The following is a 72,089-nucleotide window of genomic DNA, read 5'->3' as shown; positions in this document are numbered from 1 at the left end:
GGTTTTCATGTTTAACTGATTTCGAATGAACGACAATGGCCCTTAATGTGGTTACAAGAATTTGCCATTAATTTTCACTTAAAATGGATCCAGCTGGTATATATGCCTACCCTGTATTCCAGTTCTTAATGATTTATCTTCCAAAAATAGGGGCTGCTTCCCACTGGCCGACTGGTACAACAGCTTAGTGGGGGTATCTGTCTCCTATTACATGTGAACAAAAATTAAGTTCAGAAAATCACTCCTATTTTGGAGCTTTTCGCACAAAGCGTTTGAGGCAGGCGGCTGGGAAACTGGGTGAAGGCCACAGGAGTGAAGCCGGCTCGGCACACCACCCTTTCCTGCTGGCAAAGATGCCGGCTCAAGCTCCCAGGAGGAGACAAGGCTGGGTTGCCAGAGCACATAGGAGTGGTTCAAGGTCTCAGAACATTTTAAATAATTTCCTGGTGTCTTTCTACCTTGGCTTTTGTGTGCATCAGTATAATGTCCTAGGTTCTTTGTGAGGTTTCAAGTCTTCCCTCCCTTGGTCTGAAACACTGATGTGGATGGTGGAGCAGAGATGGACCGGGACAAAAAGAGAAGAGTTGAGCCAAAGGAATAGGATTCTCTACTTTGGGGATGTCATTTAACCTTGGTAGCACTCAGTTTCTGCTGAATCAAGGTAACCAGATAATGGAATATTTTTGTAGGGGATAAATGTTAAATTGGTCGGAAAGTTGGGAAAACAACCTTACGTGGGAGATAAGGTCCACCTATGAATAAAGCATGGTGGAGGGTAGGAAGTAGGTTTCATATCCATATTAACGCCAAGAGAAAGAGTGAGTTCCTGGAGTGCATCGTGAAGGATAAAGCAGCTCCTTCTGAGCTCAGTGAAAAAGAATTCCCTGATTGATTAGCAATGTCTGTCCTGGTTGCCCGGAACGGAAAGGCGGCATCTATGCCAGGTATTCACCATTCCTGGATTGCATGAGCTTCATAGGCCCTTTGATTCTATTTTTGTGATAAGGAATAATTGCTAATGTCTCACTCTGGCGGTTGAGACCTAGAGAGCTAGACCAGGAGGCCTAAGGCAGTGCTTCTCAAACTCGAATGTGCACACTTGAATCTTGTTAGAAAGGAATCTGTAGGTCTGGGGTAGAGCGTGCATTTCTAACCATCTCCCGGGTGATGCCGATGCCGTTGGTCTGTGGGCTGCACTTTGAATAGCGGATCCGAGGCGGCACTATGGACCTGGGGCAGCGCCCCTTCACTGCAGGCTTAACAACTTCTACGTGCAGCCGACATACACCTTCTGTGTATATGCTCCTTTCCAAGGATTTTTCACCGATCATTTAATTTATTCCTCCAGACAGCCTTTTCATGTTGGATAGATTATTTCCCACCCACCACCCACTTTATTTTTTTGATTTTTAAGATTTTTTTTGCAGGTGCAGTGGATTTTACGGCTTAGCCCAAGGTCTATATATGGCAGAGCTGGGACTCACCCCTGCACCTGCCTGGCCCTTTGAGCACCTAACACAGAAGTGTAATCGTAGGGCTAATGGTGTGAGTGCCCTCTACTCAAATGGGGCAGCTCTTGGAGCTATGCCATGGGATTGGCCTGATGCCAAATGTGCCCTCAGATCACGTCAGAGGGCCGAGTTCTGCCTCGGTGACCGCTGGCTCCACCATTTTAGACGGTCATTAAGGCTGTCAGGAAACATCCCGTGATCCTGGGTTCGTGGGAAAGAGCCCTCTTTGACCTTACGAGGGTTTTGGAGCCAGACAGACCCAGGTCGGAATCTAGCCATATTACTTGACCTTGAGCAAGTTGCTAAACCTCCCTGAGTGAAGGGGGCCCCCTCACTTGTTCAAAGAGATAATAAACATTTTTGCTTTTCAAAATTGTTGGGAAGACGGAAATTAATAATGCAGTAAAATGGATGATACAGTGCACAGTACAGACGGAACACTCAATTTCCCCCTTTTGCCCTTCTGAAAACTGTAATGGTTTAGTTTTTGCTATTCACCGCACAAATATAAGCATTTTAGATTCTCCTTCAATGCAACAGCATCATCTGTAAAACTTCCAAAGTAGAAGTTTAATGTGGCACCTTAGCCATATATGATAAAACAGGAAACTGTATTAAATATGAAATCCCATTCTATCCTATAAAGCAAAAAAAGTAACTATTTAAACAAACATCAAAACTTATACGCTAAAGTAAAGCATGTCAGCACCCCAAGATATTCAGTCAACAAAGACAAATTTGAAAATGAGAAGCAATCTTTGAATGTCTCCATTGTGACATTAGCGAAGCCATCGATAAGTTTCACAACTTCTGCTGCCTTGTTTCTGCAGTGAGTGCTGTTATTTCTGTTAGAAGTTGTTGTCGCAGGAGTGTTCCTTAAATAGTTTTTAATTGGTTTTAATTTGGAGAAAGAATGTTCTGCTTAAGATACAGGGACAGGAATTGTCAAAAATAAAAGGAACAGATAACATTCTATTGAAAAACAGTGTAGACACCCTGTACTGTTCTATATACTCCCTTGGCAAATACATGGATACTTTCAATTTTGTCAATTTCGCGGGTTAATGATTTTCACAAGGCAGTGGTTTAATTGGTAATGCTTCTAATGGGTCACTGGGACATTTATTTTTCACCTCCTGTGTGTTCTTCACCGTGGACTTTTTACCCGCATGAATTAATAAGGATGGCGGAAAAAAATGCAAACAAGTCAGGCATTGCACTTCACCCTGAAATTTTAGGTCTATTTAGTTAATTCAGGTTATCAATTAACCTGTGAAAAAGGATAAGCCTTATAAAATCTTTCTTTAAAAACATTGCTGATGATCAAAGTACCATCATCCCGACACTCAGCAAGTAAACAGGTGGAAGCAAATGATGCAAAAATCTTTTTGTTATCACGGTATCTTGGCAAGATATCAGCCAAAGCAGTCTATCTTTTCTTTTTTTAAGTTTGAGAAATATAGTCAGAATTTTTTCACCTGTCTTTTTAGGTATTATCATAGTTCTGTATGTATGAATTCATGATTCCATTAAAGAATTCTGTATCCCTTCAGCTAAGGGAGCGATGGTCATTCTGCCAGTGGGGTCTTTGCAAATGCCAGACCAGGTGCCCACATTCTCTTGGCTATAAAGGTAGCAGAGGTCACTATGCTTTCCTAGGAGCTGCTGAGTATGGCCAAAGAATAGCCCCAGTCTCATTACATGTAACATTTCAGGCATGCCATACTCTGTTCATACAGCATCTGGCATAAAATATGTATTAGAAACATTTTTTTTTTCCAAACTAAAGTAGATCTGAATTATGCAGGGGAAAATTGACAAGTACAGTGATCTCAGTGATATATCTACACTTGGGTACTACGTAATGTGTCCTTGCATTTGCTTAGCCAATAAGATACGAAGAGGCAGGATTTGAATGTTCCTGTCTAACAGACAGAAGTATATATTTATGACTCCATAGGTAATTGGATACAGGATAGATAAGCTTGAATATTAATGGAATATTTCTCACTTGATTGTCATGGAAGCCAGAGAGGAAATCTATTCAAGTGCAGCTTTGTTTATTCACCAGTGGTGTCATGTGTACTTAAAAGCCAGTTGTGTGGTCACCCACCTAGCTCACGAGACTCTTAGAAGCCTACTATAGCTGGTTCCATAGAAACTTTCAGTGCACAAGGGACATTGAAACAGGGCATCATCCTAGTTTGACATGGGTCCCTTGGTTTCCCACTCTCACAGTTCTGACTCCTATGATGAAAGCCTCCACCGCCCGGCCCCAGCTTCAGCTCCAGCTCCCCCGACCCGGAGTCCCCTCTCCAGCCCCTTGGCCTCACCATCCTGACCAGGACTTTGGCTCTTCTGCCCCTGCTCCTCTGCCTGGTCTTCTCCTGTTTTCTGAGTTTCTTTTCTTCTCTGCCTGCATCCGTCCTACTCATCCTTTAAGACCCAGCATAGACCCTGTATTGAATCAGGATCCTGGCAAGAAGTTGATGATGATGCATCAGAAAGGATGACTGAAGAGCACTGAGGAAGGGGCCGTTTAAGGGGGTGGCTTGGGCACAGGCGAAGCAACAAGTGATGCTGCAGTGCTCAGCGCCTGCTGACAGCGGGGAGCTGCTACCATCCCTGGCTGGAAGGCGCGAGAGGAGGGAGCGTTTACCAGAACCACGAGAGAACCACGGCTGCAAGCAGGAGCCCCACCTTCACTAGAGGACCTTGGTCATTGCCAACCCTCCACCTGGCAGAGAGGAAGCCAGAGGAACACAGAGACCTGCTCTTTCCTCCTGCCGTCTACCCCCTGCTGCTGCTCGACATGGCCAAACCCAACTTGCAGGTGGAAGACACGATGTCCTTCTTGCCAGCTGCCCTTACAGGTCAGAACAGCAGGGAGGAGGCTGGAGCCTGGACAGGGAGGGCCCTCACCTTCTCCCGGGAGTTCCTCTGGGGAATCCAGCCCAGAATGCGGCTCTTTTCTCCTAGCCCCCGGAGCACATTCGCCCTGGAGGAACCATAGGCTTCTTGGTATTTTCAGTGTATCCTGTCTCCCCGCTGACTGCGTAAGCTCCCTGAAGTGGGCACCTTCACTTATCCTCTGTGTACTTCTCATATGGAAACAACCAGCCATCTTGGGATTTCTTGGTCTTGTCAGTTTTGAACATTCTGCCCCTTTGTTGCCCCTCCAGGGCATCTGGACCTGGGCCTGGGATGTTGATGGCTATTCAGGTAAGGGTGAAGATTCTGAGGGTCCTGGGCCTGGTTTGGGGAGCTAGATGCAGCAGGAAGCCAGCCAGAGCACAACAGTTGGCAGAGAGAAGCTAAAGGTCAACTCAAGAGGAGGAGTTGGCGTGATGGGCACAGGGAGTGTCACCAAAACCCAGGGACCAGAGACAGGGATTGAAATGGGATGTGAGTTGGTAACACAGCACTGGGGAGAACCTGAGCAAGTGAGTCACCATCAGGGAGACAGCGGGAGGGGTGGGGAGGGGGTTTAGGAAGCAAGTTTAGAGAGGGTGGAGAGCTGCAGTCTACACCTTGCTATCCAATATGGCAGCCACTGGCCATGTGTGGCTATTTCCATTTCAATTAACTAAACTTTACTAAAATTAAAAAATTCAGTTCCTTGGTCACACTAGCCACATTTCAAGTGCTCTACTGTGTTGGCCAGTGCAAGTTAGGACATTTCCATCATCACAGAATGTCCTAGAGTACAGCCTGGTCCAAAACATCCTAGAGATTTTAGGGTCCCAACAATGCCAAAAAAACCCACAGACCTGTTTGTTTGTTTTGATCTGTTGGTGTCTGTCTTACTGTCAAACAGACCTAGTTCCCAATCTTCACTTTGCTAGTGAGTCATCACGTGATGAGTCCCCAAACCTCAGTTTTCTCATCTAGATAGCAAAGATGATAACAGAGGACTAACTAGATTGAGGACTGAAAGTTGTCTGGAATGATCAGAGGTGCACAGGGGCTGCTTAATAAATTTCACTTTCCAACCTCCCTTGTGACAACAACGATCTTAATGGGCATTTATTAAAGCTGGTCCTGCTGGCACTGTGCTGAACGGTTTACGATGACTGTGTCGTGTAATCCTCACAATAACTCTGTAGGCAGATAGCATCATTGTTCCCATTTTGCAGATGAGGAAATGGAGCCTCAGAGAGATTAAAGCACGCAGCGGTGAAGCCGAGTTTCTGTGTTCTTGGTTAAAACAGTCCCCCGTTGTTCTCTGCCGTTTCCTGTGTCTTAGCTAACCAGCCAGGCCGCTAAGGACATCATCTTGGGCTTCCTTTGAACCCTGCATCAAGCCCGGCATGGGCACGGACTGACACTTGGTCGCCAATTGGTACATCAATTTCGATAAACTGTAATAAAAACACTGAAAATTTCTTCAGCCCTGATTATTGACGTCAACATTCGCTCCACAACGGGGGGTCTTGAAAACAAATCCAGGAGCGTTCAATCTTTGTCTTTAATTAAGAGCAGAGCTGGCAGACAACTAAAATCCAGGAGATTTTAGGAGCACCATGACCTTGGGTGCAGAGGGAGGAGATGGGTTCTTGTTTGGGGAAACTTAACAAAAACCAGAAAGAAAGTAGTGGGACCATGACTGGCTTTGAATGTAAGTAGCCGGAAAGTGGAATCTGACGTGTCCTGGGGAAATCATTTATATTCTTGGAATTTCAGGTTCTTCACCTGAAAGAGACTAAGTCCTCCCTCTCCTGTGGGTGGTCTTGAGGATTGAATGGGTCTTTAGGACACAGTGCACAGGGATGCCCTCAGTAAACACACTTCATCCCCACCCCAGGCAGCTTCCAGGTCACCCAGATCTCTCTGTTTAGTGAAAGGAAAGAAACTCTTATTGTTTGCACCACACATTTTCAAGGAAAATAAAGTTGTGTCCTGGGAATTATACAAATGATGTTAATTTCCACCTTGATTGGAAAGTCTCTCCTTTCTTCCTTAATTTACTGAGATAACCTAGAACTGTGGAGGGACAGACCCCCAAACCCCATCACACCTCCCAGCCTCCCCCAGAGCTGGATCCTGGCTCCCTACCTCCCTGGTGACCAGAAGGTCTGCTTACCAGCTCCTGGCTGACGGTACCAGTGGGGCACTGAGATGGGTTAAAGGAAAGAGAACAACACGTGACAACCCATGAAGTACTGGAGCAGGGCAGAGGCTCCCGAGGCAGTGAATCCAAGTCCCTCTGCAGCCTCGTTAGTGACGTCAGCCTGAAGGGAAGCCTGGGGTTCACTGGTCTCTCCCTACCTCCTCCTCCAGTCTCTCAACAGGTTATTTCCTCTGGTGAATCCCAGCATGAGCTGTTTTTCCCCTGCATTATTTGTTGCGGTCTGTGGGGATTTCTGAGCACCCTGGGTGGGAGTCACTGCAGTGTCTGAAAAGGCCATGTGACTAAGTGTTAGGCTCAGCGACATTATCTCCAAGCAGTTCAGGGTGCCGCAGTTTGGTGTGGTAAAGTTCTGATTTTAGAGTCAGACTTCCCTGGGCTCCAGTCTTGGCTCTCTTAGGAGCTGGGCGTCACTGGGCAGGTACTTCAGCCCTTTGATAGTTTGGAGTAACAGCTTTATATTGGGGTTTTCACAGAAGTTATGCATTCTAATTCTCACAACACATCCTCTTTATCCATTCATCTGTTGATGAGGTGTGCTTTTGGTTTTTTTTTTTAAAAAAAAAACATCTACTGGCAAAGAGTAGAGAGAAAGTTCTGGGATCTCCCCTATCCCTGAGTTAAGGAAAAGCTGGATGTAGTGGTCCTTCTGATTTTCACTCCTTTAGCATCTCCCCGGCACTTAGAGGTTCTCAGCTGACTGGTCAGCACACACACAGGGTGTTATTTCAGCCTCAAGCTGTGTTGGTGGGAAGGAGCTAGAAATCAAGCCCTACTCCCAAACCAAATGAAATGCACACCCCATCCCACACGGTTTGTTTCTAGGGGAACCGCCCTTCAGACTTCTTACTGCCACAGCCCCCTTTTCTAACAACCTCTACTTACGCTGGCCAAAGATCCAGATCTGCTTCCAGAAGCTCCTGCTTTGCCTAGGGCCTCATTCTTGCCCCTCTCCCTCTCTCTCTACATCTTTGAAAGGAATAATTGCTTATTTTTATAGTTACAGACCCTCGCCGAGTATGGTGAGGAAGGTAGCTGAGGAGTGGGCCCAGAGAGGGGAAGAGACTTGCCCAAGGTCACACAGCTTGTCGGGGCCAGACTTTCTCTGATTCTCAGGACAGGGTGTTTTCCTCTGAAGCTCCACCCCTCCCCCCCCCCCCCCCACCCCGCAACGAGCTGCCTGGTGAAAGCAGGCTGCCTTTTGGCTTAAAACATCACCACCTAGAACTACCTTGACTTTTCAGACCTCACTGAGAACAAAAAAAGCAAAAGAGCAGCAACAGCAACAAAGCAACAAAACCAGAAATTAATAAAACCTTCCGCGATTCCCCAGCCCTGACCTGAGAAGCCTTTTTACCGCACAAATCAGAGGGAGGCGTTTCCCCATGGCCTGCTCTGCCCAGGATCATTCTGCAGGGGAAAGCAGCACATCTGGGGATATCACCCCACCCTGCCTTTTGTAGGTGCTTTATGTTTGTCCATTTAGGTTACATTGTCTTCAAGAGCACCAGTCCTGCCACTTTTTTTTTTTTTCCACCTTATTTTTATTTTATTTTATTTTTCGCTGCCACTTGTTTTTCTTGGGCTGTTTTCATTAAGGCTCTGCCTCTCCCAGGCACAGCCAGGGACTTAATTGCAGCTGCGGGAGGTTATCTCCCCAAACTGAATTTCATCTCTTCTCAGGCCCCTGGAGCCCTCCCTGCCGGCTATCTGTACATTAGCGGCTGACCCGTCCTTTTGCTGGGAGGTGAGGCTGCCGGCGTCTGCGGTGTCACCCGCGCTGATGGACGGCAATGCTTTGTGAGAGGAGGCGTCCGCCGTCTGGCTCCCTTGTACTTTCTAGAGTTGTAACACTGGCTCTAGTGATTCAGGGCAGAGATTGCATTATTCACCTTTGCATCCCCAGCACCCAGCGCAGGCCCGGCTCAGGGCACAGGAAAGTTCTGTTGAGTTACAATGTATCTCCATGTACTTCTTTTCTTTTCTTTTTTTTTTTTTTTAATTTTATTTATTTATTTATTTTTATTTTTGGCTGTGTTGGGTCTTCGTTTCTGTGCGAGGGCTTTCCCTAGTTGTGGCAAGCGGGGGCCACTCTTCATCGCGGTGCGCAGGCCTCTCACTATCGCGGCCTCTCTTGTTGCAGAGCACAGGCTCCAGACGTGCAGGCTCAGTAGTTGTGGCTCACGGGCCTAGTTGCCCCGCGGCATGTGGGATCTTCCCAGACCAGGGCTCGAACCCGTGTCCCCTGCACTGGCAGGCGGATTCTCAACCACTGCGCCACCAGGAAAGTCCCCTTCCACCAACTTTTGACTGTTCAGAATCTTGTCAACCTTCAAGGATCGATTCCACCCCCTGGTAGATGGTACACTCCCCTTAGGAAAAAGGTTGGACTAATTTATGTTTGTATCCTAAGGCAGAGGGCCTCAGCACGTGTCTGCTGCCTGAATGAATGAACAAAACTTTACGTTTCCCCATTCTGATTCCTTTTTAAAGTCCTTCTCAGAAACCCCTCCAGCCCATCGGGCTCTCTCCCTCCCATTGGACTGACCTCCTGGCTGTACCTCTGGATGCTCTGATCTCTGTTTGGCTCCAGCCTCCCAGGCTTGCTTGGCTATGTTGGAGAAATCCTCTCTGTCTTCTAATCCTCTTTGTCTTATTTCCCCCAACTAAACTGGTCCTAGAAGAAGGGCTGTAAGGCAAGCTGGCCAAGGTCATTCCAGAGGGTCCAGCTGAGGCAGAGAAAGACAGATGGAATCATTGGTCCAGGTAGGAAAGGAGTCAGGTACTGGAAACAGGCCGGGACACTGGGGATGTGAGATCAGGCATGTGAGGTCAGGATTTTAGAGCTCAGGTCAATGGGTTTTTCCATCTAGAAGGTACAGCATTCCCAAGGATTAGCATTGGCAGAGAAACGCTGTGCCGGTGACAGTAGTGTTGGCATCTGGAGCTCAGATCCCAAGGCAAAGACTCGTGGCTCTCAGCTGAGATTGGTTGCTCTGTGCGAGGCCTGGGGGCTCTTGACCAATAGGAACTGGCAGTGGCCAGAGGCCTGCAGGTGAATCCTGCCACTAAAGTAGTCAGGGGCATTGTAAGCTCCTTGACGGCTGGTATCATATCACCACCTCATCCTAGTGTTTGTCTAAGTCTCATTGAAGTCAGATCTGGCCCTAGAAATCTTCATCTTTAACAAGCTCCCAAGGTCCCGATTAAGCACTAAAATGTCACGACCACTGCCTTCCGCTTCTGAGCTGGACACACAGTGGGTACAACATAAATACTTCATATGATTGAAATCAGCTAATATGTCATGTGTGGTCTCTGCCTCTTGAGTTCCAGCTAAGATTGGCTTAGACCTCCAAAGTTCCTCCCCGTGGAGATCCAGGGACCCCAAGATTCCTGAGACCCTCTGGGGGATCACATGCTATCAGCTCCCGCTGCCCCAGGCTCTTGCTTTCACACCTACTCTATCTCATGGCTCATGGACCCAGATGGGAAGTTCAGCCTCGTCTCATTTTCCATAGAACAATTCTATGGTACAAAGCATTTGTGGGTCAGGCAGATTAATTTGAAGATACAGGGTGGGGCGGGGGTGGGAATGAAGGAAGGTTTTACACCACAGCAAGGCAAACAACTTCATGTTGAACATTAGGTGTTTCCGATCTTAAAATGCCCTCTCGCCACCCCACCACTCATGCTTCTCCCTTGCCTTTTACTCCAGGCAGCTACAGCTTTTGCACCATCTTCTGCTCTCCAATTCCTCCCATCTCTGGCTCTCTCACTCCCTTCTCCTTTTCCCCATTTTAAGCAATCCCTGATCCTTGCCTCATTTCCTGCAGAGCAGGCTGACCTCTGCCCCCATGGCCTTGGATCTGGCACACACCCATGCCTTCAGACCTCACCATCTGCTCTTCAAGGTATCTCCCCAAATAGTAGACCTTCTGTGCCTTAGAGGAATTCTGGTACCAGCTGTAGGTGATAAAGCTTCACCTCATTGCCTGTATGTGGAGCGCAGAAGCTAGAAGGGATCCTGAAGATCATGAGCCAAACTCAAGTTAGACAGGCAATGGCCCAAGGTCTCTGGCAGGTGAGAGGCAGAGTAGAAGCTAGAACCTAGGCCCCTGGCATTCATGCTCCTGCTGATTAATTGATTCCCTGAGAAACTCAGGATTCCAATGCACTTTTACAAGCATTGCAGTTAGGAGCAGGCTTCGGGGTCAGGCCACGTGGTCCAAGCAGACTGCCCGATGACTCCTACTGGTGCTTCATCATCACCTCACCCCGACTCAGAAGGTCATTCTCACGGTCATAGCCCTTCTGCCTCTTCACCGGTCTTGGGCTGACAGACAGAGCCAGGATTCTCACTCATTAATATGCTGCTTGGTCTTGGCCCGGAGATGTCTTCTCTTCAGGTCTCAGTTTACTCACCCTTAAAAATAGCTCTGTGGGGCTTCCCTGGTGGTGCAGTGGTTGAGAATCTGCCTGCCAATGCAGGGGACACGGGTTCGAGCCCTGGTCTGGGAAGATCCCACATGCCGCGGAGCAGCTGGGCCCGTGCGCCACAACTACTGAGCCTGCGCGTCTGGAGCCTGTGCTCCGCAACGAGAGAGCCCGCGATAGTGAGAGGCCCGTGCACCGCGATGAAGAGTGGCCCCCGCTCGCCGCAACTAGAGAAAGCCCTCGCATAGAAACGAAGACCCAACACAGCCATAAATAAATAAATAAATAAATAGATAAAATTAAGTGAAACTCTAAAAAAAAAAAAAAAAAAATAGCTCTGTGTTTGGCACTGTCCTAGAAATTTGTAGCAATGTCTCAGGTGCCTTCCAGGGGTGGCATACTTGACTCCAAGTATGTGTGTGGCTTTAGGGGTGGGGAGGGGAGGATTCGGGGCTTTTCACCCCCAATCCAACTGGAGGAAGCTCCACTTATATCTGTTCTAATGACTGGGCTTTCAGTAAGCCTTCTAATCAAAGAAAGATTTCCATTACTTCAAAAGGACTTGACAACCTCTGGTATAGCTGCCATCGGGGGTGCAAGGCTCTGGTGAAATATATAAGCCCTCCTGGCTGCAGTGAGGGGAGCTGTCCTGCAGGGCTCGCATGGCTATGCTGTCTGTGTGGCCACTGTTAGCAAACGGGACATCCATCACGAGGCAGCTGGGTCCCCACCGTGGAGGCTGTTTTGGGGACTTTCTGAGTATTGGCAAGTGTGAATCAGGCCCCAGGTTTTCCATTTCCTCTGCCCAATACACTCTTTCCTAAGAAGCTATAAGTGTGTGCTTCAGCGAAATGCAGATGCTAAAAGTCCCACGGTCCAAAGGGGATGTGGGCGAGAATGGAGGGCTGGGTGGGCACCCGACATTTCCACTGTGGGTGGTACACACTGTGGGTGAAAAGCCTTTCCTGCCTGCAGCCCTTCCCAGGAGCAAGTCCCTGGTCAGCCCATGTACTCCGTGGCCCTTGCATCTTGCAGGTCTCTTCTTGTCCCAGGTGTCTAAGGTTTGGAGAGCAGCCAAGGCATGACACTGGCAGCACCTGTGTGGGTAAGGCCTCTCCTGGTCAGCAAGGTCGACCTGGTTCCTGTTCACACGCAGACATGGCCTGGCCCGCCATTGACTCCCTCTGGCCTCATAATCATGGTCAAGAGGCACCACAAGTTCTATGTACAACACTTCAGAGTTTGCCCAGTGCTTTCCTATCCGTGATCTCATTTGATCTCATGCAACACTAGGAGGGAGGCAGGTAGGGACCACTCCAGGTATTTGGAATCTAAATCCAGTGCTTTTCACTCTCCACTCCAAGACCTCCCAACCTCAGTCTGTCCTCATCCTCATTTCAGATTTCTCCATCGCTGAAAAGGGGACCATTACTGATGAAGTTTCCTTGGCATTTCTTATCCTGACTGAGTTATTAACACAACAGCTTAATGATTTGTTCCTACAGTCATTCATTTATTCACTCACTCTCTGAATCATTCATTTGTTTACATACTCACTCCATTTATTCAGCTGCTCATCCCATCATTTAGCCATTCATTCATTCATTCATTCAAGTCCTTGAGTGTTTACATTGTGGCCACTTTAGGGAATAAGAAGAATGCTAAGTTGTGATTCTTGACTTTGAGAAGCTTATACTTTGAGAAACTATGGGAAAGAATGTAATATATGATTTCCCAGTCACGTAGGTTATATTTTCATTTGTTCTTACCACTAAGGGCTGATCGATGCTACTGACTTCTATAAGTCATTTAGCTTTCTGAAGTCTCAGATGTGTTTTGGTTGGGGAGATGCTGGGTTAGGTGAGTTTTAGGTTCCTGCAGTGCTGGAATACTGTGCTTCTGCAGGAATTTAGAGAAAGGAAGTTTCTGATAGCTGGGGTGGTCAGGGAAGGCTTCTCGGAAGAGGTAGGATTTGAACTCAGCTTGGGAGTTTGGGGAGGATTTGCAAAGATGAAGATGAAGGGAGCAGACACAGACGTAGAGAATGGACTTGAGGACATGGGGAGGGGGAAGGGTAAGCTGGGACGAAGTGGGAGAGTGGCATGGACATATATACACTACCAAATGTAAAATAGCTAGTGGGAAGCAGCTGCATAGCACAGGGAGATCAGCTCAGTGCTTTGTGTCCATCTAGAGGGGTGGGATAGGAAGGGTGGGAGGGAGACGCAAGAGGGAGGAGATATGGGGATATATGTATATGTATAACTGATTCACTTTGTTATACAGCAGAAACTAACACAACATTGTAAAGCAATTATACTCCAATAAAGATGTTAAAAAAAAAAAAAAAAGATGAGGGGAGCATAGGCCGAGGTTGGCGGCAGAAGAAGTGAAGGTTTGTGCATGTTCATGGGGCTCTGGAGAGGTGTCCAGGCCAGGTAAGTGGAAGTGTGCGGGGAGGACGGGGGGTGGGGGGAAGAGGCGAGCATGTGGGCAGGCATGGGTGGGCATGGGGAGGGGGAGGTTTATGGGCAGGAGACTGTGTCAGAACCTGCCTCCAGCCCTTCTGTGCTTGACTATTTGGCTTTGTGTTGGTTGAACCTGAAGTTTGAGAAGGTAACAGCTCGGTAATTTTCCCTCCAGCTTTGACGAGAAACATGGGTCCTGCTCTTTGGGTAATAAAATGGCCTTTGCCTCTTTCAGCCTTTGGCAATCCAAACATTATCAAATTGTTTTCGTTCTCTCTCTATTTTATTTGTGTGGTTTGTGTGTGTGTGTGTGTCTTTTGTTTTGTTTTGCTTTGGGTTTTTTTTGTAGGAAAGAGAGAAAGAAAGTAAAAAATGTGAGTCAAAAAGGAAAAAGGTAGAGAGAAAAAGAGAGGGGAGAAGGGAGGAAAAGGAACAGATGATACAGAGAGAAGTTAAGATGTTGAAACATAGGGAAGACAAGGCAATGGGCAGAGAAGTGATACAGTTACAGGGAGGCTGGAAGGGGGAGAGAAGAAAAAAGGATAAGAGGGGAAAGGAGGAGAGAGGAGATGGGGGGAGGAAACAAAGGAGAGGGAGAGGGGAGAGAAAGGAAAAGAGAGAAGAGAGAAAAGGGGAATGAGAAAAGGAGAGAAAACAGAGGAACAAGAAGAGTCGAAAAAGCCACTGACATCTGCTTCACCCTCCCGAGAGCTTTGGCTATCTCTTTCCCCAAATACTTGGGATACATATCTGGATCCCTCAGAACCCAAATGCCACAGAAGGACCAACTCCTCGGGGTTAATCACAAAATCAACTGCCTTTCCAGATGGCTGTTTCTGTTTTTGTAGAGAGACAAAGGAGCAGCCGTCTGGGGTCCTCTCCCTCTGGTCCACTGTATGTTGCCATGAGCATGGTCTCCCTGTGATCAGAACCATCCCATGCTTCCTCTGTAACTAGTAGAGGTATAGCTGGTGCTGCAGGAGTTATTGGAGTTATGCCTCTCCCTCCCTTCCCACTGAAATGACCATGAAAGCACCCATTCTCAGGGGAGAAAACCCAACCCATATACAACTCAAAAGACTTGGGAGAGAGGATTGTTCCTTAATCTGATAAAGAAAACCTATCTTAAGATAGGAATAAGACAAAGACATCCTCTGTCAACAATATCTTTTAAAACATTTCCCTGGAACTTTTAGCCAAGGCAAAATTTCATAAAGTACAGGAAAAAAAGCACCTTAACTATTGAAAATAAGAGAAAATTATTATGGATTTTAGGGTATATAATCATAGATCTAGAAAACAAGGAGAATCAATAGAGAAACTCTTAGAATTTATAATAGAACTTGCTAAAGTGGCCAAAGGAATGGTAACCCTAATAACCTCAGGGTCCCATGTGACTCAGTCTCAGAACACAGTTATACTCAAAGGAAACCTAAGTTTGACTGTAGGAACCTTGAAGAATCATGTGGATTTTTACTGCAGGAATTCTTAAGAGGGCTAGCTATGCCCAGAGGATTTACACATCCAAATACATAGAAAGTTTTGCAGAAATTCTCTCTAGACATTCTTTTCTCTTCCTAAAGCTACACTTTCATGGTGGCAGCTCATCCCCTGGCACTTCTCCATTCAGGTGGTGCTTTCATCACTGTGGTTCCCTCTCCCACCTACACTTTGTCTTTCACCGGTGGACCCCACTGCCCTGTGTCTGAGACTTGAAGATGGCTGGAGGAGTGGGCACCCTGTGCCTTCTGGCTGTCCCCACACCCACAGCAAGGGGAGGGCTGAACCCCGGGGAGCAGAGCCCTTCTTTTGCTCTCACTAATTTTCTTGTGAATAATCACTGGGAACATTGCTAGTGAATATATTCTCCTCCCTGCAAGGTAAAATAGATGCAAGCTAAAATATACAAAAATCAATCAATTTCTTATATACCCACAATAACCAGTTTGAAGATAAAAGCAATCAAAAGCATCATCTGACTCTGAATGATTCTCAGAGAGAATTCTGTGGGATTTTCATGCAGGAAGCCACAAAACTTGATTAGTTTTGTGTAAGAGAAGATTTGAGTAAGTGGAGAGTTGTAATATGTTTTTCGCTGGGAAAAAGGAACGATGAGACATTCATTTTTCCTGAAATAATATGGAGATCTAGCAAAATTAGAACCAAAATCTCAATGGAAACGTGGTAATTTGGTAATGAACCTGAAAGAATAACAAGCTAAAAATAGCTAAGAAATATTTGAAAGAGCAAGAAAACATGATTTGTTTAACAATATTCTAATGTATTTAAAAGCTGCAGCAATTGTATAGCAAGGCACTGGCTCCAGAGCCAGCCAGTATCAGTGGCACATAACTGATCACTGTAAAACCAACCTTACTGTGGGTATAAAAGCCACATGAGATAAAAAGAATCATTGCAAGTCAATACGAAAGGGGTGGATTAACAACTGATGTTGAGAAAGTTGACTACTTGGGAGACAATCATTTTAGATCTTTACTTTTTTCTCAGGTAAATTTCAGATAAATTATAGCATTAAACACAAGGAACCCCACAACAATAGAAGAAAACATAAGTGAATATTTAAATTATCGTAGAGTGGGAAACACCTATCTAAACTTAAAAGGAATTGAAGAAATCACAAAGGAAATTGTCTATGCAAAACTTCCAAAAATATATTTTAAAAGATGAAAAAATTAAAACATAAATGACAAATTGAGAAAAATATTACTAACAGATATGGCAAAAGGTTAACAGCCTTAGCATATAAAGAGCTCTTACAATGCCAAAAAAAAAAAAAGACTAAGATCTCAGTAGAAAAATTGGCAAAAACATTTACAAAATAAGACATACAAATGGCTAACATATGAAAAAATGTTTAATTTTACTGTTAGCCAAAGAAATGCAAAATAAAACAAGATTCCATTTCACCTGTTCAGTTATTAAGATTGATGATGATGATAATGATGATGAAGACGATGAAATAAATATTGTGACCGTGTGATGAAACTGGAACATAAATTGTCACAATCTGTTGAATTTCAACAGTCTTAATGATTTTTGACTCAACAGTTCTATTTCTAGGAATCCATCATAAGAAAACACTGGTGATCAATCCGCCAAGCTCACTGGTCCAAAGTCGCTGGGATTGGAAGCAAGTTCCTGAGTTACCTGGCTACTGGGGGTAATGATACAATGTATTGGTTGTTTGTTTAAGGGCAGTTTCATGGCCTATGGGAAAGCATCCTGACCTTGCAAAGTGCTGTGTCACAGATGGCTCTCCTACCTTCCTAAGCATATAGGTGGCTTAGAGCCGTGTGGCTGACAGGGTCTTGGTGCTCTGACTGGCTGTCAGGCCTGAGCCTGAGGTGGGAGAGCCGAGTTCAGGACATTGGACCACCAGAGACCTCCTGGCCCCACATAATATCAATCGGCGAGAGCTGTCCCAGAGATCTTGGTCTCAACACTAAGACCCAGCCCCACTCAATGACCAGCAAGCTCCAGCGCTGGACACCCCATGCCAAACTATTAGCAAGACAGGAATACAACCCCACCCATTAGCAGAGAGGCTGCCTAAAATCATAATAAGTTCACAGACACCCCAAAACACACCACCGGATGTGGTCCTGCCCACCAGAAAGGCAAGATCCAGCTTCATCCACTAGAACACAGGCACCAGTCCCCTCCACCAGGAAGCCTACACAACCCACTGAACCAACCTTACCCACTGGGGGCAGACACCAAAAGCAATGGGAACTACGAACCTGCAGCCTGTGAAAAGGAGACCTCGAACACAGTAAGTTAAGCAAAATGAGAAGACAGAGAAATACACAGCAGATGAAGGAGCAAGGTAAAAACCCACCAGACCAAACAAATGAAGAGGAAATAGGCAGTCTACCTGAAAAAGAATTCAGAGTAATGATAGTAAAGATGATCCAAAATCTTGGAAATAGAATGGAGAAAATATAAGAAACGTTTAATAAGGACCTAGAAGAACTAAAGAGGAAACAAATAATGATGAACAACACAATAAATGAAATTAAAAATTCTCTAGAAGGAATCAATAGCAGAATAACTGAGGCAGAAGAACAGATAAGTAACCTGGAAGATAAAATAGTGGAAATAACTGCCACAGAGCAGAATAAAGAGAAAAGAATGAAAAGAATTGAGGACAGTTTCAGAGACTTCTGGGACAACATTAAACACAACAACAATCAAATTATAGGGGTCCCAGAAGAAGAAGAGAAAAAGAAAGGGACTGATAAAATATTTGAAGAGATTATAGTTGAAAATTTCCCTAACATGGGAAAGGAAATAGTCAATCAAGTCCAGGAAGTGCAGATAGTCCCACACGGGATAAATCCAAGGAGAAACATGCCAAGACACCTATTAATCAAACTATCAAAAACTAAATACGAAGAAAAAAATATTGAAACCAGCAAGGGAAAAGCAACAAATATCATACAAGTGAATCCCCATAAGGTTAACAGCTGATCTTTCAGCAGAAACTCTGCAAGCCAGAAGGGTGTGGCAGGACATATTTAAAGTGATGAAAGGGAAAAACCTACAACAAAGATTACTCTACCCAGCAAGGATCTCATTCAGATTCGACAGAGAACTGATCAGAAATAAATGAAAAAGAAATGAAGGAACGACAGCAAAGATCAATATAACTAAAAGCTGGTTCTTTGAGAAGATAAACAAAATTGATAAACCATTAGCCAGACTCATCAAGAAAAAAAGGGAGAAGACTCAAATCAACAGAATTAGAAATGAAAAAGGAGAAGTAACAACTGACACTGCAGAAATACAAAGGATCATGAGAGATTACTACAAGCAACTATATGAGACTGAACCAGGAAGAAATAGAAAATATAAACAGACCAATCACAAGCACTGAAATTGAAACTGTGATTAAAAATCTTCCAACAAGCAAAAGCCCAGGACCAGATGGCTTCACAGGTGAATTCTATCAAACATTTAGAGAAGAGCTAACACCCATCCTTCTCAAACTCTTCCAAAATATTGCAGAGGGAGGAACACTCCCAAACTCATTCTATGAGGCCACCATCACCCTGATACCAAAACCAGACAAAGATGCCACAAAAAAAGAAGACTGCAGGCCAATATCACTGATGAACATAGATGCAAAAATCCTCAACAAAATACTAGCAAACAGAATCCAACAGCACATTAAATGGTTCATACACCATGATCAAGTGGGGTTTATCCCAGGAATGCAAGGATTCTTCAATATATGCAAATCAATCAATGTGATACACCATATTAACAAAGTGAAGGATAAAAACCATATGATCATCTCAATAGATGCAGAAAAAGCTTTCGACAAAATTCAACACCCATTTATGATAAAAACTCTTCAGAAAGTAGGCAAAGAGGGAACTTACCTCAACATAATAAAGGCCATATATGACAAAACCACAGCCAACATTGTTCTCATTGGTGAAAAACTGAAACCACTTCCACTTCAGGAACAAGACAAGGTTGCCCACTCTCACCACTATTATTCAACGTAGCTTTGGAAGTTTTAGCCACAGCAATCAGAGAAGAAAAAGAAATAAAAGGAATCCAAATCAGAAAATAAGAAGTAAAACGTCACTGTTTGCAGGTGACATGATACTATACATAGAGAATCCTAAAGATGCTACCAGAAAACTACTAGAGCCAATCAATGAATTTGGTAAAGTAGCAGGATACAAAATTAATGCACAGAAATCTCTTGCATTCCTATACACTAAGGACGAAAGATCTGAAAGGGAAATTAAGGAGACACTCCTGTTTGCCATTGCAGCAAAGGGAATGGAATGCTTGGGAGTGGACCTGCCTAAGGAGACAAGGGACCTGTATGCAGAGAACTGTAGGACACTGATGAAAGAAATTAAAGATGATACAAACAGATGGAGAGATATACCATGTTCTTGGACTGTAAGAATCAACGTTATGAAAATGACGGTATTGCCCAGGGCAGTCTGCAGATTTAATGCAATCCCTATCAGACTGCCAATGGCATTTTTCACAGAACTAGAACAAAGAATTTCACAATTTGTATGGAAACACAAAGGACCCCGAATGGCCAGGGCAATCTTGAGAAGGAGGAATGGAGCTGGAGGAATCAGGCTCCCTGACTTCAGACTATACTACAAAGCTACAGTAATCAAGACAGTATGGTACTGGCACAAAAACAGAAATATAGATCAATGGAACAGGATAGAAAGCCCAGAAATAAGCCCACACACATATGGTCACCGTATCTTTGATAAAGGAGGCAAGGATATACAATGGAGAAAAGACAGTCTCTTCAATAAGTGGTGCTGGGAAAACTGGACAGCTACATGTAAAAGAATGAAATTAGAACACTCCCTAATGCCATACACAAAAATAAACTCAAAATAGATTAAAGACCTAAATGTAAGGCCAGACAGTATAAAACTCTTAGAGGAAAACATAAGCAGAACACTCTATGACATATATCACAGCAAGATCCTTGTTGACCCACCTCCTAGAGAAATGGAAATAAAAACAAAAATGAACACATGGGACCTAATGAAACTTAAAAGCTTTTGCACAGCAAAGGAAACCATAAACAAGTTGAAAAGACAACCCACAGAATGGGAGAAAATATTTGCACACAAAGCAGCTGACAAAGGATTAATCTCCAAAATATACAAGCAGCTCATGCAGCTCAATGTCAAAAAAAACACAAAGAACCCAATTTAGGCAGAAGACCTAAATAGACATTTCTCCAAAGAAGATATAGATTGCCAACAAACACATGAAAGGATGCTCAACATCACTAATCATTAGAGAAATGCAAATCAAAGCTACAGTGAGGTATTACCTCACAGCAGTCAGAATGGCCATCATCAAAAAATCTACAAACAATAAATGCTGGAGTGGGTGTGGAGAAAAGGGAACTCTCCTACCCTGTTGGTGGGAATGTAAATGGATACAGCCACTATGGAGAACAGTATGGAGGTTCCTTAAAAAACTAAAAATAGAGCTACCATATGATCCAGCAATCCCACTACTGGGCATATACCCTGAGAAAACACTGGTGATAGAGTCAGAATGTTCATCACAACATTATTTATCACACCTAAATATTGGAAGTCATTGAGGCATATGACAACAAAAGATTAATAAAATGGGGTATATTTATGTTGTAGAATACGTTTTTAAAAGCATATATCAGGGTATATTTAACAACATGGGAATATGCTTACAATAAAATGTTAAAAATTAAAAAATAATCAAAAGTGTGTGTGTGAGGGTGTGCACATGTATGTATAGTGAATCTCAGTTTGCTACTCCTCTGTATGTAGGGTGGAGGAGAGGAAGAATTAACATGGCCTGTTACTTAACTTCTTGCCCTCAGTCCTCTCACCTGTAAAATGGGATCATGATACTTGACTCTCAGGGCTGTGTGAGGATAAATGGGACAGCCTATGAGAACATGATATAAGTTCTAATTTTTCATGCACCTGTATCACCTCTCTCCAGGGAGGCTGGATTTTCCTAAGGGCAGGAACCAAGTGGCTCCTTTACCTATAAGAGGAGGAATTGGACTGGTGTTCATTAAGATCCACAGGTAAACTTTAAGTTCCAGGACTCTGTTGAGTTCTAGCCCTGACTTAACCTCATGCTCCTTGCATGACCTCAGGCAACTCACCATCCACCCCTGGACTTCAGCCTCTTGGGATCTGATTAGGGCATGACTATGGTCCCGTTGAGAGCTATCATGATGCAATTCTCTTTGAACCTCACAGTTAAAAGTCACAGTCATCTCATAGTTCATTTGGGTCAGGGCTGGGCTCATGGGCCCTCTGGCAGGGCTACTGCCCACAGACAGATGTATCGATTGATCAAAGGACTCAGTAATTATGTTGGCACATGACGACAGGAGTTTCCTTCTGTTTCATTCACTTCTGTGTTCTCAGTGCCTAGAACAGGGTCTGGCACCTAGTGGGTACTCAATACCTATCAAGTGAATGAAGAATGAATGGGGAGATGGATTGATGGGCAATCCTGAAAGAAGACTAGGTAGCTGACTTGAGATGGGTGTCCTCAGGACCTCTCCCACGGGCCTTGGAGCCATCAGGGAAGGAAGAGGGAAGGTAGAGGTTAAGGTGGTGCAATTGAAAAGAGGTGCAGGAGTCTGCAGCCTCCTGGGCCTCCACTAACAGCTGGAGGTTGGGGCTTACAACTCCTGCTGTGTGCACACTGAACAGGTCAGGGTGGTTGTCCCAGGACACTGAGTCTGGCTCTGTGCTGTATGTTTTAACCTGCATTATTTCATTTGAACCTCACTTTAATCCTGGGAGGCTAGTATTATTATCCCCATTTTACATACAAGGCAATGATCTCAGAGAGAGAGGAAATTTTGCCCCCATGTCATGTAGCTTTTAAATAGAGGAGCTAGAATTTAAACCCAGGACTATCTGAATCCCAAGCCCTTGACCTTGAAGCTATACTCTACAAGTGTTTCTCTCCTCAAACTTCTCCCTTTAGTAGAAAGGAAAAAGTCCACTTTTGCTGTGTGTGCATCTTGGGAGGGGTTCCAGCTCTGCCCCTAAATCATCTCCTGGATATGAGTGTTGTGTTGGGAATGGGCCATCAGCTGATGATGGATCCCCACCGTCCATCACGCCCCCGCAGCACACTGACACACAGTGCTGGAGTGTAATCAGGGTGATGGTGTCCTGATCTATGGGGGACGTTCATCATCCCAGGGCTGGTACCTTGACATTGTACCTTAGCTCGCTGTCAGCGGGACAGCTCCTTAATGTATTTCCATAATATATCACCCGCTGAAGGTGGCTAAGGAGGCCCGCTGATGCCAGTCGGCTAGAGCCCTTTCCATGAGTCTCCCTGAGTTCTTGGTCTCTTAAAAATTCATATGTTCTTGTGAGTTTGTGTGAGCATAGAGAGAGAGCATAAGAGAGGGAAGCAGAAACAGAGAGACGGAGAGATAGAGAGAGGGTGAGAAAAGAGAGGCAGAGAGAGATGAAAAGGAAAAGAAGCAGGAGAGAGTCAGAAAGCAACCTAGGCATGCCAGCTTTGGCGTTGAGCACAGACATCATGGGGAACCTCTTTATCAGATCTTGGTGGGGCCTTGTTCCTCTGGGGGATGGAGGGGCTTGTGGGAGGAGGTGTGGTTGCTGGAAGGACATGGGTCCAGGACTGGAAAATTCTCTTTCTCCCTTTACAGACAGCAAAGGGGGCTCCGTGGCCTGCCAGGACCTTTTGCCTTCTGTCTTCTTTGCTCCAGAGGTCACCGTGGTGAGGAAGATTCCCAAAGCTGCCTCTTGGACCCCAGCACCCCTTGTCTACCTGCTCACTGGACAGCTTTACTCAGACACCCCAACAATACCACAAGCTTGGAAGACCCCAAACTGTGGTCACCTGTCCACCCTGGTCTCCCTTCTGGCTTCCTTACTGCAATGAAAGTTCTCGCCAGTCTCCAGTGCCCCAAATCTCATGGTCATCTTATCTCATCATTCTCTCCAAGGGCCCCACGTTTAGTTCTGTCAATTCTTCTCTTCTGTTTTTGTTGCTTTAATTCTAGTCCACATCAGTAATGTGATTGATTGGTCCAGCCATCAGTCAAATATTTCTGGGGATTATACTCTGCACCAGACACCGTGCTAGGGTGACAACTTGTACCCAGTGGTAGATCTCTCTAGTTGGCATATCACTATCCAACTGGCCTTCCTAAAGCACCGTTTTGTCATCTTACTTTTCAGTCCCTAAAATTTGTGCCACCTTATGGACTGTAAAGAGCTGAATGGGAGCATGATTTGCAGGTAGATGGTTCTGAGGGTCTAGGTCAAGCCCGGAGGCAAGTTGCCCATGTTGTCTATGGCTCCTTGGCTCGGCTGCAGCACGGAGCTTTAGGGAGGAGGAGACGTGAAGAATGTGTAACTCTAATATTAAGTGGAGCCCCACAGTGCCCAGTCTCACCACGACATTACATTCAAAGAAAATATTCCAGAAAACAAAAATAAAAGCAATTCCAATCTAGATTGCATCTCTCACAGGGCGTTAAAGGAGATCCACATGATGACCCTTCTTAAAATCCCATTGCCTCTCCTCCGATCTTCTCAGTCCTGTAGGTGCTCTATGGCCTCTCCGCATCTAAACACGCCTGCTCCTCAGTGTTCCACCAACACTCTTTCCAAGACCCAGACTTTCTGTTTCTCTCCTTTCTCCTCTCCTTCCCTCAATCCCTTTAATTTTGTAGAGCAATTTATACACTTGGGCTTCTTATCACATTCTGTTTGTTTCACCCATTATCTAGATTTTCTAAAGACACAGGTGAGGCTGGAAGCTGACCCAGCAAGCCTATGGATGTCCAATTACTCCAGCACCATTTGTAGAAAAGGCTATGTTTATTCCATCGAATTGCTTTTGTATCTTTGTCAAAATCAGTTGGGCATATTTGTGTGGGTCTATTTCTGGGCTCTCTGTTCTGTTCTATTGATACATATGTCTATCCTTCTGCCCTTACTATACAGCCTTGATTACAGTGGCTATATAAGTCTGAAATCTGGTAGATAGATTCCTCCCACTTTATTCTTTTTCAAAACTGTTTTAGCTATTTTAGTTCTTTGCCTTTTCATATAAATTTTAGAATAATCTTGTCTACAAAAAGTCTTTCTGAGATTTTGATAGGAATTGTGTTAAACCTATATACTACTTTGGAAGAATTGACAATTTTACTCTGTTGAGTCTTCCTCTTTCTGGAAGAGATTGTGTAGAATTGGTGTTAATTCTTCTTTAAGCATTTGGTAGAATTCTCCTGTGAACCCATTTGAGTCTGGAGATTTCTTTCCTGGGAATTAAAAAAAAATTGTGAATTCAGTTTCCTTGAATAATTTTAGATTACAGCACTATTCAAATGATTTATTTCATATTAGGTGAATTGTGGTAGTTTGTATTTTTTAAGGAGTTGGTCCATTTCATCTAAATTATCAAATTTATTTATGTAGATTTGCTGTAGTATTCCCTGTTATGCTTTTGATGTCTGCAGGGTCTGTAGTGATATCTCTTGTTTCATTTCTGATATTGGTAATTTGTGTTTTCTATCTCTTTTTTTTTTCTTTGTGAGGTTTTCTAGAAATTAGTCAATTCTATTGATTTTTTCAAAGAACCAGCTCTTTGTTTCATTTGTTTTCTCAATTGTTTTTCTGTTGTCAATTTCATCTAATTTATGCTTATATTTATTATTTCCTTCATTCTGTTTGCTTTAGGTTTATTTTACTCTTCTTTGTTTCGGGTCTTGAGGTGGGAGCTTAGATTATTGGTTTGAAACTTTTCCTCTTTTCTAATGTAAGCACTTAGTGCTACAAATTTTCCTTTCAGCATGACTTTAGCTGTGTCCCACAAATATTGATTTGTTATATTTTCATTTTCATTGAGTTCCATGTATTTTTAAATCCCCCTTGAGACTTCCTCTTTGACCTATGGGTTATTTAATAGTGGCTTCCTTAGTTTCTAGATGTTTGGAGATTTTCCTGTTATTTTTCTGTTACTGATTTCTAGCTTGGTTTCATTGTTGTTGGAGAACACACTCTGTATGGTCTCAATTGTTTTAAATTTGAGGTTTATTTTATAGCCCAGGATATAGTCTATCTTGGTATATGTTCGTTGGGCACTTAAAAATAATGTGTAGTCTGCTGTTGTTGAGTGGAGTGTTCTGTAAAAGTTGATGAGAACCTGTTGGTTGATGGTGTTGATTTCTTCTATATTCTTGCTTGCTTTCTGTATAGTTGTATATAAATTGCTGAGAGAGGGATATTTAAGTCTTTAATTATAATTGTGGATTTGATTATTTCTCCTTTTAGTTCTATTGGCTTTTGCTTCATGTATTTTGCATCACTGTTTTTTGGTGAATTAGCATTTAGGATTTCTATGTCTTCTTGGTTTTATAATGTCCTTCTCTTGTCTCCGGTAATTTTTTTTTTGCTCTGAAGTCTACTTTGGCTGATTATTAATATAGCCACTCCTGCTTCCTTTTGGTTAATATTTGCATGATGTATCTTTCCTTTCTTTTATTTCATCCTGCCTATGTCGCATTTGAAGTGAGTGTGCTGTGGTAGCATTTGGTTGGGTCATGCTTTTTAATTCACTCTTCCAATCTCTGTCCTTTAACTGGTATATTTAGACCATTTATAATTAATTTAATTTTTTATATTTCAAGGTTTAATTTTGTGTTTTATTTTCTGTTTTTTTTCTCTATTTTTTATCTCTCTGTTTTCTTTTTCATACTTTCTATGAGTTACATGAACATTTTTTAGAATTCCGTTTTGATTTATCTATAGTGTCTTTTTTTTTGAATTGAATTTATTTTTTTATACAGCAGGTTCTTATTAATTATCCATTTTATACATATTAGTGTATATATGTCAATCCCAATCTCCCAATTCATCACACCACCACCACCACCATCACTCCCTGCCACTTTCCCCCCTTGGTGTCCATACATTTGTTCTCTACATCTGTGTCTCCATTTCTGCCCTGCAAACCAGTTCATCTGTACCATTTTTCTAGGTTCCACATATATGCGTTAATATACAATATCTGTTTTTCTCTTTCTGACTTACTTCACTCTCTGTGACAGTGTCTAGATCCATCCATGTCTCTACAAATGCCCCAATTTCATTCCTTTTTATGGCTGAGTAGTATTCCATTGTATATATGTACCACAACTTCTTTATCCGTTCGGCTGTTGACGGACATTTAGGTTGCTTCCATGACCTGGCTACTGTAAATAGTGCTGCAATGAACATTGGGGTACATGTGTCTTTTTGAATTATGTCTTTCTCTGGGTATATGCCCAGTAGTGGGATTGCTGGGTCACATGGTAATTCTATTTTTAGTTTTCTAAGGAATCTCCCTACTGTTCTCCATAGTGGCTGTATCAATTTACATTCCCACCAACAGTGCAAGAGGGTTACCTTTTCTCCACACCCTCTCCAGCATTTGTTGTTTGTAGATTTTCTGATGATGCCCATTCTAACTGGTGTGAGGTGATACGTCATTGTAGTTTTGATTTGCATTTCTCTAATAATTAGTGATGTTGAGCAGCTTTTCATGTGCCTCTTGGCCATCTGTATGTCTTCTTTGGAGAAATGTCTATTTAGGTCCTCTGCCCATTTTTGGATTGGGTTGTTTGTTTCTTTAATATTGAGCTGAATGAGCTGTTTATATATTTTGGAGATTAATCCTTTGTCCATTGATTCGTTTGCAAATATTTTCTCCCATTCTGAGGGTTGTCTTTTCGTCTTGTTTATGGTTTCCTTTGCTGTGCAAAAGCTTTGAAGTTTCATTAGGTCCCATTTGTTTATTTTTGTTTTTATTTCCATTACTCTAGGAGGTGGATCAAAAAAGATCTTGCTGTGATTTATGTTAAAGAGTGTTCTTCCTATGTTTTCCTCTAAGAGTTTGATAGTGTCCAGTCTTAGATTTAGGTCTCTAATCCATTTTGAGTTTATTTTTGTGTATGGTGTTAGGGAGTGTTCTAATTTCATTCTTTTACATGTAGCTGTCCTGTTTTCCCAGCACCATTTATTGAAGAGACTGTCTTTTCTCCATTGTATATCCTTGCCTCCTTTATCATAGATTAGTTGACCATAGGTGCATGGGTTTATCTCTGGGCTTTCTATCTTGTTCCATTGATCTACATTTCTGTTTTTGTGCCAGTACCATATTGTCTTGATTACTGTAGCTTTGTAGTATAGTCTGAAGTCAGGGAGTCTGATTCCTCCAGCTCTGTTTTTTCCCTCAAGACTGCTTTGGCTATTCGGGGTCTTTTGTGTCTCCATACAAATTTTAAGATTTTTTGTTCTAGTTCTGTAAAAAAAAAATGCCATTTGCAATTTGATAGGGATTGCATTGAATTTGTAGATTGCTTTGGGTAGTATAGTCATTTTCACAATATTGTTTCTTCCAATCCAAGAACATGGTATATCTCTCCATCTGTTGGTATCATCTTTAATTTCTTTCATCAGTGTCTTATAGTTTTCTGCATACAGGTCTTTTGTCTCCCTAGGTAGGTTTATTCGTAGGTATTTTATTCTTTTTGTTGCAATGGTAAATGGGAGTGTTTCCTTAATTTCTCTTTCAGATTTTTCATCATTAGTGTATAGGAATACAAGAGATTTCTGTGCATTAATTTTGTATCCTGCAACTTTACCAAATTCATCTATAGTGTCTTGATCATATCTCTTTGTATAGCATTTTAGTAGTTGCTCTCAGCATTACATTATATATATATATATATATATATATATATATATATATATATATATATATAAAACATATCACAATCTACTGGTATCATCATTTTTCTCATCCAGTGAAGTGTAAAAACCTTACCTCCTTTTATGTCTTTTTACTCTCTCCCATTTTAAATTGTCTTAACTCTTTCCCCTCCTGCCATTTAAAACCACATCAGATAGTATTATAATTGTTTCTCCAACAAACATAATCTAGAAAATTCAATAACAGAAGGAAAGCCTTTTTTTTTTACCCATATTTATGCTCAGTGTTCTTTATTCCTTCCTAATGTTTCAAGTTTTCTTCTTCTATTGTCTCCTTTGTGCATAGAGAACTTCCTTTATTTATTTTTGAGTAGGTGTGTTGTAAACAAATTCTCCTAATTTTCCTTATTCAGTATGCATCTTCATTTTCTAAGGATATTTCTGCTGAGTATAGGATTCTGGGTTGACCCTTTTTTTTTCCTTCAGCACTTGAAGAATATTGTGCCACTTCTTCAGGTCTCCATGATTTCTGATGAGAAATATGTTGTCCTTTGAATAGTTTTTCCTATATAGCTGAGGTGTTATTTCTCTCTGGTTGCTTTCAAGATTTTGTCTTTAGTTTTCAGAAGTCTTGGCATAGGTTTCTTTGGCTTTGTCCTGTTTATGGTTCACTAAGATTTGCAAAGTTTTCAGCCATTATTTCTTCTAGACTTTTTCAATCCTGCCCTCTATCTCTTCTCCTTCTGAGACTCCAAGGACATGAAATTAGATCTTTTGTTATATTCCCATAGATCTCCGAGGCTGTGTTTATTTATTTATTTAGTCTATATTCTCTTTGCTTTTCAGGTTGTGTATATTATTCTATCTTCCAGTTCATGGATTCTTTTCTCTGTTCCCTCTACCGTGCTGTGGAGCCCATTCACTGAGTTTTAAATTTTGGTTATTATATTTTTCAGTTCTAAAATTTCCTTTTGTTTCTCTTTTATATCTTCTATTTCTTTGCTGAGGCTATTTTTTCATGTGTTTCAGGCATGTCATAATCTCTCATTGAAGCATTTTATCATGGTTGCCTTCAAATCTTTGTCAGATAATCCTCACATCTTTGTCATCTTGGTGTTGGCATCTATTGGTTGTCTTTTTTTCATTCAGTTGAGATCTTTTTTGGTATGATGAGTAATTTTTTTTATTAAAATCTGGATATTTTTGTATTGTATTATGAGACTCTGGATCTTATTTTAAATGCTCTGGGTTAGCTGGCTTTTTTGGACACCACTCCAGCCAGGGAGGGATGGGAAGACACTGACTTGTTACTGCAAAGTGCTGTAGAAGTCCAGGTTCTGCACTCAGCCTCCACTGACATGTGAGGAGGGGACCCCTCATCACCCCTGGGTGGGGTTGGGAGTTCCAGCAGTCTACATTGCTACTGAGGTGGGGGTGGCCCTGCTCCCTGAGCTACAGTAAAAGTCTTGACTCCCCACTGGGCCTCCTCTAACACCACACCCCAGTGGGGAGAAGGAAGGAATGCCTTGTTACTGCTGAGTAGGGTAGAAGTCTAGGCTCCCCACTTGAACTTTGCTGGCATGGGTAGGGAAGGGGCCACAGTTTTTCCTGTGGTGTTTGCCTAGAGTAGAACAGTATTGTCTAACTCTTTCCTGTCTTTCTAGGTTGCCCCTTTACTTGTGCTTTGACAAGAGAACAAGCTTTTATTGGAAATTTTTTTGGTCTGTGGTCATTGAAGTTTCTGGGTTGTTGGCTTTTTCAGCTCCAAATCTGGGATGTATGAAGCACAAAGAAAAACCAAGGAACTCATCAGTGTGTAGTTCCTTGGGTCCTGATATCCCTAGTTGGTCTGCTTTTGTCTATCCACCTCTCAGAGTCTGCCTATGATTGTTTTATATATAATGTCCAGGGATGCAGTTATCCTTAGCCGGAGGAATAGGGGAAAGCACATCTGTTCCACCTACCTGGAACCAGAAGTAGACCTGACCTTTACTTTTAAGCTGCTGAACCTTTCCAAAAATATTGGAAGTGAAAGCCCAGTATTTTAAGGAGAAAAAAATTGAGATGTTCCAGTTGAAGTGAGGGTGGAGATGGCAGCCCTGACCACTAGTTCCCTGGCACTAGTAGCCATTGAAGTAACTCCCAGAGTTCTGAATTTCCATGGGGAATGCAGCTTGAAAACCAGAGTCCTAAATGACCCTTCCTTTTCCTACCTTCTGGGACATCCATGGGGAGAAATTCCACACAAGAGGGGAGACTTGAGGACTTCAGGGTATAGGTAGATTTTGGACAAGTAAGAGCCACCTGGCTACCTCCCAAATGAACCATTGCTGCTCACAGCCATCACCTGCCCATTAACGGAGCCCACACTGGCCACCTTCCCTTCCCTGACCGCTTCCTACACTCCCTTCTTGGTGTTTCCTGCAATTACCTCTCAAATGAAGTACTTTCCCTCAAATCCTTGTCTCAGGGTCTCCCTCTGGAAGGAGCCAAACTAAGACCACACACACACACACACACACACACACACACACACACACACACACACATACACACAACACACACACGCACGTTTAATTAATGTAATCAGCGCTGTGTGTGTGAATGATGGTGATGGACTGACCCGGAAATAACAAATAAGAGTGATCTGTCCTCCTTGCACTATCCTCCGAGTTCAAAGGGACAGTAGATCAGAGGATGTTTTACCCTGAGGCCAGCCTGTTCTTTAGAGGGGCCGTTAAGGAGGGGTTGTACGCTGGCTCAGGCTGAGGGTGGCTTCAAGTGCAGGGGCCTGGATGAAGGAGAGAAACTTAAGCTGTTTGGTTAACAAGCATCTTGTTCCATTTGATTAGTGGAGACAAAACAGTTCAGCTAATCATTTATAAGAAAGGGAATGGAATTTGGAGGGTCTGTGTCTGCTCTGTCATGGGTAAACAAGGGGAAATCATGAGTCTTTTCTGAGTCACGTGGGGAAGGATGATGATGAACTACCTTTTCTAAAACAAAAAGGGATGGAGGGATTTCTCTAACCCTTGCTGTTTTCCAGGGTCACAGGTTCAGGAAAAATTCAACATTTTCAGTCCTGTCCTAAAAAGTGAGTTGAATCCTGCAGGAAATATGAAATAGATCCAGCGTTTCTCCGTGAGGATAATTAGGGATGTTAGCAGAGTGGGTCTCCCATATGAGCTGCTCTCAGCCAAGCAGAAGTTCCCTCTGAGCTCCATGGTTGTGGGCTGGGGTGGGGGGCTTCCCAGGCGGCTGTTCGGAGCTCAGAGCTTAAGGTCCCTCCTCCTACTCCCCCCACCCTCTCTGCTCCTGGCCACCCTCTTCCCTGCCTGCCACACAGCTGTTTTGCCAACATTGCTGCCTGATTATCTTTCAAGTGGCTTCTTGGAGCAGATGTTCCTGGCTCCTCGCTGCATCAAAAACAAACAGGAGCTGTGTTGTCATTTGCTCTCCTGGGGAGAATCCCTCTGCTGCAGCAGATTCTTCTGGAGAGGTTCAGGGAGGGCTGTGAAGTCTCTCCGTGCTGCTTCTTGCCAGGAATTTGCCTCCAGATGGATAGCAGGGCCTCCTCAGGTCTTCTGAGCTGTGTGTGGCCCCTCGGGAGCGTGGGCTGGAGAGGCACACTTGTAACAGAATGAAATTCCCACCTGGGGGAAGCAAGGCTGGGCTTTGCTCCTGTCACTACCTTCCAATATCATTTAAACTTTTTTTTTAAATTTTTATTTATTTATTTATGGCTATGTTGGGTCTTCGTTTCTGTGCGAGGGCTTTCTCTAGTTGTGGCAAGCGGGGGCCACTCTTCATCGCGCTGCGCGGGCCTCTCACTATCGCGGCCTCTCTTGTTGCGGAGCACAGGCTCCAGAAGTGCAGACTCAGTAATTGTGGCACACGGACTTCGTTGCTCCGCGGCATGTGGGATCTTCCCAGACCAGGGCTCGAACCCGTGTCCCCTGCATTGGCAGGCAGATTCTCAACCACTGCGCCACCAGGGAAGCCCTCATTTAACTTTTTGAAAAACATAAACACCCCAACAATTTTGGTTTTGAAAGGTCCCCCCAGGGGTTTGTCCCCAGTTGAAAATCTCTTTTTGTTTCCAGTAGCCCCCATCAACAAGAAAATGCTCTTGGCTTGCTTTTTGAGGTTCGTGTTATGCAAGCGATAGGTTTTTGGCTTCTGTTTTGTGAACATGAAAGTCGAATACGCAGTTGAATGTGTCTTTTAAAAGGTGCCCATTGAGCTCCCTGCGGCCCGGCCCGTCCCTGCGGCTCCAGGGTCCTTCTGCCGCCATCCTCCTCCCTCCCTTCTCTGGGGGCTTCACTCCTACCGGAAAGAGGAGGGGAGATGGGGGCGAGGCAACAATTTCTATACCCCGGACCCCACGCCAAGCCTTGATGGTATCAATAAACGTGAGCCTCGGTTTCCTCTCTGAAAAAAAAAAAAAAGATGCCCATTTCATTGCCAGCTGAGCATCAGGGCTCTGGTGGACCCGGCAGCTGCTTGGGGTGGGGGTGGGGGGCGGTGGTCAAGAAGATCTGTGCGATGCCAGGAAGGCCTTCTTGCCAAAAAGTGCCAACCTGTTGTGGCAAGGTATTGCAGCCTTAGCCATTCACTCCTGGGAGGTGGAGCCCGCGGGCACAGATCACAGTGGGTCCGTAGTAAGTATACCAGTTGACTGCAGCCTGCAAAGCGCTCTAAAGAAGAGGGGAGAGGCACAGGTGGGAACATGCCTAGGGAGGGAGACGGGACCTAAAGGAAGTCCTCAGCGGCGTGGTCTCTCGGGAGGAGCGGGACATCTGAGGATGCTGGGCTCGGTGTGAGGAAGGTGGGAACGGAAGCCTTCGTGGTATGTGCTAGCATGTCTACTCCCCTCAGCCAGAGGACTCTGGGAGCTGGTACCAGAGCGGATAAAATCGCAAGTGAAATATGTTGGTGCGTCTGTCCTCAAATGTTCCATTGACTTGGATGGCGGGTCTAGCACGTGGTCCATTCCACGCCCCCACTTTGTTGCTGGAGTGTCCTCCTCGTGTCCACTCCACTCTGGTGTGGCCCAGCCATCCCCAGCCCAGTGGTGTGTGCTTGGCCACGTCCCACGGGAGCGCTCCTGGGCTCATCCTACTCAGCACAGCCTACTCAGGCTCAGTTGAGCACCAGGTCTTGATACCCCCTCCTCTCCTGGCCTCTGAGACACCATCCTCTCCTGATTTTTCTCCTATTTCTCTGGCTACTCCTGCTGTGTCTTTGCTGGCTTCTCCTTCTCAATGTGCAGATGTACACCTTTCTCAGTGATGGGGCTCTGCCCTCCTCTATTCTCTCCCCAGACCAGTGTTTCACACATGTTAGACGGCATCCAAACACTCCAGGGCAATTGCTAACCACGCAGGCTCCTGAGCCCCATCCCCAGAGATCCATTTTAGTGGCCTGGAGGCCTAGAAATTTGCACGTTCAACTAGCACCCAGAGGGATTCCTATGCAAGGAGTCCATGGAACACGCTTTGATGAAGTTCTGCATTGCACGACTGCATATGTGATTCATTCAATCCCAAGGCATTGCACAGTATTTATATGCTGACAACTCCTCAGTTTAGACCTCCAGCTCAGACCTCCCACCTCAGAGCTCCAGGCTTCTATCTCCAGACCTGCTTAACGTCTCTATTTGGACATGACCTAAGCATCTGAGCGTTAGAATTTAAAAGAAAACTTGATTTTCCTCCTTAAACCACCTCTCTTTAGCATCATCTCAGGAAATAGAAACACCAACCCCCGGTAGCGCCTTCAGATCGCCCTTTCTGCCACCCCCATGTCCAAAACATTGGCAAATCCCTGGGCTGTGTTTACAAGTATTTCTCCAGTCAGCTGCATCTCTCCCGCTCTGGTGCCACTGCTACTCTGCTCCCAGCCACTTACATCACTACCTGGTCGACCACAGTAGAGACCTAAATCGCCTCCCTGCCCTAATTCATTCCTTTACCGCAGCCAAAGAGGCAGCATGAAACACACCGCAGTTCCTGTTGCTCCCTTTAGTGGCTTCTCATCACACTTAGATGGAAATCCAAACTCCTCCCAGGCCCTCTGACATCTGGCCCCTGCCTGCCTTCCCCATCTTCCCCTGTCACTCTAGGCCTTGCTCCCTGAGCTCTGTTCACACTGAACTTCTTTAAGCTCCTGAACAGGTTAAACACTTTCCTGCCTCAGGGCTTTTGTACATGCTGTTCCCTCTGCCTAGAATGCTCTTCCCTAGTCCTTCAAGTGTCTCTGGCTCCTCCTCACTTTTTAGGTCTCAGCTTTCCTAACCTCTTTATTATTAATATTATCACATCCATCCTATTCTTTTTTTTCCATCCAATTATTCTTAATAATGGCCACCTGTCCATTCTTTCATGGTATCTCATGAACACTCATATTTGGTAATTATGTATTTATTAATGCTTACTTATGTCTTTTTTTTTTTGGTCCCTTTCACCAGACAGTATGCTCTATGAGGGCAGGGACTATGTCTATTTTTTTTCTCACCTGGCATGGATTAGCACCCGATAAATATTTATTGAATGAATGGAGTGAGTTTTATTTTATCCAGTTATATAACATTTAGCCACAGTCCTGTTATTCCACTGCACTCTCTTCTGTTCAGACCTGTTCCAGTCTCTTCCATTCTATTTTAGTCTGTTGAATTCTATTCTTTTCTATCCTGTTCCATTCTGTTCTGACCTGGTCTAATCTGTTCCATCCTGTTCTATTCTGTTCCTTCTGGTTCTATTCTCTTCCATCCTGGTCTATTCTGTTCCACCCTGGCCTAGTCTAGTTCAACCTGTTTAGTCTGTTCCACCCTCTTTTATTCTGTTCCATACTGTTCTACTCTGTATTTTTGTTCTTTCTCCTTCTTTTCACCTATGCCATCCTATTCTTCTTGGTTCTACTCCGTTACATTCTGTTCCAATTCATTCCATTTGCTCTATTCTGAGAGATTCAATCTCATTTTGCCCCATTTCATTCCGTTTCATTTTATTCCAGTGCTTCCCTTAAGATTTTTGGAATACCTGCTTTGTGCTCGGTATTTTGATAGGATCTATGAGATTATAAGAGAAGAAAATGTCATCCTGGGTATGAGCTAGCCCCTCTAAAGGGTGAGTGAAAGGGAGAGAGGAGAGAGATTGCCACAAGGATCTAAGCTGACCCATGATGGGGAGGGAGGGTTTGGGGAGGATGCTGACATGAGAGAAAGAAGGGAATGGGCCCGAGGGCCGGTGATACATGAGGACACCGGCCTGGGAGACTTAAGAGGGAACCAAGGTTAGGGCAGGCAGAGGGTGCTGAGTAATGAGAGATAAAGGGGCAAAGGTGGGTTAGTCTCCTTCTATGGCTTGACTTGGTGCTTTGATGTTTTCCAACAAGAGAACTCCCGTGGCTTAGCGACGATTATTGGGACGCCATCCATTCTGCTGACACCAGGAGAGGCAGCGTGGTCCCGTGGATGAGAATCCTTGGGTAAGGTGACTAGCCTTTCTGATTCTCAGTTTGCACTTCTGTAAAAAAGGGATAATTGCTCTCACCTAGAGTTATGTGCAGATGAATAGCTTATACTCCTGTGCCGAGGGTTGAACAAGCATTCAGCACCGCACTCGATCCATCCTAGGTGCTCAGTAAATTCTTGCTCTCTCCCACTTTGCCCTCATCCACTAGTCCATCCCAACTCTACTAGGTTAGTGCTGAGCCTCAGTTTCCCCAGCAATGAAATGGGGACAGTGTGAAACAAACATGAGGTATCAGGTACTGTAGCGTTACTATTGCTTTGAGCTTGGAGGGACTAGACCCACGACCGATGTTTGTCGATCGAAGGATTGATTGTAGCTCCCTTACACCCACCATAACAACACTGAGCGCAGGGCTGGGAAGACAGAGGCACTTAATAAACACCTTCGACTTGAAGCCAATGCAGAAAGAACCCGGAAGAGTGGCAGATGGGTAATACCCTTTCCAACGCAGCCCAGACAGGGGGATGCTGGGACTGAGCGGATGAAATTCACACCAGACTTCCAAATATATTCAGAATCAGGGAATTAGGAGACAACAGAGGAGGCTGCCAAAAAGAATTTATCTCTGAAGTGGAGCTTGGGGAATAGCGCTAATATTTTTGGAAATTGAAACTCCAACCATGAAATTGCCTATCATTTATCATACATGGTCTCTCAAAGGGGAAACGGAAAAGCATTTAGTCTTATTGCTTTTTAAACACATGATTGCTGAGCACAGCCATCCGGGCTGCGGTTTTAAGAGATGATGTGTCTGAAAGGGTCCGGCGAGGAAGCCCGTCCAACCTAACGCAGGGCTCCTCTCTGCGGACTCTCCTGCGTCAAGAGGCCTGAGCCATGCACGCTGAGGGTCCAGCCCACGTGGGCTTGAGCAGGTGTGTGTGGTGCACACTCTGACGTGTGTAGAAACCCGCAGTCTTCTCAGACCTTCCCCAGTCCCTTCCTAATGCCCAATTGAAGTCACTGTTAAAGTCATTAATACTTGAATACTTTGAAAGTTTCCACTTCTACCTCTATGCTGATGATTATCACATCTCTCTTTTTCCCCCAGACCCCTTGGGGGTTTTGGACCTCTAAGTGCAGGTGACTCCTGGGCTTCTCCACCTGAGCCTCCACACACTCATCAGATGCAGCGTGCTTGCATTGTCGACACCACCTTCCCGTGTACGTTGTCCAAGGCCACAAGGCTGGAAGTGAGACTGTGAGATTCTCACCCAGGTCCGCTGATGTCCAGCACCATGTTCTTCTTCCTGAAAAGAGAAGGGCCCTGGGACAACGGCGTACACTGACCGAGAGTCAGGACATGAGTTCTCGCTCCTGTTCTGCACCGCCGCCTGCGACTCCGATACTTGGGTTGGTCCTGGGGAAATGGGGGTATTTCCGAGGCAGCGTCTCCCAGGACTCCACACCCATCCTGCTCGTTGCACTCTTGCCCATGGCTTTGAACACCTTCTCTGTGCTGATGGCACTCAGACCTGCACCTCTAACCAGACCTTTCCCCTGAGCTTGGGAGCAAATTGCCAACCGCCTCCTGGACACCTCCCCCTAGAAATCCTACGGGCACTAAGTGACACTCTTTTTGGGGAATTCTAAGTCCCACACTGGAAATCGTCACATCTAGACCTTATTAACTTCACTCCTACCGGAAAGTCTTTTTGGAATTAGGTTTTATTGATTTTTCTCTCACATTTCTTCAAGAGTCACTGCCACAAATGGTTATGTAATGAATATGTCCTTGTACAGTGTTAGTCTTCTACCTTTGTAGAATAAATTGTCCTTTATTCTGCGAATGCCTCTTGTGAGAATCTCTAAGGCACATGCCTGTTATAACCAGTCCTGGCCAGGGATGGGGGTGGGTGGACTTGAGATCTCCTGAAATATTTTTTCATAAAAATACTGTAATATTTTTCCACTCATTAAACATCAAGATGTAAACATTTCCCTTTATATCTTGGTTACTAGGAAGCTCAGAACATAAAGAAATGCTCAGTTCTACTAATTTTATTAGCCCACACTGTAATACCTATTTTCTTTCATTTTGTACATTGTTTTTATTGTGGTAAAATAGACAGAACATGAAATTTACCATTTTAACCATTTTAAAGTGTACAGTTCAGTGGCATTAAGTATGTTCATACTGTTGTGCAGCCATTACCACCATTCATCTCCAGAATTCTTTTCACCTTCCCAAACTGAAACCCATACCCATTAAATAATAATTCCCCATTCCCCACTCTCCCCTGCCCCTGGCCACCACCATTCTACTTCCTGTCTGTATGAACTTGACTGTTTGAATTAATATAAACATTTTACGCTAGTAAGCTAAAATCCATTCAAAAATACGCATTTTGTCCAATATCCTGGAGGATTAATGATCTGTATGATATGGTCTCTGCCATAAATAATCTTGCAGTCTGAACAAGTGACTCTCATATTGCCATAAACTAAAACTGGGTACTTCATATGAGTGGAATCATATGGTATTTGCTCTTTTGTGACTGACTTATTTCACTTAGTGTCACATCACAAGCGTAACATCTAGATTGTTACGTGTCAGAATTTCCTTCCTTTTTAAGGCTGAGTAATATTCCATTGTATGGATATACCACATTTTGTTTATCCATCCATCCACTGATGGACCCTTGAGTTGCTTCTATCTTTTGGCTATTGTGACTAATGCTGCTATGGACCTGGGTGTACAGGTATCTGTTCAAGCCCCTGTTTTAATTCTTTTTTGTCTGTATCTGCACATGATTTTTTTTTTCTTTTTGGCTGCGTTGGGTCTTCGTTGCTGTGTGTGGGCTTTCTCTAGTTGTGGCGAGCGGGGGCTACATTTAGTTGCGGTGTGTAGGCTTCTCACTGTGGTGGCTTCTGTTGTTGTGGAGTGCGGGCTCTAGGCTCATGGGCTTCAGTAGTTGCAGCACACAGGCTCAGTTGTTGTGGCTCTCAGGCTCTAGAGCGCAGGCTCAGTAGTTGTGGTGCACGGGCTTAGTTGCTCCGTGGCATGTGGGATCTTCCCAGACAGGGCTCGAACCCGTGTCCCCTGCATTAGCAGGCAGATTCTTAACCACTGGGCCACCAGGGAAGCCCTGAACATGATTTTTAATTTTCTATTTCAACAGCTTCATTGGCTGTGTGCCTATTGATATAAGAGTCAAGTGCACCTAACCTGTACTGAGTAGCACTGCACACCTGGCACAGTTCTAAGTTCTTTAAATAGGTTTTATCGTTTGATCCATTGTAATCTCTATTTTACCGTTGAGACATTGCTTCTTTTTGGAAGAAGGCAGAGTAACAATGATAACAAAGACATGGATTAACTAATCGAGCTGCCTGTACTTTCTTACTCCTGACTCACTCCTCAGCCCAGAGCTGTGTGACCCCCTCCACCCCCCGGCTTCCTGGGAAGTGCTTTGGCGAAGATCACCAGCGACCTCCATGCTGCCACCTCCAGTGGACGCGTCTAGTCTTTCTCTACCTGCCGTTCATAGTGACCCCACTGACCACCCACCTGTCCTTCCTGGACCTTCTTCCCTGACGCCTGGGATACCACTCTGTCCTGGCTTTCCCCCTGGTTTCCTTTTCTCCTCTGTCTCTTTGTAGGATCCTTTCCCTCTGATGACCCTCAAAGCTGGGCACTCTCATGGCTCTGCCCTGGAGCTGCTGCTCTTCTCACTTGATGTGACCTTTCCGGGAGACTCCCTCATCGTCCTGTCATTGTGGTCATCATCCTTCCTTGCTCATGGCTCCCAATTCTCCTCTCTAGTCCTGGGCCCCACCGTGAGCATCACACTCACATCTCTACTACCCTCCAGTCTAGTGTATTTCTCCCCGAATGTTCCACAGTTACCTTAAACTCAACATGTCCAAAGTGGAGTTCATTACAGCACCCCCCCCACTGCCCCATCCTAGCGAGTGACGCCATCTACCCAGCTGCCTAAGCCACCAACCAATGAACCCTATTCAAGTTTACCCTGCTACCTCGCCGATCTGACCTCCTTGGTATTTCTAAGACCGAGGCTTCTTCTCTGTTCTGTCTTCTTTCCCAAGACCAGGCCTCACTCTCCCTCCCTTGCCTGGAGTATCAGAACAGGCTTCAGACTGGTCCGTCTTCCTCTAGTCTTGCCCTATTCACATTCATCTTCCACAGCTCACACACAGAGCTGGCCCTGTCACTTCTGTACTTAAAACCCTCTGTGTCTCCCTGGTACCCGTTTAGGATGAAATCCAGGCTCTGGGGCAGGCATTTACACCTCCACAACCTCGCCCTTTGTTCCACTCCAGTCCATCCTTGCCTCTGGATCGTCCACCGTTTCCTTGAATGTGTGCTGAGTGCCTACCACGTGCCAGCTATGAAGGGCGGGGTGGAGGAGCTGGGAGGGCAGTGGTGAGAAGGCACCGACAGTGGAGTGATCACAGCTAGTGTGGGAGAGACAGTCACCAAACAAACTGAGAGGCAGCCAGTCTGGTCAGTTTCATGATGAGAAAGCACCTGGTGATAAAGGAGCATCTAAGGAGTAGGCGGGAGTGTTCCAGGCAGAGGAGAAGGTCAGTTCCTGATCTTTCCTGATGCTGGAAATGCTAATTGGTCCATTAGTCCCGATGATGATTCTACACTCTCTCACTCCGTCTTCAGAATCCATCCTTCGCTGTGTCTGCTGTCTGGCCTAATTCAGGCCTTCCTGATTTCTCACTTGGATCACTTCGATGTGTCCTCCTAACTGGTCGCCTCTCTTGACCTCCAGCCCACCCCACCCAGTGCTACCAGAGTATTCTTTCTACAACACAAATCTGAAGACTGCTACAGGAAACAGCCCACTTCTTTGTGTGACCTCCGAGGCCCTTCATAGTTCAGGTCTTTTCCTCTCCCCCGGAGCTGCCCTTCCCTCCTCCTCTCAGACACGAGCCCATCAGTTCCTGAGCTGAGGATACAGATGCACATCTCTAGCCGTGGTGGACAGAAAGCCCAGTGAGAAAGAGGAGACAGGAGCTGCAGACCATCCTTTCAACACGTTCTGGAGTGAAGGGGAGCAGGAGAATGGGATGGGAGCTGGGGACAGGTGTGGAGATGGACAGAGTTGTTTGTGTATTACCAGAGATCCTGGAGCAGGTGCACTTCCTGCCATGGATGACCTGGTGGAGAGGGAGAAGATGGTGATGCAGAAAGAGGGGACCCCCCCAGGTCCTCGAGCAGGTGAGAGGTGGGGATCCAGGCCCTGTGGTGGGGGGTTGCCTCGGGCAGAGCAGTGACCTTCATCCATGCATTGAGTGGGAGGGAGGCAGAGTGTGGGTGCAGATATGGGAAGCTTGCCACGTGTCCTGATGGGAAGATGAGGACACTCTTTCTGATTGGGACCATGTTCTGAACAAAGCACAAGGCCAGTGAGGGTGGGGGCAGTGAGTGGGGTCTGTGGAGAGGAGAAACGAGACACTTGTTTGGGAGAATGGGGAACGCACAACAAGGCAGCTAGACAACTATCATAGTGCTGCTGAGTGATGACGGGACCCTTTTGAGATTCGAGGCTAGGAGTTTAGAGGAAAGTCAGCTCTCTTTTCCTCCAGCCGTGTTCTGCTGCTTGGATGCAGGCATCGAGTAGGTGTGTGGATGGATTTAACCAAGGTTGGGCATGGTTTCTAAGAATAAAGAAGGGAGAGAGAGGAAAGAAAGTGAAAGATGGAGGAGAGGCGGCAGAGGGGCGCGGATCCTGAGTCAGTGGTGGTCAGCGGCTGGAGGGCTTCAGCATGGCTGAGGGAGGGCGACCTGGAAGGATAAGAGGTGACAGGTGATCACCCGGAGGGATGCTTGAGGTGGAGATGGTGGAGATGCTGCCATTTCCACCATGGTAAGGTCAAGGGTGGGACACCCACGGGAGCAGGTGGGTGGGTGGGACTCACCAGGTGGAGAACAGAGAGGCCCCAGTGTTGGATGGATGCTCAGAGTGGATGTTGGAATCACCCCAAATGATGCCAGCATGGGGGTGGAGAGGAAGACAGAGGGTGAGGGTGTTGGTTAATTCTGTAATGAATGAGGGGTGCAACGCAGTGGGGCAGTGCATGACCCTGCAACGAGGACAGTGGTGAGAGGTCAAGTCTCTTGGTATGGAATTCAGAGGAGCGGGGGTTTTGAGTTGAGAGGGAGGATAAACGTTCTGGGAGGGCAACGGGGAGCTGGGAGGACACCCACCTCGCCTCCCAGCCCCAGGTGATGTGGGATGTGGAAGAGAGAACTTGGGAGGGGGCAGGAAGCGGTGTGTCAGGGGCCAGCCAGGTGTCAGTCAAAGCAAGAAGTTCAGGAAAGATGTTGGGGAGACGGGGTGTTTGGGATGACAGGCCCTGAGCTCCTGGAGCTGAGAGCGTGGTGCTCCCAGGGCCTGGATGCCTTGGTTTCTGTGGGAGGCTTAGCTTCTGCTCCATTTAAGAGGCACCAGCCCCATGGCCCCCTAGCTTCTGGCTCCTCAGTAGCAAAATGGCATCATGGTCACGGATGATATAAGGATGCTATGAAACGAGGGGGTGGGCCTGGACCCAGGCCAGCCAGGCAGGAGCTCTCCGATCTTGCTTGAGGCTGCCGGGCGTGGGGTGTCCAGCCAGGCAAATCCACCAGTTGGTGGTGGGAGGTTGATGGCCCTGCTTGCTGTGGCAGGCCCCGCCCTCCGCGCTGCCCAAGCTTTGCAGGTAAGAGCTGAAATGCATTTCAAGGGCAATTGAGCACTGGAAGCTTTGTGGCTGGGCAGGCACTCGCGACACAGGTGTGTGGATAATTGTGATACACGCAGAGATGCGCGGAGATGCAGCCGTGGGCTGGCCTGGGGCAGGGGCAGGCACAGGCCCACCAGGGCAGGTGGTTTCACCTTGCAATGGGAAGAAACCAGGTGGGTGAAAACATTTGCATTTCTTTAAATTAATTCAGACTCTGAGTCCCTATCCTATCAAGATGGGGGAAATTTAACCTCGTGGCACTGGTTTCCATGGAGATACCCTTTCAGAGTCAAAATTTTGGTAGAAGCTTTGCCTGGGAATGTGATGCCTGGGGCCCCCAAGAGCACCGCGTGTCTCCTTTTCCTGCCCATTTTGCAGATGAGCCGGTGGAGACCCAGCGAGGCCAAAGGCTGCTTAGCTCTTAAATAATGGCTCCTCTACCCAGTGCTTCTAATCTGGGGTCAAATCACTAGTGGACAGAGAAGGAGCCCACTTGCAGTCGGGAAAGGTGTGGGGCTGTGGGCAGGGGAAGGCATTCCTGATGCCCATGAGGAAGAAAGGCTTTTTGGAAGAAGCAGGATCTGACCGGGACCTGGGAGGATGGGCTGGACCTGGGGAGGTGAGAAGGGAAGGGCATTCCTGGGGAACGGAACAGCAGGGACAAAGGTGTGGCAGGAGGATGAGCTTCCAGGCCGCAGAATTTATTATTTAAATTGGCTTTTTGTGTGTAGCTGGATTGAAGTGGCCCCTGAGGTTGGTATCTTCCCAGCCACCCCTCTTTAGACTCTAAGCTTGTTGACTGAAGGGAAAATGGCTCACTTAATCTTCTCATCAGCCCTGAGGGGCAGCTGCTTTTGGCTCCATTATGCAAATAAGGAAACTGAGGGTCAGCCAAAGGCCTTAAGATTTGACCTTGTACCTCCCACCACTCACATGGCCACGGACGAAGCTGGGAACACATGCGGTGCACCCCTGACTAAGCACCACGCAGAGGGGAGAGGGTGCCTGGTGATCCCAAGGGCAGCCCCCAGGAGACTGATGGACATCTGTCTCTCTCTGAGGCTGTCCTGTGGGGCAGCGAGGAGAACTGTGAAGGCAGAAGCCCAGGGGGATGTCAGCTCTGCCCCTCACTGCTGGGCCATGTCGGACCCATTGGTCCTCCCTCCTCTCCCCCATCCCTAGCAGGAAGGGTGCGGCTGAACAACTTCTAAGTCCTTTCACCGCGATAAACCGGGCTGCTTATGCTTCATCTGTTGCTTCCAGCCTGCTTGACGCTGAGAACTTGCTTCATCTTTGCCCTCCTGACCCTCCCCAGCTGTGGATTAGATGCTTCTCACGTCCTCTTCAGCTTAAACATTTTAGGATCTGAGATCTGTCTCGACACAGCCCCATCCAAGTGCGGTTTGTCTTAAAATGGGCTCACCTGCGGGCTCCAGCCCCGCCCCTTAGGAGCCTTATGGATCTGAATTCCCCACTGAAAGCAGACATTCATCCAAAACACATGTGATGGACCCGCTGGGGCTCTGATAAAGGGAGCTGCCGTTGACAGGGTGCCTACCATGTGCAGACGTGCTGGAAACTATATCCATATATTATTTTGCATCCTTACACTCTCCCTGCCAGGAATGGAGTTGTTTATCCACTGTACAGGTGAAGAATCTGTGGCCCAGAGAGGTTAAGTGACTTAACAAAGCTCTCACAGCTTGCAAGAGGCAGAGCTGGGATTAGAACCCAGAACTCCAGGACTTCAGTGCCTGGCCTCGTGCTGTGTGACACATCACTGAGATGCCCGTCCCTGGCTGGGCCCCAGAATGCAGAGACATTACATTAGTGCCCCTCCCCGAGCGATGCTCCCAACAGCTTCTGCCCCTCGAGGCTAGGGGCTCTGAGACATCCACCACCAGGGGCCACTACCCAGAAAGGACAATCAGGCCCACTGGGTGGCCTCTCCTTGGTGTTGGTGGGCGGGCCCCCCCCCCGGCTGGAGCGGGCAGGCGTGTGCAGCAGCTGTCTCCAGGCAGCAGTAGGGTGAATAACTGATGGTGATTAAGCTAAATCATAACATGCATAAGTGATGAACCAACTGGTGCCGGGCCGCACTGAGTGGCAGCGGGCACCGCCAGCCCCCCACGCCCGGCCCGGAGAAGCCACCCCAGGCTGCCTCCCTGTGTTATCTGGCATATCAAGTGCTGCGACAATGAATATAGATTGACCTTATTATAGCAGCCAGCTGCTGGTGCCAGGCGCAGCCAGGCATCCTTTGCGCAAATTAAAGGTGTCAGCGTGTAATTTACGGTTCACAGCGAGAAGGGGGGCAGGGGGTGGGGGGAGGCACCGAGGCAGGTAGAAAGTAAGGGGGGCCAGCGTCAGGCTTGCACCAGGAGCCCACGCGCCAATGACGGGAGGTGAAGTCCACGTGTCATTTCCTCTGTCTTTGCACGTGTTTTTAGCTATTCCTTGCTCAAGGGGAGTAGCCCCCTCTCCTAAGCTCACCCTTCCCACGCTCTGTGTGTGTGTGTGTGTGTGTGTGTGTGTATTTTTCAGCTAAATTACGGGTTTTACCTGAAGAGCGTGAAGTAGGTGTGCTAATTTACAGCTCCGCAGCTAAAGCTGCGTTGCAGGGTGCTGTCTGGGAGGCCTGTAATATGACATCATTTTACTAGCAAACCCCAGAGCAGCTTGACATCTCGAGTTGGGCCTGTGATTAAAGTTGTAGTCTTCTTCCCCCCTCCCTCTCCCTTCTCCAACAAGGAGAACAGATTAAACTCTAAATAATAGATCTTGGTTTTCTTGCCATCCCACTGATATTCACAGTACACAGTTTGACACAAAGAGTAAGTTATACATCACAAACAACAGCCTCTGCTCCTTACCGCCCAGAAATAATTTTCCATTTGCTAAGATCCCTTCTTCTCCAAGCCCATTCTCCTGTCGAGCGGGCCTCTCTCCCTTCTAGAAGAGGCAGAAGAGGAAAATCTCAGGTCAGGACTGGGGAAGGTAGCCCAGGACAGCTGGTTTAGCCCCTATGGTTTACAGAGGAGGAGACTGAGGCCTGGAGAGGGGAGGTGACTTCCTGATGTCACCCTGTGTGTTTGTGGCAGAGATGGGGCTGTGTCAGGCGCCCTCTACCTCCCCCGCCGCCTATGGAGTGGAGAAGGTGGGTGGGGAGTGGAGCAGCTGGGTGATGGCCAGGCTGCCTGAGAGCTGGTTATTCTCCGTTTGTCCCCCTGGCCCCCCACTTGCCTATAGGAAAGACTCTCTCTGCTTTCTCTGCCCTGCTCTGTGTCCTGGGAGGGGACTTCTAGGGGCTGCTGCTGCCTTTGGTTGCTGCCTGGGCTTGGCCTATAGAAGGTTCTAGAATGAGAAGGCAGGGTGGGAGGGCTACTTCTTCTCTGCTTCTCCCTGCCGGGATGCTGTAACTCTGGGAATGGCTGCCTCCCTCTGGCCTGCTGCTCTTGTGGGGTGGCCCCTCTTCCACGGCCCCAGCTCCTACTGGGCTCTGGTGATGCCTCCGGCCCCTACCTCTTTAGGTTTGGGGTGCTAACAGCCAGCCATCTGTCATTGCTGGTCTCCCAGAGCCTCACCACACTTTTGGATTCCCTTAACCCTGCCCACACCTGTCAACGGTCCCTCCATTCATGTCTCTTTGGTTGAACCATCTGGGGGGATTCTGTTTCCTGTGGGGACTCTGAGTGACCCTGTTCTTCTCTGAGGACCCATGCTTGCTCAGTCCTGCAGGTACACATGAGGGGCAGGCTTCCCAGGGAGTCAGGGCCCTCTGGGAGCATTCTGCCATTAACCCAGCTGCCCTGTCCCCTCCCCACCGGGCCCTGTGATAAGTGCTCGCCCACTTCACCTCAGGGGAGCTCAGGGCAGCCCAGTGAGCTAATGTCTTTTTAGGCGCATCTCAGAGATGTGGACATTGAGGCTTGGACAGGTTAAGTCACCTCCCCAGGGTCACCCAACCTTAGGCAGCAGAGGACAGCTTGGAACTCGGGGCTCGCTGGCTCCAGGGCTGAGCACCTTCCTCTGTGCTGTGATGGAGGCTCACCTTGCTGAACTCACATAGGAAACACGGAACACACCTGCACACACACGCACGGAGGACAAAATGCCTTTTGGGAGCAGTAGGTGAGCAGGGCCAGGAGTGATGAGGACTGGAGATGACAGATGGGGTGGGTAAATCAAGGAGGGCCTCCTGGAGGAGGTGAGTGAGTACTGAAAAGGAATTAGAATCTGAATGGAACCTTGTAGCCAAGCACCCTGAGTAGACCATGTTAGGGGGGCGGGGCTGGGAAAATGCTTTAAAAATACAGATTCCCAGACTCACTTCTGCCTTATTGAATCAGGATCTCCAAGGATACAGCCTAAGAATCTGTTTTGTTTTGTTTCGTTCTGAGGGGATACTGAGATGCAGCCAGTCTTGGGAACCACAGGCCCTCCCCATCTTACACAGGGAAGTATGCGGAAGAAGTACAGACAGCCTCAGTGACCCACAGCCACCAGTCCAGAACCAGGGCTAGAACGCAGGCCTCCTGGCTCCCAGCACAGTGCTCACCCCACCCCTCGTTCGGGGGGGCAGGGCGGAAACACAGCCCCCAGACCATGGTCTCGCAGCCCTCCCCCACCAGCCGCTCTGCAGCCGGTCCTCAAGATGGCAAGCAGGGGGTGGATGAAGGTGGTGGCAAAGCGAGAACACGCCTGGAATAACATGACATTTAGAAATCTGAATCAGCTGGCACTCTCTGTTTTTCCTTCCTCCCTGCCACACTACCCCCCCCTCAACACCCCATCCCTCACCAGGCACCCCCTCTGAGCTATAGGAACACCAGGCCTGGACGTCCAACAGGGAGTGGAACCAGCAGGGGGTCACCCACTTGGAAGGGTGGTTGGAGTCTGAGATGGGAGCAGAGACCTGGGCTCCAGGCCAAGTGCTGCCCCTTCTTGCTGTGTGACTTTGGGCCAGGTGCTGTACCTCTCTGGGCCTCAGCACTGGGATGCTCACTGTCAGTCCTGTCAGTGCCCTTGGGCTGCCATGTGAGGAATGATCCTGCAAGGCTCACTCTACCCTGAACCCCCGCTTCTGCCCTGCTGTCCTGGAATTCCACGGTAGTGTTCCATTCCTTTGCTCCCTGAATAACTGCAGCCTGGGGTGGTGCAGGTGTGAGGGTGCTGGGGGGGGGGTGGGGGTGGGGAGGAGGCTAGAGGTGGGAGGGAGCCAGCCAGGGGCAGACAGGTGAAAGGCCAGCAGCTCAGACAAGTGACTTGGGTCCCAGCCCTCCTCTTTCACACTCTCAACTCAGGAGCGAATGATGCAGAAGTAGAGGCAGCCCCCCGCCACGCCATAGGCGCCCGGCTCCGTACCAACATGCAGGTGGTGAGAAGTGAGCAAATGGTACCCTGGGCCTCTGGGGGCATGAAAGGTGGCTGGGCATGCCTCAAGTTTGGCCGGGGCAGCCCCTTGGGTGAGGGTGTCTGGGCTTCTCTCCCCATGCCCTCCCTAGCCCCCTGCACCAGCCGGAGGAGTGAATCAGCTGTGAGTGTGTGTGTGTGTGTGTGTTTGCACCTCCAACCGCCAGATCAGGCCTGACTCACCACATGTCCCCGCAGTCCGACACAGTGCTGGATGCACAGCCGGAGCCCCGGGGACACCCAGTGGCTGGAGTCCACGCACCTGGCCAGGGCCCTCTCAGCCCTGCAAGCCTTGGAGGCATGGTTTGAAGAGGGGCGCCCTCGAGCAAGGCTCCTTCCTGGGTGGGAAGTGGCCGCATCTGGGAAGTGGGGGTGGTGGTCAGGCTCGTAGGCAGAGGAGCCCTTCGGCTCTTACCCTGCACAGGCCCCTCAGCCTCAGCAGGAGAGCGGGGATGGGGTGGGGATGAGGAGTCAGAGCACGAGACGGCCATGCCTGTCTCACTGACCGCTGTGTACGCAGTAACTCAGACAGGCTGGCACATAGTAGGTGCTCTTTTAATGTCTATGGGGAGAGAGGGGGAAAGAAGGAAGGAAGGGGGAGGGAGAGAGACAGGTGGGGTCAGGCTGGGATGTGCGGCCCCATCAGCTGACCAGTCCTTTCCCTCCTGACCCAGTTGGCTCCTGCACAACTCCTCACTCTCCCCCCCACTTTCCTGCTCTGGCCATTTCCCCTCCTCTCCATGGAGGTCATCCTGGAAGGGATGGTGGGGAGGGGCGCTGGAGGAAACTCCCTGCAAAGCGGAGCTTAATTGTAGAGACTAGGGAAATTCTGCTTCAATTCTCCAGACCTCCTCCCCTGAGGAGCCCTCCGGGTAGCAGGAGTACTCAAAACTGAGTACCCCGAGCCCCGAACCTTGGCAAACCACTCCCCCCGCAAAGCCCTGCTGAAGGCGTGTGTGTTGTAGACCCCTGTCTGTCTTGGAAGGATGGGATTTAGCTGGTCCCTGAGTGAGGGTGTGGATGTGGGGTGGTGGTTGAGAGTAATGCATCCCAGGAAGTAGGAAAACAAGAAAGGGGAGACTTTCCATGCCGAGGAGAGGAGCCCAGGGCCCATTTGTGGCTCCCTCCCCAGATTTTGTCACCTGCCACCAACATCCTGGCCTGCTCTGCCCCCAACCCAGGCAGGAAGTGCTCTGAGGTGCCTCTGAAGGGCACAGGTGTGCCCTGCTATTGGCTAGATGGGAGACCTCGATTTCTGTCTTGGGATTTCTTTCAAGGCAGATTTCTTCCTCTTGGTCCTCTGTCTCTCTTCTTGTTTCTTGCAAAGGCCATTTGGCAAAAGGACTTGGCCCAGAAGCAATTCCTTTCCCACCCTGGACATGAACACTGTTCCCCATGGGTGTGGGGTCTTGGCTGGCATGTAGGGTGGGGAGGACATTGGGACGGGCTGAGCCCTAGCTTAGGACCCAAGCATCAGGGGGCTTTAAACTCAAGAGGAAACCTTGGAGAGCTATAACCAGGCCATTTAACCCCAGAGGAAGCAGGAATCCCATAGAGGCTATGTGACTCACCCAGTGACTTAATAGTCCCATTTTACAGATGAGGAAACAAAGTCTTAGAGATGAAACATGGCTTGCCCAGGGTCACACCACAGTGGAGAGCTCTGCCTGGAACCCAAATCTCTGGGCTCCTAGCTCCTAATTCTCTTCCACGACAGTCTGTTAGTCACCTTTAGGTGCATGGTTATTTATAAAGTAGTTTTGATTATCCCCATTTTACAGGTGAGGAAACTGAAGCTCAGAGCAATTACACCTTCGTCTCTGCTGAGATCAGATGCCACAGGTGAAGTGGAGGCCCAGGTCCCAGCCCCTCCAGGAAGCCCACCTGGAGTGCTTCCTTTTCCAAAGTCTTAATACACTCATTCTGAGGGATAGCAAAAGAAAATAAGGATAAGAAGGAAGCAAGGAAACCTTCATGAAACACCCACTCCTTGCCAAGTACTGTGCAGGTGCTCTCGGGATCCTTATGCACCGTCCTGTGAAGGACTCATTTTACAGATGAGGAGACTGAGCTTCAGAGAGCTCAGGTCCAAACCACATCTGTCTGATTCCCAAGATCAATGCGTTTTTCTCCCTTATTCAACCCCATATTCTTTTATTCTAGAATGTTTCCTGGGTGCTGTCTTGTCTCTGTGATTCAGCTCTAAGTCCACCGACTCTGAAGAGCCTGTCCTTGTGTGCGCCCTGCGGCTGACCTGGGGCTTGGCCCCAGGGCACAGTCAGCAAAGACTCGAGGCCCTGAGAAGGCAGCGACGGGGCGGAGGCAGCGTGGGTCCTAGAGCAGGTGGGTGGATTTCAAATCCCCCATCTGCCACTTCCTAGCAGCATGACCTTGGACCTTAATTCACCTGTCAGAGCCTCAGTGTCCTCATCCATAAAGTGGGGTGGTAATAACCCCGAACCTCAGGCTCACTGAGTGAAGTGTGGGGGAGGGACCGAGTTCCCAGCGTCAAGTGCCCAGCGTGGAACCTGGCACAGGGGGTGCACAAGCCGAGGCAGTGACTGCTCTCATGAGCTCGCTTGTGTCAGGGGCATCTCGGGGGTGGCCCCCATCTCCACCCCCAGCTACCACCTGGCCCTCCCCTCCTGGAGGACGCTTGATTCTCCTGAGCCCCTGTGTGTGCGGGGGCCTGGATCTAGCGGATGGCGCACGGGGGCCTGTTTGCCTTTGTGTCACTAGCCGTGGGTGGCAGCTGTGAAAACTGCACTCCCAGTGTGCCCCCGCCCCGCCTCCAGACTGGTAATCCTGAGAGCTGAGGCCGGGGTCCTTGGCACCTCCAAACGCCCACAGGGAGGCAAGGAACTCAGCGAAGGCACTGGCTCCCCCCCCGTCCCGCCCTGAGCTGGGGAGGGGCCCTGCAAGGTGAACTCTGGGCTTCACGGCCAAGGGGGTGAGGGTCGTTGAGCAGAGCACAGGCTGGACACTTGCTGCGTACACGCTGCCAGCCAGTCACACCTCCGCCACCACGTGTCAGCTGCCGAGACCCCGGTTCTGATGGAGGAAGCTGGGGGAGGGAGACAGGGAGCCGCCCAAGTCACCATCAGGAGGTGGGATGGGGAGGCCCTGCCGTACAATCTGAGCTTCCAGCTAGCTCTCCCATCCGTGGTCTTCAGTGACAACGGCTCCCTTGGGTGCTCAAGAACCAAGCAGACCTGGAGTGCTGATAGCTCTGAGTTTTCTTCTTTGCACTGAATTATCACCTGGGGAGAGGTGAGGAGGTGGGGGGGTTGGGGGTCAGAGATTCCAACCTATGATGGCAAACGCAGTGCTGCCAGATCTATGGCTCTATTTGCTCCTGCCCACTTCCCTGGCCTCTCCCACTGGCAGCTGAGTCCTTCCCTCTGCTCTAGCTACTCCAGGCTGTTTCCTGCCCCACTGAGTAAACCAAGGCTCTCTTCTCCCCTGGAGACGCTCAGAACCTGATCTTTACACAGGAGCCTCTTTCTTATCAAGACCACCCAGCTCCTGTGGGTCCCTGTGCCCTGGGGCAGGTGGCCCTCTTTTATGATCTTCAGAGCACATGTCTCCAGCAGGAGTTACGTTTTTTTGTTTTTTTTAACTTTATTGAAGTATAGTTGATTTACAATGTTGTGTTCAATTTTTGCTGTACGGCAAAGTGACTCAGTTATACATATATATATATTCTTTTTCATATTCTTTTCCATTGTGGTTTATCACAGGATATTGAATATAGTTCCCTGTGTTATACAGTAGGACCTTGTTGCTTATCCATCCTATATACAGTAGTTTGCATCTGCTAATCCCAAACTCTCCCAGGAGTTATTTTTATTAGATTGTTTCTTGCTTCTTTTCTGTCTCCCCCATGACAGTAGAAACCCTCCCACCGAGACCATGGCCGTTTAATCTGCGCTGTGACCCCAGTGCCTAGCGCCGAAGGTGCTCAGTAAATATCTCCTAAATCAGGGTCCCCAACCCCTGGTACCAGTCCGCGGCCTGTTAGGAGCCGGGCCACACAGCAGGAGATGAACAGCAGGTGGGTGAGCGAGCAAAGTGTCATCTGCCGCTCTGCATCGCTCCCCATCGCTCACGTTACCGCCTGAACCATCACCCCCATCACTCACATTACCGGCTGAACAATTCCTGCCCCCATCCGTGGAAAAATTGCCTTTCACGAAACCAGTCCCTGGGCCCAAAAAGGTTGGGGAGCGCTGCCCTAAATGAATGCGAGCCCCCGTCATCCTGCCAAGCTGGATAAATGATGACAGGACTCTGAGGAGGAACAGGAAGTTCATTTAGAAAGTTCTTCTGACTTTCCTATTGTTCATGACGCCTAGCGCTTTAGGTCCCCTGGAGAATCCTCCACAGCAGGACCACGGCCACTCCCCGCACAGGTGAAGGTATGGAGACCCAGGGAAGGGAAGCGTCACAGTCAAGATGACGCAGCTGGCTGGAGGGACAGCCGCGGGCGTGTGTCTGCCTGTCCTGTAGTTGCATCAGGCTTAGGAAACCGGGCACAAGGAGGCACGTTTGCACCTGCGAACGGAGCCTCAGGCTACCCCTCCTGAGGGTGCAAAACCCCTCCAATAAAGCCTCTCCTGCCAACAGAAGAGGGGCTGAGGACCGGGGAGGTGCCGTGGCCGGAGGTCACAGTGCAAATTACAAGTGGTCTTCAATTTCATTTCCATCAGTTTCTTCACTTGCCAGGCCGGGAGGGCAGGCCGGAGACATTATGTTTGCAGCTAAAGGGGTCTCAGATGAGGGTCTCAGAAAGGGTCCTGAGGAGGGAGGCTCGGGCATGGCTGCCTGGAGCTCGTTTTTGGGGCCCCTCGGCAGGGAGGGGTCAGAACAGGGAGGAGCCAAGGGCAGTGGTCTCTAAACGTATCAACTTCTGCCTCACTATCAAGAAAAAAATAGATCCCACCTCCACCAATATATGTATATGTATTGTTTATTCATTATGCACATTTAAATGTAATAATATATTATGTATACAACGAAAATGTACAAATAGAGATGTTTTGAAATGCGATTTTAAAATGTAAATAACATTCCTGTTATTTTCTTCCCATCCTGTATTTCTTCCCATTCACCAACGTCCAGCCTGGAGGTTATACACCCCATTTGGGGACCACTGACTAAGAACATGGACTTTGGAGCCCAACAGACCTCTGTTTGAATCCAGGCCTTTCTTGTGATTATCCGTGTGGCATTAGGCCCGCCTCTGGGCCACTCTTTCTTCTTCTGTAAGGTGGGATAATAATTCCTACTTTGCTGTGTGGCTTAAATGAGGTGCAGGATCCAGGGCCTGGCAGGCTGGAAGAGCCCCATATGGTAACTATGGTGATGATGATCACGGCTGGGTTTCCTCTTTCGTGTTAAAATTATTTAAACTCAACCCCAGATACTATGGGCTGCAAACATGTTTTCTGACCTTCTGTATAGTCACCAGAGATGGTGAGTCATGGCCCAGCATAGGATGGGAGTAAGTCTTCTGTCCCCCCAATATAATGGCCCCAGATTCCATGCGGACAGATGGACCTGGGACCTGGCTGAGGGAAGGTGGGCTTGGCGTCCCTGCAGGGTGGATGGGGCTGAGAGATGGGTCAGGTTTCAGCTTTCTTTGTGTTCCTTTTAAAATAATGGAAGTGTCAGCTTGGGTTCACGGGCTGGTCACAGTTTCGATCCCTCCTTAACTTCATAAGGCAAGTCCATGAATTATACAGTGCTGGAACAGACGGCGCAAAGTACGGATGCATCACAAGCCGGGCTTAATAAGGACACTCCAGCTATTCTTGGAGGCATTTGCAAGTCAAAAATATGGTGCATGAGGATTTGATGCCGACTTCAAATTCTGAAGATTTCAGCTGGGTCAGCAGTATTTTATGTTAAATCCCATCAACGCAAAATAAACGACAATGAGGGGGACACCGTACTTTGTTTTGTTTTTAATTTTAATTCTTTGGTGATAGCACATATGGTCAAATGGGCCCCCTCTAGCAAGTAATGTCAACACACATCTGCCCACCTTCCCAGGGACTCATGGTGGGGATGGGACACTCCCTTACTGAGGAATTAGAAAATGTTCCTCCCACTATAGTTTTGTGCTAAATAGAGAGAAGATGAAAGCTTTTCTATTTTCTTTCTTAGTTTTCACCAAGACTTTGTATCACTGATCCCTGCTGTTCTCTATAATATGTTTATACCAGCTCTTAGAGACTCAGTTGAGAAGGAAGAAAGAGAAGAGAAACCAGGATTTTACCATTTATCCAAAAATGGGGACTGACATCTGTTTAAAAAATGATTAAATTGCACTGGAGGAGAAGAATCACAGTGAAAGGGGAAAAGCTGGTCTCCTCTGATCCAGGATGGTGGCGTTTCATAAAAACACAGATGCTGGGTCTTGGCGATGCAGAGCTCCAGCCCTGATGGGTTCATGCGTGGGTCTGTTTACAAACACAATGTTTAAGGGGCAAGGCTTGCAGGCATCATGTGCCAGAGATGATGGAGGAACGGAAGCAGGAACAGCCAAGAGACCTCTGTGAACCTCCTTCTCTGTGTATTGATGACAGCTTAGGACCATGGCTTCCCTGACTCGCCTCCTTGGAAACTGGAGAGCCAGTACCATCTTCAGGTACACAAGGGCCAGCTGTACTTTGGGAATCCCCAAGTGTAAACCCACTAGGGCAGTAATGAAGGTATTTATAGCAGCAGCAAAGTGCAGGAACAGCCTGTGAATTGGAAGTCTCTGAGGCTGGAAAAAGTCCCAGTACTTGAAAGGTGTATAGACCAGCCCTTCTCAAATTTAAATATGCACAAGAATCCCCTGGGGGGTCTTGTCAAAGTAACAACCCTGATTCCCAGAGGGACCTGAGATGTTGCATTTCTTAAAGGGCCCAGGTGATGTTAAGGCTGCTGGTCCATGACCACACTTTGGGTAGTAAGGGTGTAGACCAGGGTCATTCCTCCAAGAAGATGTGCACTCAGGCACTGGGATGGGGGCATAGAAATGCCAACACCTGGTTCATGGTTTCAAGTCTGCTTCCAACCATCACCCTAGTTGGTTGGTCCACTTAAGATGCAGGGCCAGGAGTGCTGGACAAACATGGGCAGAGGACAGAGCACTGAAGCAAGAGTCAGGAGAAGCTCTGGCTTCTGCTAGGATCACCTGGCTCCACTACTCAGCTGTGTGACATGGGCAGCCTGCCATAGCTTCCTCTTCCTCGTCTGCATGTGCGTGCTATACGGTAAGGGGATACCTCTACCATATTCCGTAAAACTGAGTGGGATTGAGATTCAGGGGCTGGAAGACGCCCCAGAAAATAGCAGGTAAGGAAAGAGAACTGCATAACTATGAGTTCAAATCCTGCTTCTGGTACCCGTGGTGGGTTCTTGGGCAGCTTCGTTCATCTGCCTGAGCCTCAGTGATTAAGACACCGGCTGGGTGACCAATAGGCATAAGCCCAGGTAATCTCGAGAGAGGGATGTGGGCTCGGTCCCGTTGCCTTTTTTTTCCTCTTGGGGTCACAGAGCTGGTTTCCCAAAGATCAGACCATGGCAACTTCAGCACTGACTAAAGCAAGCCTCCAGTCCCAGAACGCCCAACTAAAGCCTTCCTGCGTGAAGGCCCGGCAGGCTGGCATCAAATTCCACATCCACAGAGGATGAACCCTCTGGCTGGCTCGCCTTATAAGAGAAGTCAGGCTTACAAGGGAAGTAACTTCTCATCTGGGCAAATCTGACAGATGGATATTTTTCGCCACTTTATCTCTCAGAGTTACGGTGGGAAATGGAGTGAAGCCCTTGCTCCCCTTCTGGTTAGGGATCGTGTGAGCCTGAGAATGAGAATGCAGGCTTGCTAAGCAAATGTAATATTTGCATCCCCTCTGAGACTTTTTCAAATACCTCCTTTCATGGACACTTGTCTATCTCCCTATGAATTCATTTCCTCTTCTAATAAAAGCCCCAATTTTATGTTTTAAGGGTTCTACCCTTGCCCACTCTGGTCCACAAGGTCTGGTTGAGACTCAGCCCCAACTCTTGGAGTGGATCCTACAACTAAAGCCCCATCCAATCAGAATGAGCACTCCTCTAGCCACAGTGATTGGTTCTGTGTGCTTGGGCATGTGACATGGGCTGGTCCAATCAGAAGAAGTCTCTGGATAGTTACTGGACATGCTGTTTTCCAGACCCACTGTCATCTATCGATACACCTTCACTCCAGTGAGGCCCACTTGTCAGCATCTCTTCCCACTGGTGTCTGCTGAGATCTGCCATCCAGTCTGGTCTTTGGACAATTGTCCCCCACATGGGACATGACGGTGTCCTCATCTGATCCCACAGGACATCCATTCCTGTTGTTGAGGGTCCCCTAGGAGGCTCTACTTCTCAGGTAGCCCCTCTGCTCTCTACGGGCATGGACCCATTTATTTTCTGCCCCAGGCTGGGTGGAATGGGACTCTTGGGTCCATGTTCCTGTGTTCCTCCACCAGACAGGTATCCTTTTCTATGGTTTGCTATCATCTCAAGGCCCTTCCCTTCTCATTTCTCAAACGTGTCAGAGACTGATTTTGTTGCTTCCTCTCCCGCTGAGGTTTGAACCTGAAGAGACTCAGCCAGGTGGCTCCTTCTCCCAGCCTCACATACTAGCTGTGCCCTTTTCTGCTCTCATCTCTGCCTCCCATCCACCCCTGCCCGCCTCGCTGATCCATAGCTAGTCTCTGACAGTTGGGAGTTTGGCTTCCATCTATCCTTTTCCCAATCTATACTTTATGGCCCTTCGAAGCTTTGCTGCTGATGCTAAAAATTTAGAACTTAAGAAAACAGTTCCTGCAAATCAAAAGCCTTAGCTTTCCAGAACTTGTCTCTGCTATGAGTATCAAATATCTGCTTTGAATCTATCTTTTCTCTTTGCATTTCGCATTCCTGATCTTTCTAGAGGCGAAGGCACCTTTGACGGAACGTCCAGAGCTGTAGGAAGCACGCTTATCCTGCCGTGGCATCAGCGATATTCTCAACTCTCTGGGGCTTTCTGAGGCTCTTGCAGGGGACCAGGAAGAACCATTTTTGGAGTCAGTGCATCCAACTCCTAGTCCCAGTTCGGTCACCGAATTGTCGCACAGTTTAGAGAAGTCACTGAATCCTTGTGAGCCTCGCTTTCCTCGTCTATAAGATGGTGCTTGTTATACACCATAGCCTACCCTATCCTGACTAATAGTCTGTATTTAGGCTGATTTAGAAAGCAATCTTGTGTAATTGGGGATTTACAGGACCTCAACTTGTCTTCTTTTCCCCTTTGAACTGGTTTGCAGAGGGATCTCTGGGATGTCGTGGCTGGAGAGAGACAAATGTACATAGTACTTGACACTGGATTTGCCCACCTGGGTTCTCAGAGTTCAAGGAGTCAGGAATGATGGTGAGAAGGGCCATGGGAAATAAATTAAGGGTCCAAAAGACCTCTTCTCATTGCTGGTTAAGGTAAACGCCAACTTTACAGAAAGATAGAAGATGATTGTATTTATTTAATTACCACAGATGTCACTATTATCACAGATGACATTAATTTTTAAGGGAAAAGCAAGAAAATATGTCACATTTCTGTTTTGTGCATATGCTGATTGAAAGTTTATACCAGATGCCAACTTAAAATAAGGACATATAAATATTTAATTGTTTGTGTGTATACATACATTTCTGTATACACAATATGTGTCAATGTAAACACAGAGCACTGGTTCTCAACTAGGGCCAGTTTTGCTTCCCAGGGGACATTTGACAATGTCTGGAGACATTTCTGGTTGCCCCAAATTGGGGATGGGGATTGCCATTGGCATCAAGTGTGTAGAGACCAGGGATGCTTCTAAATATCCTACAATACACAGAACAGCCCAGATTATCTGGCCCAAGTGTCAGTGCTGCTGAGGTTGGGAGATCCTGGCATAGATGTTCGTCTGAGGCCAGGGGTGCTGCTGTGGTGTGTGTGTGAGGATGTGGAGTGTTGGCACCTTTCTTTAGAGCAGTGTTGACATACATCTGTTCGATTCATTTCACATCCCCATTTGACCGACTCCTCTAGAAGAAAACACAAGTCATAGCGAGGGGGAGGCTGGCCCCCACAGTCCATGTGAGACACAGCCTCTGTGTTCCCTAGGAACACACACGGAGTCAGGCACGGCTGACTTGCTAGCTTCTCATGCTGACAACTGTTGATTGACACCTAACGTGTCATGTGGCACCCATGGGCTGGGAGCTGCAACTGTGGAAAGAAACAGGGCGAGGGAGAAGGGGAACTGGGGAGCAGTGGACAAGGCATTTTACAGCTTTATGAAGATCTGAGTATTAGCACATTGTTTAACCCACTGCCTCCGCAAGAACTGCTTAAGCCTTGTTTGTACATGTACGAAGGCATGGAGGTACATGATTTTATAGCTATATGTAAAATATTTATATACATGTATAAATTTGTACACACACATGTAATGAGGCGAAACATTTACTGTCCTAATGGCTGGCACCAAAATTCCACATGCATTGGGCACTGTGTGAGAAATTTCCTTGATAAGCCACTGGACTGGAGAGAGACAGAGAGCGAGAGAGAGAGAGAGAGACAGACTCTTCAGGCAAAATTGTCAGCTGGACCCCCTAATAACAAGCTGGCTTGCTGGTGAAAATGGAAAAGTGTTAACTCTTGCTCGTGAGATGGGGGAAAAAAAAATAGAAAGACCAAAAAAAAAATGGTGAAAGGCCAAAAATGGTGAAAAGGGAGGAAGACGGAGTCGATGGTAAGATGGTGAGATGCTGGGATGCTTTGTGGGGTGGTGGAGTGCTCTAGAAATGTGTGCTGTGGGGGTGAAGTCGGAGGGGCTTTGAGGACTCAAAGTGTGGCTCTGTACGACTTTACCACTTCTCTAAGTTTAGAAAAAAAAAGAACAAGAGTGTGGATCTGGGATGTTTGTCATGCAGTGTGCTCAGAACCGTATTAGGACATCTCTCTCGTCCGCTGCTTTGGTGAGCTGGTTTGTGCAGCCTGGGAGGAGGCTGGGCTTCATGGAGGCATCTGTAGCAGCACGGAGCAGAGGGACTGTGGAGAGGGAGGGCTGGAGACCTTGGGCACCCATGAGACAAGGGTTTGTGGCTGCAGCCACACTGATGTGGATTTTAAAGGGGCTGGGGAGCTCCAGCGGACAGCCAGGACACCACACCCACTCCACCAAATGATGAGACCAGATGCCAACTTCTTTCCGGATCTTGGTGCCAGAGATACAGGAAAAGCACTTAGGGAAAACGAAGCAAAGAATCTGAGACACACACAAATTCACTAAGTGGAGATTCCAAACACAGTTGCAGCAATAAGACTAAAAATTCGAGGGAGGCAAATTCCTGAGCGGGATCACATATTTACAGTTTCAGTCTCTTGAGATTTCAGTCTGGGATCGGGGAAGGGAAGTGTGACTTAGTCACACGCTGCTCTGGGCTGCCTAATCCTCCTGCAAGTACTAAATGGATTGTCAATGAGGGTCACCCCAGCCTCACTCAGCACTGTGAACAGCCTGCTGAAGGCAGAGCCCTGTGGGGTGGGTCCCTGCCCAGGTTAGGCCAGGCTGAGCCCCAGATCCTTAACTCTAACCATTAGGTCTCATGCCCCTTGTTTCCCTTCACTTGTCTCTGCAGGGCCATTTATACTGGGACTCGAGTTGGACATCATCCACTGGCCCTCAGCATCCATTCTTACCTACTTTTAGGGTGCCTTCCTGTGCTCCAAAGTTCAGAAAGAGAAAAACAATGTCTCTCAGACTCCCTTGCAGCTAGAGTTCTGCTAGCGAATTTAGTTCTGCCAATTAGATGCCACCAAGCTGAGATTTGGAAGCAGAATTGAGGCAAAGGCCACCTTCCTGTTGCTTTTAGCTGGTTTCTGTGGGCAGACAAGGTCGGGAGGTGTGGGGCTGGCTTGCTTGCCGCAGTGTTTCAGCATCCAAGCTCCAGCCCTGTTGGAGCTGAGAAAGCAGTGGTGGTGGCTTTGTGACCCTTGGCTCCTGATCCCTGGACTGCAGAAATGAGGCCGTGTTCCGGAACACACCGAGCCCCTGATTCTCCACCTGCCTGGCTGGGTCAGAGGCAGCAGCTTCCCTGGAGGGTCAGTTCTGTGGTGTCAGGGAGGCATTCCTGGAGGCTCAGGCAAGAGTCTGCTGCTCCTCCAGCCCTTCCTATTTTTTTTTTTTTTTTAATTCCAGTATTAAATCCCTTTCTGTTTAAAATAGCTACACCAGTTTCTGTTTCCTGCTGACTGACACAGGACTTTATAGAGACATGAAAGGGCTTATTGAGAATGACTGGACAGGTACGCTACGTAGAAAGCCATGAAGGAGGGAGAGTGGGCTCCAGTCTCAGTTAGCACTTCCTCCTCATTCAGATTCTCCTAGACAAGGGGACTGTCCTTTCTGCTCGGGGCTCCACCCCCTCCCTGTCTTCCAGCCTGGGCTGGGACTAGGTGAGGCAAACAAAAGTGCCTAGGTGCAGAATTTCAGGAGACACTCTCCCCCAAGTGCAAGGTGGCCCTGGAAAGGGAGCATCTCCTTAAATCTTGTACCCTGTGTGCCTCACTTGCCTCCCCCTTGTCCTTGCCCTGCTCACAGGTCTGACCTGTGTGTACCTGGTTGACCGCAATGCTGGGTGCAGAGAATTCTTAGCCTCTGCACATGCTCTGGCTCAAAGGACCATCTGTAAGCACATTCTCTGAGGGTTCTCGAGTCTGTGCTGAGCCGTGCACTGTGCCTGTGTGAGGCCACAGATCCCAAAGGCCCTCTGTATTCCCTCTGCTGTGTCACCCAATCACGAGGCTGAATGAAGAGAAGCATAGAATGGAGGGGAGAGATCTGCTCTACTCCAGCTCTACGCCTGGAGGGGCTGCACTTCTACAGGGAAACCAAGAGGCTAGGTCCTGGGAGAGCTACTGGCAAATGGCTGATCAACATACATGCGTGGAAAGGATGCTGAACCAGAGTAGAGAACGGGGAAGTGAAAATTAAAGTAGCAGAGCAAGAAGGTGCTTTTTCGACCTATTGGATGGTCAGAAATTAAAACGATGGTTAATTCCAGTAGCTGGGACCAGCACGAGTGCCCTCTCTTCTCGCAGCACCGTTGATACCACTGACAACAGGGAAGCGGGGAGGGCAATGCCGGAGCATCACCAGTGTGTTTTAGGAGGAAAATGAAAGTGGGTTCCCCTGTCTCTGGTTCATGATGGCCATGGACCTAGTAGGAGGCAGACACAGAGCCAGTGGCTTCCCCGTCCGTCCTGCTTGCAGTCACCTCTCATCTACCTCTGAGGTTGCCTGGGGGAGCTCGAGGGAGCACTTGCTGAGGGGCTGGCCTTTCAGGGCAGGAGAGCTGGAACCACCAGACTTAGAACCCATTCAAATGAACACTCTGTTCCCCTTGCACGGGCTCTGAAGGGTTCCCGAACTGGGTTTCCAGGAAGTCCTGGGAACCCCCAGAAACACATCTGGAATGGAGGCAGAGAAAGCCAGCCTGAAACAGCCTGCTGCTGGCCTGCCATTGTTATTATTACCTGATGGTGCTAGGTGGGGACTTGACCTCACTCGATTCTCTGACAGCCTGATGAAGTCTCCTGTGTTTCAGTTCCCTATTCCTTACCCCCCCATTCCAAAAATCCAAACGCTCTGACAACAAAAAGATTTTTATAACTCACTTGGTGGCAAGTCCTGGACTAAAGTGATGTGAGGTTATTTATGGTCTTAATTATCCCATTTACAGTAAATATTTATATGTTTCCCTACATACATATTAATGTGTTTGATTACAGGGTGTTCCCCAGAACCCACCAGGTATTACTTAATATACCACTCAGCGCCATATAACTTTTCTAAAATCTAACATTTTTGAATATTGAAACATCTGGCCCTAAGATAAACTAGAGTGGGCTTGTTTTATTCCCATTTTACACGTAAGGAAAACTGAGGTTATGGGAAGACTAAGTTATCTTGCCTGATACCACAAAGCCGCTAAGGGATGGGCAGACTTGAACCCAGGGCTCTCTGACCGCCCATCCTGAACACTCTGCCACTAGGAACAGGACCTGAACTTCTTAAATGCATGTGAATTCAGAGGTTGGAATGACTGTGTTTTCTAGTTGCACCGTGATAGGCTTTCGAATCCTCTTGTTCTGAGGAGAATTAGGGTGCAGTACAGAGATTCTGAACCCCGTCTCTTGCCCCAGCCACAGTTCCTGATCGGATTGGCACTCGAGATCTTTGTAGAGCCCTCTCAGTTATTTTTATAATAAACTTCAAAAAGCTTTCTGAGCTTTGGGTATTTATTGTTTCTGCACATAGTGGCAAGTGGAGATTTATCCACAGAAAGCCTGGAGTTTAATAAAGCCTTTTGTACTGCAAATGTGTCCATGTGACTGAAACAGAATAAACTCTTGGGCCTTTCTCCTCACTGTTCCCCTCCGAGTCATCCCTCCCTCCCTCCAAACCCTTGCTTATCCCGAGCCCTTGCCAGCACTTCCCTCTGATCCCATTCACAGCCAGTAAGTAATTCATTCAACAAACGTTTATGGAGTCCCTGTTGCTGCTGACAATGCAGTAGAAGAGGTTTTATGGTTTCTTGGAAGCACACTAGTCTAACAGATAAAAGATTGAGGTCCTGGTGCTGTAAGGGTTTGGACGAGGCCCTTCCGTGCTCTGGACCTCATCTTAACCATGTGTGAAGTAAGGAAACAGTTGAGAGGATGCAAAAACCAACCAACCAAGCAACCAACCAAACAAACAAAAAAGCCATCCATCACAAGGTATCAAAACCTCACACAAATAGGATTAAACAATAAAGGAGTGTAGGCCTTGGCATGGTCTGACCAGGGGTTCTTAATTCAGCCCTCCTCTGGGTATCCTTTAATCTTCAGGGTGGCTTGCCTCATAATCACAAAAGGGTTGCCAGCAGCAACTGCAACCACATGCTTCACAGCCAGGGAGAGAGAGGCGGGGATATTGAAGGCATTTAAGCATGGTTACCAAACTGATTGCTTAGATCCAGGTTTGTTCAGATTGAGCCTACATTGGTTCCAGTGGGTCAGAGCCTGACCTGGAGAAGTTATTCAAAATTTTGACCATCACACCTGAAAGAGGGTACCACTTCTAACCGCATCAAACAAAAGTCCAGGGTTTCCAGCTGATTGGCTTAAGTCTAAGTTCCCCAAGCCAAAATCCATGGCAGGGGGCTTAGGATCACCCCAACTGGTTTGGAACAATCAGGCCCACCCCCTAGAGCTGGGGTTGAGGTCAGCTCTGCTCCCACGGCATGGTTATGACATGAGGAGAGGAAGTGACGAGGCTTCTGGGTTCTGTGCAGGGGTACAACTAAAGTGTCCTCTACCAGGCATCAGGTCCCTTCCCACTTAAACTCTTTGCTTCTATGTTTCTATCCATGCACATGACATTGCAGAGGATACCTCCCATTTTAATGTTTCCTTGTATTGATTTTTCAGGTTAGTCTGAGGGCTGCTACCATTATTGGGGATTCTACCATCAGCTTCTAATCTTCTGAGAGGTCCCTCTGAATCTGTAGACAAAGAGAAGGGAGACCCAGGTATGGGGCACTGCTGGTTTGTGGGCTGAGCAGGAAGACCATCACTGAGGACAAAAACATCATGTATCTGCAGGATGTCCCCTCCGCCTGGCACTCAGATGGCACTGAAGACATGAGTGTTAATCAGTTTTTCAAAATACAGGAGTAATAAGTGGCTTGTTTTTAAAAAACTCAGAGAGTTATGTGCAAAATACTCTTTCCCGTCTAATACCTCCAGTTCCCAATTCCCAGGGTGAATCGCAGTCATCCACTTTTTTCGTGTATTCTCCCAGTTATGTTCTATATATATCCCAAAGGTATAAACAGTATACCTATATAAATATAGAAAATAAAATCCTTTGTCATATATGTACTACATAGGGATTAGAGTATAAACAAATGTTTGTTGAATGAATCAGCAAATGCCTAAAACCAAATGGGGAGTTCTGACTGTGAGAAGCTCAAAAGGGATGGAGTTTACTTTTACCAACGCCATGCACAATGGTCAGGCAGAAAACAGAGCCCATACTAGTTATTTTAACAGAGAGACTTTAAAAATTTTTTTATTTTATATTGGAATATAGTTGATTTACAATGTTGTGTTAGTTTCAGGTGTACAGCAAAGTGATTCGGTTATACATATACATATATCTATTCTTTTTCAGGTTCTTTTCCCATTTACTTTATTACAGAATATTGAGTAGAGTTCCCTGTGCTATACAGTAGGTTCTTGTTGGTTATCTATTTTATATATAGTAGCGTGTATATATTAACCCCAAATACCTAATTTATCCCTCTCCTCTACCTTTCCCCTTTGGTAACCATAAGTTTGTTTTCCAAGTCTAACAGAGAGATTTTAATGTAGGGAATTGATCAAAAAGAGTCGGAGGACCAGAAAGGCAGAAAGTGGCCACTGGGGACATACACAGATAGTAACTGGAAAAAAGCAGCTACTGCCTTTGGGTGGGTGAGGGGAACAAAGAAAGAGATCAGGGTTGTTAGCACCCAGAAGCTTGGAGAAGAAACTCTGCAGAGCTGGGACCTCAAACTCAGAGGACGGGGTGCTGGTTGACGGGTCTAGTGTCTCTGAGGGGGAAGAACTGTGGCTGGTTCTGAGATTGACAAAAAGGAAGTGAACAGAAATCAACGGTGGATGCTTGTTTAAAGTATATGGCAGCGGTCATGCTACCAGGAATAGGAGAGATCAAGCCCCTCTTCCCTCCTCCTGCCTCCCTTCGTCCTGCCAGTGACAATAGGAGGGAGCCCAGCAGGGAACAAAGGGGAGCTGTGGTTTGCAGAGTTCCTTCTCCCGCATCCCAAAGTAAAGAAGAGAAGGGTGGATTTGGAGCTGAGAAATAAGAGTGTAATGACCAGGGCCCCTCCTTCCTGTTCATTTGGAGCCCTTGTGCAAATTAGAGAAAAGCACCCTCTCTGGGCAGAAGTGGTCCTGTGTCAGGACACATGGTTTGGGGAGAGCAGAATTAGTACAAGGTGCCTCTGGGAAGACACACGTCCCACCAGGGTGTGCGGCAGGGCCGAAAAATATGAGCTGGATTTTAGCACCTGTTGTCCTCTCGGCCAGGTGCACTTGTATAGGGCACAACCTGTGCAGTCTTGTCCGGTTGCCCCGCAACTGTTCAGCTATCACACACAGTGCATTCTGTTACATGCAGGCATCACACACACATACACAGGTGTAGGCACAGACGAGAACACATTTTTCACAAACACGGTACATGTGTGGCTATAGAAGTACGTGTAGAGATAATTTGCCCTTAACACAGAAGGAGCTATCAGTGCTGTTGCCCTCATATTCCCCTCCCTCGGTGGGGGCCAGGGGCTTTGGATGGTTTATCAAGAGGCCTCTGTGATCCCTGGTGTATCTCATAGCTCACTGGGTACCTGTCCCTTCTCAATGTAGGACCCAGGGTCTCTATTATTACAAGTGCGCTTCTATAGACAAAGTCATAGAAAATATGACCATTTTCTCAGCAAACCTCAGACAGGAAGTAGCTTCTGGGGGACTGTGTGTTGGTAGTGAACCAAGCTAGGGGAGCTGGGAGTCTCCAGCTAGTAGAGATTAGACAAGTTTGAGAGGCTATTCCAGAATTCCTCACAATAGAGTTTTCAAGTGAATGGGATCCTAGAAATGATCAAGCAATAATGATAATGATAATAAGAGTTGTGCTAGATGAGGTTTCCTGGAATCAGACACTGAGACAGCTTGTAGAACCCGGAAGGGATTCACGGGAGACACACATAGAAAGAGGTGAGGAGGCTGACCGGGCAGCGGGGGGACGTTGACCGGCAATGTAGCTGCACCTGAGGCCTCAGCTGACCCTCCAGAAGGCTCTGGAGCTGGGATGGCCCTTCAGAATGCTCTCCAGTTGAGGTAAGAAGGCTGGGCCTTGTATCCACACATCAGCCAGTCAGTGGCCGTGGGCCCCCTTGTGAGGAGGTGTAACTTTGGGAGGGTGGTTTGCTGTGGTCTAAGGCAGGTTCTGATGAGGGATGAGCTAGGAGCTCCCAGGTGGCTAGAGGATTGGTGTGCCGGCTCCGAGAAGGGGATCCTGGCAGAGCATCATGGCATCCACCACAATAGTGGGGAGGTGACAATAGCCAGCCTGCAGATCACCTACACCAAACCTATAAACCTCCCCAAGTCTTCCCCGACCCAGTAAGGAGCACTGACATCCAACCCCATTGCTCATGACAAAATCATAGGAGTCATCCTTGATCCTCCCTTTCCCTCCCCTCCCCAGAGCCTCCCCATCATGAGAAGGATTTATTGGCTACACCTCCAACATATATCCTGGATCTATCGACTTTGCCCTCTTTTCCCATCGTTCTGGCCCAAGCCATCAGGTCTTCCCTGGTCAATTGTCATCACTTCCCAATAGGTCTTTCTGTTCCCACCCTTGTGGCCCTGCCATCCATTCTCCATATCACAGCCAGAATGATCTCAAAATATCACTCTCCTAAGTAAAGCTCTTTAATTGCTTTTTGTTGACCTTAAGTCTAAATTCTTTACTGTGGGATGCAAGGGCCCATACATTTGGTTCCTGTCTCCTTCCCAACCTCTGTTTTTCCCTCTGATGTATTACAATCTCCATATTCTAGCTGCACTGGCTTTCTCTTGGTTCCTTGAACATGTTAAGCTTGTTCTTGCCCCAGAGCCTTTGCAGTAGCTGTTCCCTCTGCCTGGAATGACCTTCCCCAGAACATGCCAAGGCATGGTCTTGTCATTCAAGCCTCAGTTCAGACATTACCTCCTTAGGCCTCCCCTGGCCACCCTAATGAAATTCTTACTGGGGACATCAGTCTAGCTGGGTTTGAAGGGCCAGGCCCGCCTCTTGCAGGCTGGGGGCTGTTTGTACTGACCAAAGCTCTCTTCGTACAACACGACCTGGTGGTGGGGTGTCTCCTTTGAAGGACGGTTCTCACGCGGTCTCTCTTTAGGATCCCAGAGCCAAGCCATCTGGGGACCTCGTTGGCCAGGCTGCAACCCAGCTAAACTGAGCGCTGAGGAGGGTATAACTTAACCCAACTCCTCCAAGAGAGGCAGCTAGCAAGTGGAAAAGAGAAGCCCCTTCACCACTGAATTTTTAATCACACCGGAAGCTGCGCAGCTCTTTGGTCCAACGCTGAAGGGAAATTCAGTTACTCAGTTTACAGGCTGAGGGTACGGTAGCAACAGAGATGAGGTTGGAAACATTCTTAACCTGTGTGTTTTCTTCAGTCATTAAAGGAAACAAAACAAGCTCTTGCAACGTTTGAAGGAAACCATGATCCAATTTACAAGTAGTTATTGGGTTCTGACTGCGATTGAGACATCGAAGGGCTTAGGTGAGGTGCTGGGACCCCTGGAGTGTGACACGGTCGCTTTCGTTGTGGAGCTTACTTCTGGGGGGGGCGGGCAGGGCTGAAGACAAGGGGCACAGGATAACACACACTGGGTCCCCATGCTGCATCAGGCTGTGTTGGGGTTCTCCCACACGCAGGGCTCCTCTTAAATAGACAGCAGGCTGGAGAGCGGCAACCGAGAGGCTGGGCAGGCGGTGAGGCTGAATTCCCAGGGCGGGGAGCCAGTGGGCTCCGTGGGGCAAAGACTGTGAGAAGTGACTTCCCATAGGAGGTCGCCTTGGAATCGGCTCCAGAAGGACCCTGGGCTCTACATGTGCATCGCTGAAATAACGGGCCATCAAATCCATCTCCCCAGCACAATTCTGCTTCTCTGTCTCCTCTCCCCACCATTTCCTTCCCTGGCTGGGGAGCACTCAGAAACGACTTGCTGTGCCCCAGAGGCCACCCTACTTGGCTGGTATATTATAATCTCCAGCAACCAAACACCAGCGGTGCTGGAAGCACATTGGCACCTTGGAACCTCTTCTTAGAAAAAGCAAACACTTAGTGCTTGAGCCTCCTTGTGGATTCCTTTGGAGGGGGCAGAAACCACCGCCAGAAGGGATGAAGGGGTGAAGTGGAAAAACATGGGCTGGCTTCAAAGCAGAGCACAGGGAGGCTGGGAACAGTTCTGCTTTGTGAACAAAGTCGGGCTAAAGGCAGAGAGAGGGAGAGAGAGAGAGAGAGCATGGGAGCTTGAGAACGAGGCGGGGAGGGAGTCAGCTCTTGGTAATTTGAAGTTAATTTTGAATTGCCTTGAAAATCACCATGCAGCATCCAGTTCTGCCTTTGATGGTCAAAAGAAACCAGCTGCTTTTATTCCTCTTCAGGACTTGTTTTCCCCCCAGCAATGAAGCAAATTAGGCAATGCAGCAGTAGAAGTTGCAGTTGGTGTAATTTCTGAGGCAAAGGTCAGGCTAATGGTTGGTTAGGAGCTGGGAGAGATGGGGCATATTTCTCCTGCTTGCTCTCTCCTGTTCCCGATAATGTCTCATTGGCATCTTCAAAGACAGGCACCCACGTAGGCCTTCGTGACTAACTGAGGCCCCTTGCCCTAACCGCCGGCCTGCCTGCACTCTGGGGGGCCAGGAGGCGGGTGGGATGTGGTCCCTGTGCCCAAGCAGGGTCTCCAGGAGCATCAAACCTTAACGCCGGCACCAAGCTGCCCTGTACCACTGTTATCAGTTTGTAACGTCAGCAGCGCAGGGATTGCCAGAGAACGGAGGCTCGTTTTCTCCTGTTGTCTCATTCTCATCATCGGCTCAGCTGTAAAAGTTAATATCATGGAGGCTCCCTTGAAGGATACCCAATGCATACTTGTCTCTGGGCAGCGTAAAATGTACCTTTGTACCACATTTAAGCAGCCATCTGGAAAGCTCGCCTGTGCTGTTTGGGGCCCTTGTAGAGCTGTTTCCTATGAGCGGCAGGCTGGCGGGTTGCCAGCTGCCCTTGAGGAGGACAGGGGAGGGGCTTGACCCTGTGATGGGTAGAGGATGGAAAAACCGTCATCGCAAAACAGCAAGTGGCTCCTCTCTTGATAGAGGTGCAGACTTGCATCTTTGGGGCAGACTTTTCCATTGCGCTGCTGAAATGAGCAGAATGGAACTTTGGGTCCATAAACTGTTTCCTCCCGCTGTTTGGGGGGAAAACTGGAAAGTAACCTGAATGTAGATGTTGTAGATGGGATTATAGGAGGTGAATATGTTGTCTGGGGCTACGCCAGAGCTAGGTCTCTCCTTTTGTCTCCCTCTGCTTTTCTCCCTCCTTTCTTTGCTGACCTCACCTCCCTCTTCTCCCCCCTCCCCCGGGCCACACACCTTAGTCGAGCAGTTTGACCACTGAATGCTTCTGAGCCAGAAAGAAATCATGTCCCCTTGGCTGCTTCCTCAGTAAAGATCAGGGTGAAAGGGGTGGTGTGGGGTGTTACTCAGGTCTATTTTGGAAATTCAGGATTCCGTCCTGACCATTCCTGGGCATGATGTGTCTTTCTTTCCCGCCAGCAACCCCAGGTTGCCAAAGGGGGACCTAGGGGATTCAAACTTAAGGCTTGTTTGGCCACCTGGATTCTCTTGTTGGAGTGCCATGATCTTAGAGCATTAGGATAGTGACATCCTACGGTGGCCCTCTGGGGGCCAAGTGGGGACTGTGACGGATCTCTGCATGCTTTATGAAAATGCTCTGTCACTCTTGCCTCGGAATCTTCTGCATTAAAGGTCTGAGTGTGATTAGGAGATTATTGGTCTATCTACTGGGAAGGCAGTGGAGGATGGGTAACAACCCGGCCGCTGGGAGGGAATACTTAGATTTGTATTCAGAGGTACCGGGGAGGGAGGGACATTGATGAGATTAGTCTTTCAGAGCCACCCTGGAGACTTCCTCACAAAAGAGAATGTCCTCATGCAGCCCTCCCACCTGGTGCTGGGTCTGGCGTCCCCCGCCAGGCAGCTCTGACCATGATTTGGCCCCCATTCCCCTTCACCTTACTGGGGCATCTACAGGAACAGTAGGTAAGACTCCAGCTCCTGCACCTCCCGTACAGCACAAGTCAGCCCCTCTGACGTCTTCCCTCCCCCATCCTCATAGCTGCTGCTCAGTCATTCCATGGGGCAGGTGACTATCACCCAACTAGGGTGTGGACAAACAGAACGAGCTGGACGGGCTGCCCTCAGGCCGTCTCCCCCAAATCAAGGACCAGACTAGACTCCATCACTCCAGCTGAACTGGGAACCCTGTGGCTTAGCAGCCACTGAGGGGCTGGCAGAAGCCCCGTCAACCTGTACCTCCTGATAGATGGGGGCCCCACTTGGGGTACCCCAACACTTTTAAAGAATGCCTTCTTTCTAGGGGCTCCATGTGCACCTGTGGGACTATACTTCTTATGCGGAAGCCAGACGTTAACTGGCCTCCCCCCTGAAAACACGGGGACCTGCCCATCAGGAGTTGTCATGAGAGAGAGTCTAGTGTCTAAACAGCAGTAGTAGAGCACCGAGCCCTCGTTTGACTGTAGCAACGTGGGGGAGCTTCCTGGACAGCTAATTGACTCATCACTTGTGTGTACCCTGTGGCCAGTTATCCCTGTAATGGGGATCCTCCACTTAGAAAAGGTGGCACCAATTTGTCCCTGAATTTAGCTGACCTCACCTCGCCCTGGGAGGCATGCATGTCAGCCTCAGCTCACCGACCCGAGTTGTTCTAGATCACAGAATCACCCTAAACGCTTTCCTGGCAGGCCCAGGAGGAGGCTGTGTGGTCCCGAAGACATCCTGCCCTACCTGGACCACTGCCTTGGGCCAAGTGGAAAGGTCAGCACAGAATCGTCAGGCAGATGCCCCTGGCTTTCCCAGGGAGACCTGATTGTTTATGGCTCTGCTCAGATGGCTGGTCCGGGACTCTGGGGAGGACTGGACTGAGGTTAATACTGCGGGTTGGTCTCATCTCACTGCTTGGAGTTCTGTTGGTAGTTGCCTTAATTAAATGCTGCATGAGACTAACTGAACAGATCTGGTCCTATTCTCTGTTGGTCAAATTAATAAAAGTGGCTGGCGGAGGGGTGTACTCAAGGGGCAATCTGCCAGAAGCTGAGGCTTCAAACAAGGGGTGGCTATTGCTGGGAGACAGTTCTCCACGGGCTTTTGACATTTCTGCATGTTTTGGCGAGCAGAGGCACCGCCCCCCTTTATTTCCAGACCATCTTTTCAAGAATGCTGTAGAGCAAACAGCCTTGGAAGAGAGTGTTCCCCTCCGGAGCAGAGAGCAGGCGGCCTCACTATTCCTTATACAAGATTCCCCTTCCCTAAGAAGCGGGGTTTCTCTCCTGCATTGCGACCCACCATGGGTGCCGCTGTCATCTGGTCCCGTTCATGTTGCCTTGTGCGATTTGGGGCTTGGGGAACCGAGGTAAGAAAATGCTGCCAATTTGGCTCTTGCTATTTCTGTGAGGGATGAAATCCTTTGTCTCTGACCCAGGAGCCTTGTGTTCTCTGCCAGATGCCATGAGAGTAGGGCGAGGTGACCCATTAGTGTGTAAGCAGGGACAATCTTGGACACCTCACAATTCTCAGCAGCCGTGTCTGGCCTGGACCACCCTTGAATGAGCATCACGGGAGGATGAAAGTCGGAGAGTGTTGCTACTCTAGACTGTGGCAGACTGTGCTGCCTGCTGTGTGTGCGGGTCACCCTCCGGCACTTTCCTTTGTCCATCCAGCCCAGGGAGGCTGGCTGGAGAAGGCTGGGAGGGGCTTCTGGGGCCAGACCACATGGGTTTCCTACCATGAGCCTCCACACAGCACAGCCTCTGTTTCCCATCTGTCAAGCATGGATACTATAGCACCTACTTCGGAGGGATTTTGTGGGGACTCAGCAGGAAGCCTCGGCCCCGGGAAGCCCTAATGAAGGTACCACTGGCTACTGTTGTTACTGTTACTCTCACTGATAACATTATTGCCTCGACCTGCACTCCTTCTTTATAAGGCTCGCCTCTCCCTCTCATCAGCCTGTCTGTAACCTGAGTTTCTCTTTTCTGCACTGAAATTGGCCAGTTTACACGGCACCCCTCACCAACAGTCACTGGATGTGCCTCTGATCTAATTAGACTAATTTCAATTTCCTGGATTTAATTACTTTTAATTTAATTAATTTAGAAGGCAGTACACAGGGTGATTAATTAGGAAACGTTACTGAGGGATTCGGAAGGTGGATCGCAGTATGTAAGTGTTTAAATCTTACTGTGCTCATGTCCTCCCATGGTTGCTTCACACCGGAGGCTGCCATGGCCCCGGGAGGGGCAGAGCCCAGAGAGCCCAGGGTGGAGCTGGGATTCGAATGGCAGTCACCAGGCACCAAGCAGTGCTCTGTCATTTCGTGGCTTTCAGTGACAACTAGCGACTCTTAGGGGAAGCAAAGGAAAGGCAGTTGATTCCAGTGAACTAAGTTGGAACGAAGGCAAGAATCATGTAAGGTGAGGACAATCTTGGTTTCTCCATAGAACATAGTTCACTGGGTTTTTCACGTACACGATAAATAAGCAAATCATAGGGCTCCCTCTGAGCTGTCACGCGGTGAAATTTTTTTCCGCACTCATGTGTTGAATATCTGGAATGATAATCATACTGTTAACA

Source organism: Balaenoptera acutorostrata, chromosome 3, assembly GCF_949987535.1.
Source record: "Balaenoptera acutorostrata chromosome 3, mBalAcu1.1, whole genome shotgun sequence".
Taxonomy (NCBI): domain Eukaryota; kingdom Metazoa; phylum Chordata; class Mammalia; order Artiodactyla; family Balaenopteridae; genus Balaenoptera; species Balaenoptera acutorostrata.
This window is presented reverse-complemented; position numbering follows the sequence as displayed.